This window comes from Rattus rattus, chromosome 1 (genome assembly GCF_011064425.1).
Source record: "Rattus rattus isolate New Zealand chromosome 1, Rrattus_CSIRO_v1, whole genome shotgun sequence".
NCBI lineage: Eukaryota > Metazoa > Chordata > Mammalia > Rodentia > Muridae > Rattus > Rattus rattus.
Genome location: NC_046154.1, coordinates 156684297 through 156751962, shown reverse-complemented (window position 1 = coordinate 156751962; position 67666 = coordinate 156684297). Strand labels below are relative to the sequence as shown.

General features: G+C 39.1%; 5 protein-coding genes across 6 annotated transcripts; 4 read left to right on the top strand and 1 right to left on the bottom strand.

The window, feature by feature from the left end:
- Positions 1–13336: 13336 nt before the first annotated feature.
- On the top strand, positions 13337–14332 carry LOC116906832 (olfactory receptor 1078). Its single transcript, XM_032909720.1, has one exon. It carries the CDS (start codon positions 13337–13339, stop codon positions 14264–14266), a length of 930 nt encoding a protein of 309 aa, XP_032765611.1. The 3' UTR covers positions 14267–14332.
- A 5190-nt stretch (positions 14333–19522) lies between these two features.
- Positions 19523–20452, top strand: LOC116906824 (olfactory receptor 1078-like). Its single transcript, XM_032909708.1, has one exon. It carries the CDS (start codon positions 19523–19525, stop codon positions 20450–20452), a length of 930 nt encoding a protein of 309 aa, XP_032765599.1.
- Positions 20453–36266: 15814 nt separating this feature from the next.
- Positions 36267–37223, top strand: LOC116906782 (olfactory receptor 7A17-like). Its single transcript, XM_032909639.1, has one exon. It carries the CDS (start codon positions 36267–36269, stop codon positions 37221–37223), a length of 957 nt encoding a protein of 318 aa, XP_032765530.1.
- A 12601-nt stretch (positions 37224–49824) lies between these two features.
- Positions 49825–50784, top strand: LOC116906776 (olfactory receptor 7A17-like). Its single transcript, XM_032909626.1, has one exon. It carries the CDS (start codon positions 49825–49827, stop codon positions 50782–50784), a length of 960 nt encoding a protein of 319 aa, XP_032765517.1.
- A 4877-nt stretch (positions 50785–55661) lies between these two features.
- LOC116906788 (olfactory receptor 1073) lies at positions 55662–63105 on the bottom strand. 2 transcript variants are annotated; one of them, XM_032909662.1, is made up of 2 exons: positions 62197–63105; positions 55662–55670 (listed from the first exon to the last, which is right to left on the bottom strand). In XM_032909662.1, exons 1-2 carry the CDS (start codon positions 63103–63105, stop codon positions 55662–55664), a joined length of 918 nt encoding a protein of 305 aa, XP_032765553.1. The 2 variants fall into 2 exon arrangements, with proteins under 2 accessions (XP_032765553.1, XP_032765544.1); XM_032909653.1 differs by lacking the exon at positions 55662–55670 and having other exon boundaries at positions 62167–63105.
- Between the last annotated feature and the right edge of the window lie 4561 nt (positions 63106–67666).

Genomic DNA, 67666 nt, shown 5'->3' with positions numbered 1-67666 from the left:
AACAAAAGGAAATCAAGGGGATACAGATTGGAAAAGAAGAAGTCAAAATATCACTATTTGCAGATGATATGATAGTATATTTAAGTGATCCCAAAGGTTCCACCAGAGAACTACTAAAGCTGATCAACAACTTCAGCAAAGTGGCTGGGTATAAAATTAACTCAAATAAATCAGTAGCCTTCCTCTGCACAAAAGAGAAACAAGCCAAGAAAGAAATTAGGGAAATGACACCCTTCATAATAGACCCAAACAATATAAAGTACCTCTGTGTGACTTTAACCAAGCAAGTAAAAGATCTGTACAGTAAGAACTTCAAGCCTCTGAAGAAAGAAATTGAAGAAGAACTCAGAAGATGGAAAGATCTCCCATGCTCATGGATTGGCAGGATTAATATACTAAAAATGGCCATTTTACCAAAAGTGATCTACAGATTCAATGCAATCCCCATGAAAATACCAATCCAATTCTTCAAAAGTTAGACAGGACAATTTGCAAATTCATCTGGAATAACAAAAAACCCAGGATACCTAAAACTATTCTCAACAATAAAAGGACTTCAGGGGGAATCACTATCCCTGAACTCAAGCAGTATTACAGAGCAATAGTGATAAAAACTGCATGGTATTGGTACAGAGACACACAGATAGACCAATGGAACAGAATTGAAGACCCAGAAATGAACCCACAAACTTATGCGCACTTGATTTTTGACAAAGGAGCCAAAACCATCCAATGGAAAAAAGATAGCATTTTCAGCAAATGGTGCTGGTTCAACTGGAGGTCAACATGTAGAAGAATGCAAATCGATCCATGCTTATCACCCTGTACAAAGCTTAAGTCCAAGTGGATCAAGGACCTTCACATCAAACCAGATACACTCAAACTAATAGAAGAAAAACTAGGGCAGCATCTCGAACACATGGGCACTGGAAAAATTTCATAAACAAAACACCAATGGCTTATGCTCTAAGATCAAGAATCAACACATGGATCTCATAAAACTGCAAAGCTTCTGTAAGGCAAAGGACACTGTGGTTAGGACAAAACGGCAACCAACAGATTGGGAAAAGATCTTTACCAATCCAGAACAGATAGAGGCCTTATATCCAAAATATACAAAGAACTCAAAAAGTTAGACTGCAGGGAGACAAATAACCCTATTAAAAAATGGGGTTCAGAACTAAACAAAGAATTCACAGCTAAGGAATGCCGAATGGCTGAACCTAAAGAAATGTTCAACATCTTTAGTCATAAGGGAAATGCAAATCAAAACAACCCTGAGATTTCACCTCCCACCATTGAGAATGGCTAAGATCAAATACTCAGGTGACAACAAATGCTGGCAAGGATGTGAAGAAAGAGGAACACTCCTCCATTGTTGGTGGGATTGCAGACTGGTACAACCATTCTGGAAATCAGTCTGGAGGTTTCTCAGAAAATTGGACATTGAACTGCCTGAGGATCCAGCTATACCTCTCTTGGGCATATACCCAAAAGATGCCCCAACATATAAAAAAAGACACGTGTTCCACTATGTTCATAGCAGCCTTATTTATAATAGCCAGTAGCTGGAAAGAACCCAGGTACCCTTCAACAGAGGAATGGATACAGAAAATGTGGTACATCTACACAATGGAATATTACTCAGCTATCTAAAACAATGACTTCATGAAATTCATAGACAAATGGTTGGAACTGGAAAATATCATCCTGAGTGAGGTAACCCAATCACAGGAAAACACACATGGTATGCACTCATTGATAAGTGGCTATTAGTCCAAATGCTTGAATTACCCTAGATGCATAGAACACATGAAACTCAAGACAGATGATCAAAATGTGAATGCTTCACTCCTTCTTTAAAAGGGGAACAAGAATACCCTTGGCAGGGAATAGAGAGGCAAAGATTAAAACAGACACAGAAGGAACACCCATTCAGAGCCTGCCCCACATGTGGCCCATACATATACAGCCACCCAATTAGACAAGATGGAGGAAGCAAAGAAGTGCAGGCCGACAGGAGCCAGATGTACATCTCTCCTGAGAGACATAGCCAGAATACAGCAAATAGAGAGGCGAATGCCAGCAGCAAACCACTGATCTGAGAATGGACCCCCGTTGAAGGAATCAGAGAAAGAACTGGAAGAGCTTGAAAGGGCTCGAGACCCCATATGTACAACAATGCTAAGCAACCAGAGCTTCCAGGGACTAAGCTACTACCTAAAGACTATACATGGACTGACCCCGGACTCTGACCTCATAGGTAGCAATGAATATCCTAGTAAATCACCAGTGGAAGGAGTAGCCCTTGGTTCTGCTAAGACTGAACCCTCAGTGAACGTGATTGTTGAGGGGAGGGTGCAATGGGGGGAGGATGGGAAGGTGAACACCCATAAGGAAGGGGAAGGGCAGGGATTAGGGGGGATGTTTGCCCGGAAACCGGGAAAGGGAATAACAATCGAAATGTAAATAAGAAATACTCAAGTTAATAAAAAAAAAAAAGCAATATTAGTGAAGAAAAAAAAAAACACCCTACAATCACAGTTCCCAAGAATTGTTAAATGCGATCAAGAGACAAAGTCTAAGAATTACTGGGAGAGAAAATGAACCAGGGAGAAGCACAAAATCAATGAAGAAGGTATTTCATACAATCTCAGCAAAATGTTTTTCAAATTTATAGAGATAGTAGTCTTGCAATTGAATGCCATTTGGAACCTTAAATACACATGATCAGAGATGGATATCTCCCAAATTTTGGCTTTTGACATGAGTCCTGAACAGTATCAAACTAATAAAATCAACATTCCAGTGTAGAGAGCAAAAAGACTCATGAGACCAAAGCCCTAGCTGAGGAGCTACTGAACACTGGGAAGGAAAATTCAGTTTTCTTCAGTGAGATCGCTTATGGTAGGTGTCCTACACCTCAGATGATAGTGGACTGTGCCCATAAACTTCATTGAAAAATCAGAAAGAGATCCAGGCAGAGAAGATGAACATGGGGAAGACGCAATGTAAAAATGGTGTGTTCATATTTGATAATAGCAAATATTAAATTAAGTTTTTAAACGCTGTAGGGAGGAAGGGTCATTTCTCCCATAAAGGCAAAGTGTCACAAGATCTCTTGACAATGCTAAAATACAGGAATATATAAATGATGCATTTCAAATCTTGATAGTAGATAACTAAGAGTGCCATATCCAACAGAGTTATATTTAAAATCTTTTGAGGTATAAGAACATTTAAGCACAAGGTAAGAGAGTTTATGAATACCAATATTAAATGCAGGAAATACTAAATGAAAAACTATGTGCAGTAGTTAAAGAAAGACATAAAACATAGAATAAAGAAAAAATAAGTTTCTTGAGAAAAACACATAAATGAGAAAGTGGGAGAGTGTCCACTATGTATAACCTAATAAGCCAGAAAAATCTGATACCGATACTGTTTTTTGAGAGCATAGAATAGATAGTAGATCAACCACACAAAACAAGATCTGGCAAAATAACCAAAGTTAGTAGGCATCTCTAAATAACCTTAAATGTAAGTGGCTTAAATTCATTGATGAAGAGACTCAGACTAGATAACTGGGTTAACAAGCAAGATCCAGGCCAGAAAGGTGAATGTACCTGCTGCTAAGCCTGACAAACTTAGGTTTGATCCTAGGGAACCAGGTAATATAAGAAGACAACTGAATCCTCTGGCTTCAAAATGAGGGCCTGACATGACCATCTATCTACCCACCTACCCACACTCACAAATTCACACAAAAAACCCAAAGAAAATATAACATGAAGCTAAACCCTAGATCCTAGTATGCTTTTTAAAAATAGCACAGACATAAAGATACCTACCTACAGGCTGAGAATCAAAGGGTGGAAGTCATTCTATCAAACGATGGATAATAGACTGATTCAATTTAGCCTAGAAATTCTAATGTCTGATAAAATATACTTTTTTCTCATTTTTTATTTTGTACTTATGGTTATTGGCCTGCATGCATGTCTGTGCTGGGTGCCCACGAAGGACAGAAGAGGGCATCAGATCCTCTAGGACTGAAGTGATAAATTGTCAAACACCTTATGAGTATTAGAAATTGAATGTGGATTCTCTGCTAGAGCACCAATTGCTTTTAACCATTGAGCCATCTCTAGATTCTAATAAAGTAGACTTTAAACCAAATGTATATAGATGATATAAAAATGTTAATACCAGGACTGGAAGGAAAGCTCAGTAGTTAAGGACCTTGCTACTCTTTCAGAGGACTAGAATTTCACTCTCAGTATCTATGACACAGGACTCAATAATAACTTGTAATTGTTTCAGATGGGATTGACGCCCTCTTCTGCACTCTGCAGATATTGGCACAGATGTACACATACCCATTGCCAAATACCCACATAAATAAAAACAAATCATAACAAGTGAGGTCTCTACATATTAATGAAAAGTGCAATTCTTAAAGAAGATTTAACGGTCTCTCCTCATCATGGTGTCCCAGAACCCAACTCAGGCAGAGTCCCCTGTTGGACCAGAGACCACATTGGCCACTAGAACGCTTGATAGTCTGCCCACCCAAAGAACTTCTCCACTCTCTTGTTACCACTCAACACTATCTCTAATTCCCCCTCCCCTCCTCCTTATTGAGTTTTATCCCCCAAGTCAGGCAGATACCCCAACTTGATCATAGGACATGCTGGCTCCCAGAAGTCTAGGTAGGTCCCTGGTATGTGAACTTCCCCTACTCTCTTGGTGCCCCCTCCCATATTTCCAATTTCCCTCCACTCCTTATCACAATGACTTAGTCCTTAACTTGGGCAGAAATCTCCTTCTCTGACTAGATGACATACTGGTCACCAGAAGACCACATGGTCTGCTCATCTATAGACCACCCTACTCTCTCAGTAATCCCATCATATCCCCAATCTCTCACCCCACTTATTGACATATCCCAGCTCCCAACCCAGGTGGAGAGTCTGTGCTCAACCAGAGGTGACACAGGCCATCAGAAGTCTAGCCCAAACTCATGTGAAAATCCCCTGCTCAACCACAGGCCACACTGGCCAGAAGGCTAGAGAGGCAACAGAAACTAAGGGACAAATACACCTATCCAACAAAGATGAACACAGAAATTAGCAGCTAGCTCTATAATAAGCATAATCCCAGATGCATAGACAATAATGTAAGGACACAATCAACAACAGTGAGGCAATACATTACCAATGAAGCCCAGCTATCTTACTATAGCAAGCCCTGAGCATTCCAACACAGCTGAAGCAGAATAAAATCAATTAACTAATTTTAAGTAGACCATACAGGTCCTTAAAAAGGAAGTAAATAAAGAAATCAAGGAAAAGACATACATAAATTTGGAGGAAATGAATAAATCTCTCAACAAAAGCCAAGGAAACCAACCAACCAACCAACCAACCAACTGAGCAAAACCAAACAAACATTTGAAAGAAACAAAAATGTTCAAGACCTGAAAATGGAAATAGTAAAAAATAATAGAAAATTGACAGAATTCTGGAAGTGGAAAATCTAAGTAAGCAACGAGAAACTATAGAGACAAGCTGCACCAACAGAATACAAGCAATGGAAGACAAAATCTGAAGCATTGTAGATATGGCAGAAAAGTTAGATATATTGGTCAAAGAAAATCTTAAATCTAAAAAAGTCTTGACGAAAAGCATTTAGGAAATGTAAGACACTATGAAAAGACCAAAACTAAGAATAACAGTAATAGAATAAAGAGAAGAATCTCAGGTCCAAGGACCAGGAAATATATTCAACAAAAATTATTGAAGAAAAATTTCCTAACCTAAAGAAGGATATTCCTATAAAGGTTAAAAAAAAGCACACAGAAGAACAAATAGATTGAACCAAAAGGGAAGCGCCTTCACCACATAATAATGAAAATAAGAAACATACAGAATGAAGAGTGTTAAAAGCTGCAAGGGGGAAAGGTCAAGTAATATATAAAGGCAGATCTATTAGAATTACCCCTTATTTTTCAATGGAAACTTGAAAGCTAGAAGGGCCCAGCAGATAGAGTGCAGATTCTATGAGACCACAGTGGCCAGCCCAGTCTACTATATACAGCAAAAAATTTGTTAACCAGAGATGGAAAAAAACAAGACATTCCATGATAATGTCAAATTGAAATGATTTTGTGTTGGCTTGGTGTTTTTGTGGAATTGCTGACAGTAAATGTGGGCTTATCTCTGACTCTTTTTGTGTGTTCTTGGGCCCTCTTTTCTTCTACTGGGTTCCCTCACCCAGGCTTAATATGAAGGTTTGTGCTTGGTCTTACATCTTGTGCTGTGTTTGGGTGATGGTCTTAGGAGTCATGTTCTTTTCTGGGGGATGCTAGAGGTTGGGTCTGGAGAAGAAGTTAGGATGGGCAGTGAACTAGGTAGAATGTATGGAGGGGAAGTTGCTGTTACAATGTATTGTATGAGGAAAACCATTAAAAGAAACAAGATTTAACACTTGTAAATGCGTATGTTGAATGTCGATTCTCCTAATTTCATTAAACAAAGAAGGGTCATCATACAACAATAGGGAGAGAATATGTTAGAAGATCATAAAAGATGTCTAAGGAGAAGGAAGAATTAAAAATATCATTTTTAGTGGATTGTAAATTGCCCTGTTGGGAACAGAATAACTGGATACAACTCTTCTCTTTCCAGACCAGTGCTCCACTGGGAAATCAAGTGGCAACAGAATGATTTAAGCAGAGGGGACTGTGGCTAATGAGCATATATAGGGAGTTGCAACTACCTCCTCTGATGACACTTTGACGGAACAGTCTTGAGCTGGACAGCACAGAAGGTCTCTTTTGAGGTCTTAAGTCTCTATAGGGGACAAACACTTTACTCCTTCCTCCTGTCCCGTATAAGATAGAGCTTCAGTCTCCATCACTTGGCATCAGGAAAAACTTTGACCTTCTATGAAGAGACTGTCCTCATCAGCCTTGGATCAAGGTGAGTCTGAGAACACAGGAGATATTGCAGGGAAGGACAAGAGAATGGAACCTTAGAACTGAGAACTGAACAGAATCTGAGGTCAACTGAGAGCCAGGCCTTTAGCCTAGAGTGGACTTGCTGGGCTTGCCTGCTTTGTGATTCATTATGTAATCACAATACTTCAGTTATTCCTTATTTTTATTAACTATTTTATTTGTTTACATTTCAAATGATATCCCCCTTCCCAATTCCCCTCCACAAACCCTCCCATTCTATCTTTCCTCTCCTCCCTCTCTTTTGCCTCTAGGAGGGCACTCCTCCACCCATTCACCCACTTCCTCCTCACTGCTCTAGCATCCCCCTACACTTGAGCATCAAGATTCCACAGGACCAAAGGCATCCCCTTTCATTGATGTCTGATAAGGCCATCCTGCTACATATGCAGCTGGAGCCATGTGTCCATCTATACACTTTGGTTGGTGGTTTAGTCCTTCGGAGCTCTGGGAGTGGGTTAGATTGGTTGATATTGTTGCTCTTCCTATGGGGTTGCAAACCCCTTCAGCTCCTCCAGTCCTTTCCCTAGCTCTGCCATTGGGGTCTCCAGGCTCAGTCCAATGGTTGGTTGTGAGTACCTGCATCTGTATTAGTTAGGTGCTGGTAGAACCTCTCAGTGAAGTCATACCAGGTTCTTGTTGGAAAGCCCTTAGCATCAGCAGTAATGTGGGGGGGTTTGGTGTCTGCAGATTGGATGGATCCCTAGGTGGGGCAGTCTCTGGATGGCTCTGTCTCTGTTCCAAAGTTTTCCCTGTCTTTCCTTTGGATAGGAACATTTCTGTGTTAAAAATTTTGAGATGGGTGGGTGGCCCCATTCTTCAACTGGAGACTGTGCCTTTCTACTGGAGGTGGTTTCTAGAGATTCTCTCTCCCTCTTGTTGGGTTTTTAGGCTAAAGTAATCCTGTTAGGTCTGGGAGCCTCTCACTTCTCTGGTGTTTGGGACTTTCTAGTGGCTACCTCCAGTTCCCCATCCCCTACTGCTACACATTTCTATTAAATTTCCCAACTTTCTGTATATCTTTCCTGTCCCTTACAATACCTGATCCTGCCTCCTCTTTTTTCCTCCCCCTCCTCCCTCCCTCCCAGGTCCTTCCCTGCCTCTACCTTCTGTGATTGTTTTGTTTTCTGTTCCATGTAAGACTGAAGCATCTATACTTTGGTCTTCCTTCTTAAGGTTCATATGGTTTATCAGCTGTATTGTGGGTATTCTAGAGATTGTGCTAGCAAAAGAAATGAGCGTTGAACTCGATGACACAGGGTTCATTGTTGACAATGAAATGACAATAACAGAAGTCCAAATACAAAGAGAAAACCAGGTACTAGGGAGATAGCCTAGTGTTTAAAGTGCTTTCACAGAAGCATGCAAATCAGAATTTGGGTTTTCAGAGCTTATGCAAATGACAGAAGACAGAGGTAGCAGTTCACTGAGCTAGCTGGCTGGCCAGACCAGTCATATTAATGAGCTATGGGTTTGATGGAGAGACCCTACTTGAAGGATTAATATGGAAGAGGGATATACATTGGCTCCAGACATCAATCTTAGACCTGTACCGGCATACATGTGCACTTACAGATGCAAACATGAACACACACACACACACACACACACACACACACACACACACACACGCATATGCACATACACACATAGAGAGGGGGGAAGTGGATAAGAGGAACAGACACACATATTGCAGCCCCAGGGTAAGTAGGGTGTTCTTTATGGAGGGAAATGCAATGATATGAAATAATTTTTGTGTTTTATATCAGAAATATTTGACTGTATTTCTGTGTTGGGGAGAAAGATCAGTAAAAGTTTTTTTCAAATCTTACAATATAATTTCTTAAGATTAACTTCTTTCACTCTAGCTAGAATTCCTCACAGAGAAGAGAATTATATAACAGATGGACCAATGCAGGTCATAAAGTCTTATGTTGCAGTTGATCAATATCTGTGAGGTTGAACACATTGGAGAGTATGTTAGTCATTTCCTTTCTTTTCTCCTCAGGACCTGAACAAGCTCTTTCTTTTCATATCCAGTTGTGTATCATATTCTTGCTCTCCAATGCAATATTTCCAATAAAGTGTTCAGTTTACTTTTATACAAACTTTCTTCTTTGCATTTAGTTATTTCATATATGCAGAAATTTAAAGGAATGTGTGGAGGAAAGAACTGACTCCTGAAAGTCGTTCTCTGATTCCCCACACAGGCATGGACATTAATGAGTACAAATACTAAAATAAATTGTCATTTTAAAAATAAGGAAATAAAAATAGTGTGGGATTATGTGGCTATTGTTTTTACTACTAGTTACTAATTGTTTAAGATGATAATGTTCATTTCAAAAATCTCACTCAAGAGTACACAATGTAAAGAGCCATTACATTGAAGGGAGGTGAAAATTTTAATGATAAAAATGATGCTCTACAGTTCTGGTCAAAATGTGACTTGATGATAGGCAATAGGGAGATAACAATAAGTATTGTGAATAACAGAAGCACAGCCATTCTGTAATTCAAGTCAGAACATTCTTTTCTACTGGTTATTTTATTATTTACATTTCAAATATTATCACCTTCCCAGTTTCCCCTCCACAACCCCCTAACCCATCCCCCTGCTTCTATGAGGGAACCCCCCCCAACTTCTGCCTCACCACCCTAGCATTCCCCTACACTGGAGCATTAAGCCTTCACAGAACCAAGGGCCTCCCCTCCCACTGATGCCAGATAAGGCTATCCTTTGCTAAATATGCAGCTGGAGCCATGTATCCCTCTATGTGTACACTTTGGTTGGTGGTTTAGTCCTTGGGAGTTCTGGGGTGGGGGTCTGATTGGTTGATATTGTTGTTGTTCCTATGGGGTTGAAAAACCCCTTCAGCTCCTTCAGGCTTCCCCTAACTCCTCCATTGGGGTCTCCATGCCCAGTCTGATGGTTGGTTGCAAACATCCTCACCTGTATTGGCCAGGCTCTGGCAGAGCCTCTCATGAGACAGCTATATCATTCTCCTGCAAGCAAGCACTTCTTGGCATGAACAACAGTGTCCGGGTTTGGTGTCTTTATATGGGATAAGCCAGAATATTCTTGATGTGAGGCTCTCCTGCACATCAAATGACATTAAGCATCCCATCTTCCTGTGTGGCAGACAAAGATGACTTAAGATAGGCTCATTTCCCTTTGGGAAAACAAGTCACTCCTGGTTGAGAACTACCAGGAGTATTTGAAACTAAGAAAGTACTTTTCTAGTTATAGTATAATAGCAAATAAATAAGAAAGAATATGAAATATCATCTAAAATATGGCACATAATTACAAAATTTCATACATACATTAAAATAAATTGGCTGCTTTATAATATTTTATTTCCAGGCCTCTGGAGACATTTTTGTGTGAGGAGAGAAAGAAAACCACAAAACACAGTGCAATACACAAAGAAGGTATTTGCCATGGGCTTAACTTGAAAAATGAATACATTTTTATTAATGAAGCTATATGAAAGATGTGAGACACAATTATGGATGCAATATAGCATATTTTTGAAGGGAAATAAGAACATACCCTACAGGCACCACCAGCATTCACATTCATGAAACTACTATTAATGTAGTTTTTCAATTTATGGATTTTAAAATTTTAACTTTTCTGGTTTATTAATCACTATCATGTTAATTTTTAAAATTTACATTTGCTATCATGCATATGATGATTTTTATAGTTTATAGTCTCCCATTCTACCATGTCTTCTGCTTTGCAAGTTACACAGATACTTGTGGAGTGAATCTCTTCTGTATTAAATTTGGGAGCACAAAAAAACATGACTATAAACGAGAGAAAACTAGATTTTTAAAAAATTGTCTCTGTACTCATAGTGATCTTTAACATGATGTCTAGCTGCCATGACTCTACAACATGACTCTGTGGGATGCAGTGTGAAAGTTTGGCACGTATGTTTAATGTGTAATAATACAATCTAGTCAATTAGCATTCATGGCTCAAGAAATGTTCATCATTACATTGTGTTAAGGTTCTTTAAATTCCTCTGTTCTAATTTTATTAGCCTAAAAATAAATGTTTTAAAAACATGAGAAAATATATGCTGTGTTAGTTTCCTTACTACTCTCCACACCCTGAGAACATGAAAACAGAATAATGCCTACTTACAGCTTCTGTTTATGAATATCTACACAATCTTGTCAGTGTTCATATGTATTTTGTATGTGGTTTTGTAGAAACCATGATTTTTATTACTTATGTTTCTGGTTATTCTTATCCCATAAGTATTTTCCATAGTTCTATCTTGCTTTCATTTTAATTTTATTTCAATTGGATGGACATAATTTAATTATTCAGTCACTTATGGTTGAAAATATTTAGTGTTTTGACATTTTTACAAAATAGTGCTTCAAAAACACATTGCAAAATAAAGGTTTAAGAATTGGTAGTTCTGAGTTTCCTGGGTATGTTATGGAGTCATCAGTGAGGATAGATGGTGAGGAAGACTTGGTGAAAACAGTCTCAGAGGGCCATGGTGGTAATTTGGTTTGCAAGCAGTCCTTAAAGGAGAGATTCTGGACATCTGTACTGAAAAGTAATTCTTATAATGACTGGAGATCTCAAATATCAATAACAGTTGTAGGTCATCCATTTCAACTCATAACATGCCTCTGCAAAAAACTTATTTGCAAGAAAAACATGATGTGATTGCGTCTCCCTCTGTCTTGCATTTTAACAACAACATTTAGACTATGTTATTGACCATCATTTTCTGACACCACCTTTCATTACATTTGGTCTTTCTCATTGTCTCTTTGGTGGCTTCAAACATCCGAAACAAACAGCTATAGATGAATTTAGCACTAGCAGGTGCTAAAACTCCTGATTACATAAAGTCTATGTTTCAATGTCATCTTCCTTGCTATTCTTATCTGGACATTTAAAATATTAGCATCCCCAGTAGTTGGTAAATAATCACAAGATTAGTATGCACAAACCCTAGATTTGATTCTCAGACACATTTGTGACTATTCACACACAGACACAGACATCTTCAAACATACACATGGAGAGACACAGATATATACACAGACAAACACAGAGAAGCACACACAGACACACAGAGACAAAGATACACACATAGACAAATACAAAGGCATGAACACAAGGATACACATTCACATAGACATAGTACACTGGGCTATCAGTCATTTTTTTCTTTTTTAAAACAATATCTTGTATTTATTCTTGGAAAAGTTCATATATATATACATATATATATATATACACACACACATATATATATATATATATATATATATATATCAGTGGATTCAATCTCCGAGAAAAGTGATTATCTCCCCAACCAGCAGCCATCACCTGCCAATAATTCCTTTGCTGGGAGTTAGTCCCTCCTATAACCACACCTTTTTTTTAAAGACTGGCTTGATCTTATACAGGTCTCATCTAGGTAATTACAGGTGCTATGAAGTTATGTGTGTAACAGTTATGTCATGCCCAGAGGCCAGTCGTTCCTAGCTCTCCTCATCCTCTGGTCCTTATATTTTCTCTTATGTTCTCTCTGTTCTGCTATCACTGATGTTCTGTGAGCCTTGGATGCATGGAGGTTGATTCAGATGTCTGATCTACATCTCACTGTCACTTATTCTCAGCATTTTTCCAGTTTATAAAGCTCTTTATTCCTCATGACCCACACCAAAAAGAAGCTACTCTGACCCAAGTTAAGAGCAGCACAAAAATATGGATATAAATGTATGTGTGTAGAAAGCAGTTTTACAAAACAATCATTAAGAAAAATAACAGTAGTATGTTTTGTACAAGGACCTTTAACTCCTCTAGGCATTTTTCGTACATATGTTTTACAGTATTTACCACGATTTCCTTTCCGCAGTGCAGGCCTTGAATACTAATTTTTATCAGCAAGTCTCACACAGTTGTAGCCTGTGTTAGTAATAAACTCATAGCAATCCTTTTGCTTCAGCCTCAGGAGTGTCTGGATTGTAGGTATAAGCACTCGCCTTTAATTACTGCTTGGTGCTTGTAATATGGTCGCTTCCTATATATTACTAAGTGTTGAGGAGAAAATCCTTATTAAATGTATAATATACATGATCTCTCAGGGAAAAGGGCTCATAGAGCGATAGGAATTCTTCCTAAGTCAAAGCACAGAATGTCCTAAAAGTATTAGATCCATGACAAAGTGCAAAATTATTTGCTAAAAATATATTTTTATCTGTGTGAAAAATATCTATGTATGTGGAGAATAGCTGTTGTGTTTTCTCTTTATTTCTAGAAAAATTCAACACATGGACTCAAGCAACAGGACAAGAGTCTCAGAATTTCTTCTTCTTGGATTTGTAGAAAACAAAGACCTGCAACCCCTTATTTATGGTCTTTTTCTCTCTATGTACCTGGTTACTGTCATTGGAAACATATCCATTATCTTGGCCATCATTTCAGGTCCCTGTCTGCACACCCCCATGTATTTCTTCCTCTCTAACCTGTCCTTTGTGGACATCTGTTTCATTTCAACCACTGTTCCAAAGATGTTAGTGAACATCCAGACCCAAAACAACGTCATCACCTATGCAGGATGCATTACCCAGATATACTTTTTCTTGCTCTTTGTAGAATTGGACAACTTCTTGCTGACTATCATGGCCTATGACCGTTATGTGGCCATCTGTCACCCCATGCACTACACAGTTATCATGAACCACAAGCTCTGTGGATTTCTGGTTCTGGTATCTTGGATTGTAAGTGTTCTGCATGCCTTGTTTCAAAGCTTGATGATGTTGGCGCTGCCCTTCTGCACACACCTGGAAATCCCACACTACTTCTGTGAACCTAATCAGGTGCTTCAACTCACCTGTTCTGATGCATTTCTTAATGATCTGGTGATATACTTTACACTTGTGCTGCTGGCTGCTGTTCCTCTTGCTGGCATCTTCTATTCTTACTTCAAGATAGTGTCCTCCATATGTGCCATATCATCAGTTCATGGGAAGTACAAAGCATTCTCCACCTGTGCATCTCACCTTTCAGTCGTGTCTTTATTTTACTGCACAGGGCTAGGAGTGTACCTCAGTTCTGCTGCAAACCACAGCTCACAGGCAAGTGCTACAGCCTCAGTCATGTACACTGTAGTTACCCCTATGGTGAATCCTTTTATCTATAGTCTTAGGAATAAAGATGTTAAGAGTGCCCTGAAAAAACTCTTTGTGAGGAAGTTATAGGGAGTGCCACCTTCCTTACTTCATTTCCTCCTAGCGTTACATCATCTCCTTTGTTTTCCTTTCTGTTATTAAATAACCTTGTGAGGACAGTTCATGGTGCTTCTATGCATGTGACCATCCGCTGAAGCACAAGTCATCTACTAGCCACCACATCTCCAAGGGAGAGAGACTCTTCCTGGAACTCTATGATAGACAAACTTCGTTCCGTTCACTTTCCAGAGTCCTAATCATTCAATTTCAACTGCACATGACAAGCAACTCATTTGATTCATATTTATGCTCTTGGACTCTCAGAGACTGAGCCGCGAACCAAAGAGTATACACAGGATGGACTGAGGCCCTTGACACGTGCGGCTCAGTCTCCATGTAGATTCCCCAACAATTGGAGCAGGGGATGTCCTTAAAGCTGTTGCCTGTCTGTGGAATCCGACATCCAACTGGGCTGCCATGTCTGGCCTCAGAGTGAGAAGATGCACCTGCAGAGAGTTAATGTGCCAGAGTGGGGCCATATTCTGGAGGCACACCCTCTCAGAGGGGGTGGGGGATGGGGACTGTGTAGGGATGAATAAAGAGGAGGGCAGCAAACAGTTTGTATAATGAATAAGTCAATAAATTAATGGAAACAATTTCTGCTCTTTGTTACTGAAACCATTTTCCTGATGCCCTTTCCCAAAGTTGTTGCAAAATGACACAAGAACCATTAGAAATACACATTTATATAAAGGACAGATATACTTTTAAAACATCATAACTTGTCCTCACAAGGCATATATCTTTATTGATGAATGCTTTTATGTTTCACTATAAATTCAATCATGACATTAATTATACATATAAAATTTGCTAGATATGTAAATCATGTAATTATGAGTACATGAAATTTTGCAGGTTTTTCTTTCGCATATTGTATTCTTTACCTTGTCTTCTCTCTCTCTCTCTCTCTCTCTCTCTCTCTCTGTGTCTCTGTGTGTGTGTGTGTGTGTGTGTGTGTGTGTGTGTGTGTGTATTTCTGCCTGTGTTTGGGCTCATGTATGTCTAGGTACATATAACACATGAGTGGAGTGCATGTGCATGTGCATGTGCATGTAGATGGCTGAGACTGATGTTAGTAATCAGGCTCTTATTCTCTGAGCTTCTTAACTCTGAGTTAAAACCAGATCTCTGTGGCCAGCATGCCATGGAGACTCCACTCTCTTCTGAAAATAAAATTAGAAGAAAGTTATGATATTCACAAGACATTGTTTGGGTTCTAGCAATCCAAAGTCAAGTCCTTATAGGCAATCCAAATTCAAGACCTTATATTTTTAGGAAAGGCATTTAACTATATTCCCAGACACTTAACTCATCTTCACAATAAGGAATTTAATTTTTAAATTAATTTATTTCATAATGTTATATATGCACTGCCTTTACATAATTTCTACCCAATCTTCCTCCAAATCCTACTGTGCATGCCACTCCTCAAATTCATGGTCTCTTATTCTTTAACTATTATTGTCACACAGTATATATGCATACATAAGAGTGTATACCACCTGTGGAGTTCATTTAGTGTTGCTCATATGTGTGTGTGCTTATGGCTGGCCAGTTTGTATTGGGTAACCTATTGGGGGACTTGTCCTTGGAGAAGAAAAGGAAAAGGGAGAAAATTCTTCCTCTTTCTATTCATGGGTATTTGACTAGTTTAGAGTACCAGATGTGAATTCCTTCCTATTGAGTGAGACTTAAACCCAATAACTGTTGGTTACCTCCAGTATATGAGTGCCATTGTTACATCATTTGGGATATATTGCCATTCTGGTCATTGTTGTGATTCATAGACTTTACTAGTGGGTAGTACTATAGACTGATATTCTCCATGTACCTTCTATACAACTACAAAACATTCCTGTATCTAAGGCTCAGAGAACACTGTGGAAAGGTGGCAAAAAGATCGTAAGCCAGATTATCAGGGACTTTGCTGTGAGAGTATGTCTCCTAGTAATACCAGAAGCTACACCATAAAGCATCACTAACATGGCTTCTCAAATGTGAACTGATCATGGATGACATCAATGACTATACCAAACTGGATAGAGGAAAATCCAAGATGCCCCCATTCTACACAAAGAACTACAGGCAACTGAGGAAAACTGGGGAAAAAGAAAGTGGCCTTCCCCATGGAAAAGCATAATAATTAGATATCTGGTATCAAATATTTGGCCCTGAAAACATATATACAGGTAGCATTAAGAGGACTGAACAGGTTAGATGTAAGAATATATATGTATATACATTTGCTTATGTGAACGCAATTAACAGCCCCTCCAAAAAGAGGCTATGAATTGGAGTGTGAGAAGTGAGGAAATCAGGTCTCTGGGCAGTATGTAAGTTTATGGAAAAGGAAGAAGGAAAAAAACCAAATTTACTGGATTGCAAACTGGACCCCAAGGGAAAGTGAATCAGGAGAATCCAGGCCAGTGTTCCGCAGGGAAATCATGAAGTTAGAGAATAATGAAGGCAGAGAAGATTGTGTCTAATGAGTATATATTGAGAGCTGAAACTGCCTTGTCTGATGACCCTCAGACTGAGAAGCACTAGGCTAAAGAACATGTAGGGTATCCGTTGACATCTTAAGTCTCAACAGGGGACAACCCTTCACTCCCTCCTGCTTTCTTGTGTGAAGAAGAGCTTCCGTTATCCTCACCATCAAAGGAAGGCCCTGGCCTTCACAGGGAGAACTTCTTCCATAGCCTTGGGTCCAGGTGAGTCGGACAGCTCGGTAGATACTGCAGGGAGGGGAAGAGAATGGATTTTGAGAACACAGTAAAGATCAGTCGAGAGTTCCAGAGTGGGATTGCTGGGCTTGCCTGCTTTGTGACTCATCATTTATTTAAAATATGTCATTCGTTCATTATTATTAATTTGCTCATTATTTTGTATGAGTTCATAATATTAACCTGAGAAATGAAAATCGAGTTGGTTAACATCAGGTTCATGGCTGACAATGAATTGATAGAAGGGTTAAAATGCTTCCAATAAAAGAATTTAACCCTGACGATTTTTGAAATTATGAGAAGTTGATAAACAGGGTATAACATGTGGAGTGGAAATTTTTCAAATGAGACGTGCTCAACTGTGTTTATATTGAGGAGAATAATGAGAAAAAAGAATTCTTGAAAAATACCTAGAAATGCCTAGCAATAGAAAAGTTCTCAGTGTACTTTTCAATGCATATTACCCTTTCCTCTGAGAGTCCACATGGAAACTGTTATGTGTGAGTAAACGTATGCGTATCAGCCTTAGTTCATAATTATTTCAATACTGTAAGACTATGAGTTTATGTTTATTAGTCATTTTTCCTTCTATTTTGCAGAGCTCTGATAAAGTCTTTGTATTGTATACTGAGCCTGGGCACTTTTAATCTGGTTTCCAATGCTTGCTGCAAAATAATGCAAATTATTTTGCCTGCACAAACTACCCTTTTGCTACATAGCATTTTACCTTATGTCCATGCTATCCCTGTTTATCACTCTTTTTATATGTGTGTGTATATGTTTACTTAAATGAATCAAAATATTGGTAAATTTTAGCCCTGTGCTCCTTTGTCCATGAGCATCTTTAAAAATGAAAATTCTAGAGTACTGTAGTAGGGGGAAATGGCATGTCCTGTAATGAGTTAGTGTGAGCAGATCATGAGAAGCCTGTGTCTAGCAACAAAGGCTCAGGTGCTGTGGAGGAGGCAGTGGGAGTTTGTACGTAGTTCTCCGAGCTGGGACTTCCTGGACCCATATAGTCCAATATGATTCTTATAATACAAAGTGATAACGAAGGCAAGGAATCCACTTTGCTCAGTGAATGCCTTTATACCAAAATATTAATTTAGCAATAAGCATATATTGTGAATGAGGTTCACCCTCACGTTTCTGTCCCATCTGGGAAATGTGCACATTTCTCAGCCTCCTGTTATGTCAGTTGTCATCACTTCCCTTTCTCATCGACCTCACACTGGCACCTGTATGAGCATCTGAACTGGTTAGCATCAGGCTCATTTGTTTCAGGTAATGAACATCTGAAAAAATTATCTACTTTGGGGACTTTTTTTTCGGGTTACTTTTTCTGACAGGTTCAAATTCCTGAGAAAATTTCTTGATTCTTACGTCTCCTCCTCCTCCCTTCTTCTCCTACTTCTTCTCCTCCTCTCCTTTCTCTTCCTCCTCTTCATCTCCCCCCAAAATAATCCTACCCTCCTCCCTCAATCATCATCATCATCATCATCATCATCATCATCATCATCATCATCATCTCCTCCTTATAATTGCTATCTATATATTGTAGAATATGATGAGGTTTATTATGACTTATTTGTATATCATATATGTTTTTGAGTCATTTTAACCAATTTTTATTTTGTATTTGGAAGGATGGAGAGATGACTCAACTAATAAAGACTAGGGTTACAATAAATATTTTGTAATGTTCACAGAGAACAGAACACAACTTGAGGGGGTGCTTTTCTTCTATCATGTTGGTTGAGCCCTTGCTATTGGCCTCAGATCGTCAGGCTTTGTGGTCTCTACTTAAATCGTTTACTCTGACAGCAATGTCTGGCCATCCATAAAAATTAGTATTTCTGGGTGTTGCTGGTATGGATTATTGAAAGTGTGCTCTGTATGTCCATGTCTTTATACCCCAATACCTCACACACACTTCTGTATGCTTAGCCCATTATACACGCTCTTCTTCATAAAATCTTCACCATATTTTGTATCATATTATTACTTATTTTAAAATAATTTTACTGATGTATAATTTCTTTTTACACAGACCATAACTATTTAAAGCGTATAATCTAGTTAATTTGTTTATATAAAATATTTATTTATACATTAAAAAATAGTAAGCAGCTAAGTTTTTTTATCTGGATGTTTTTGTGTGTCATTGATGTGTAGAGACTTTTGTTTCTCACCATCCTCTGATCATTGTGGAAAATCACTTGAATAGGGTTAGCAGTCAATACATATTTCTCAACTGTGATAAATAATTCCTCATTAAATCTATTGCATATATAACCACTTGGGGTAAAAAGAACTCAGTATAAGACAGGGATTCCTAATCAGTAATAGCACTAGAGATGCCCTTTGAGGTAGTAAACTCATGAATAAAATTAGGAAATTTGTTTGCTGTAGAATACCAATTATATTGTTTATTCCTTTCAGCAATGTTAATTTTTATGAATATTTCTCATGTTATTTTCTGTCATAGTGATATAAACACATGGAGCCAAGAAACAATACACGGATTTTAGAATTCATTCTATTGGGATTTTCACAGGATCCAAACCTGCAGCCTGTTATATATGGCCTTTTCCTCTCCATGTACTTGATCACTGTAGTTGGAAACTTGCTCATTATGCTCACTATCATCTCAGATGCCAACTTACACACACCCATGTACTTCTTTCTCTCTAACCTGTCATTTGTGGATATCTGCTTTACTTCCACCACTGTTCCAAAGATGCTCATGAACATCCAGAGAGAGAGAAAATCCATTAGCTATGCAGGCTGCATCACCCAGATGTACTTTTTTCTGATTTTTGTGGAACTGGACAACTTCCTCCTGGCTGTCATGGCCTATGACCGTTATGTGGCCATCTGTCATCCACTGCATTACACCAGCATCATGAACTGCAGACTCTGTGGATTTCTGGTTCTTATATGCTGGACTGTGAGTGTTCTGCACGCCTTGTTACAAAGCATGATGGTGCTGCGGCTGGCCTTCTGTACAGACTTGGAAATCCCGCACTTCTTTTGTGAATTGAATCAGGTGGCACAGCTGACCTGTTCTGACACCTTCCTCAATGATGTGATCATGTATTTTGCACTTGTGCTGTTGGCCGTTGTTCCTCTGCTTGGCATTCTTTACTCTTACTCCAAGATAGTGTCCTCCATACGTGCGATCTCCACAGTGCAGGGGAAGTACAAAGCATTTTCCACCTGTGCATCTCACCTCTCCGTTGTCTCCTTATTTTACTGCACAGGTCTAGGGGTGTACCTCAGTTCTGCAGTCAGCCACAGCTCACAGGCAAGTGCAACGGCCTCTGTGATGTACACAGTGGTCACTCCCATGCTAAACCCCTTCATCTACAGCCTGAGGAATAAAGATGTAAAAGGAGCCCTGAAGAGGCTCTTAGGGGTAAAACTATGAGTGATTTCTTTACCCTGGGGTTGAATAATTTACTTTTATTGAAGTCATCAAAGTTTCAAATACAGAAGCATGGATTCTGGGATTAGATGGTAGAAGCTGAATGTGTTTTATTTATTTTCTTGACTTTGCATTATGTGAGTTCCACGTTAGTACTCTATATGAACCTTTATTAAGAGTTCTACTCTGCCAGCTTTTGTTCTATCCGTTGTCACAACTTCCCAGTTACTCCAAATACCAGACCAGAACTATTCGGAAATGCATTTATCTCATCTGAAACTTGCATTTTAAGATATAAGCCAAATATATCTTAAAAGGACTTTCTTCTAATGTGACATATATTAAGTTCTCAAATATTTATTTTGTTTTACAGAAAGATACTCATGAGTTTTACCACATATTAACAATAAAAGGGGGCTGGAGAGATGGTTCAGTGGTTAAGAACACTGTCTATTCTTCCAGAGGTCCTGAGTTCAATTCCTAGCAACCACATGGTGGCTCACAACCATCTGTAATGAGATCTAATGCCCTCTTCTGGTGTGTCAGAAGACAGCTATAGTGTACTCATATACAGTAAAGAAATTAATTGAAAAACAATGAAAGGTGTATTTAATGCAATTTATAAGCTTTTAGTAGAGGAAATTCTGAGAACATAATTCTCTTCTGCATGTCAAATTTTGTACATAACTATATCAATTGTATGAACTTTATCAGTATGTTTTATTATTGAAGATTGCAGCCTTTAACAGTTCATTCATTTCATTTTTATTAACACATAATATTTGCATCTATTTGTATGAAATATTAATCCATGTATACATTGAGTAGTGTTTGCATCAACTAGCATATCCATCACATGAAAAATTAATCAAATTTTGAGAATTTAGTCAAAAGTCCTCTGTTCTCAGAATTTTGAAACATACTATACATCACTGTTAATCATGTTGACCTTACTGTATACTGAGTGCCAGATTTCCTTCTACCTAACATTAATCTCTTCTTTAGGATCTTTTTCTCAGCTTGTTGACCAAAGTCAGAAGCATAAGAGACTATGCAACTGTTAATTTTATGGCAGACTTTCTTTCTAAAAATTATAAACAATAAGACTGTTTAAAGCCTACATATATTCCATTTGCCTGAGAAGATTTCATGTGGCCAAACATAACTAGTTATACAACGAGAAAAACAAATCAAATATTGAATGAAAATGAATCACCAAGAAATTTATTTTAAAACAATTCTCTGAGAAAGATATAACTTCACAAATTATTGAAGATGAAAACACACTCCACATTAATGAAGTGGATGTGCTTGCTTGTTTGACATATCCAATTGAAAGACATGCCAATTTGATATTTATACTGTGAGGAATGGAGTTAGGAGTGTATAAATTCTTTATTTTTATAAATAAAATATGACTTCCTATAAAATTAGAAATATCTGTAAAGTAAAAATCACTGCAGTCCACAACATACATTGGTCTATCAGCTGGGAAAATGTTTTCAGAAAGAACTTTTGGAGAATATGTGGTATGACACCAGGCATAACACAAAATGGCTATGTGCTATGCCAGTACCAAGGGTGACGTGAAGTTACATATTGTATCATGGCCATTCACTGCTCTAAGCATTTCAGATTAACTCCATGTTGGTTTTTAATTATTTTGTAGTCATTACATATTCAGAAACATTTTCTTGTTGCAACTTTTTTTCAAGCCAAGCAGGGTTTTCTTAATTCATAGAACATATTTTGAACATAAGCTTTCTCCTCCTCCAACTCCTCCCATACACCTTTGTTTCTTCCTCCTTATTCAACTTTGTGTTCTTTCTCTCTCTTAAAAATCCAAAAACTAACACAAAGCTGAAATAAAAATTATAGACACACACTTAGAAAGGACCATTTTGTATTGGCTAGCTATTCCTGAGCATGAGGCCTTCCATGGAATATGGTATATATAATCACTATTGATTTTTTTCCAGCCCCCAACAGCTATTAATTGGAAATCGTTTACTTGGGGGAAAGGACTTTGTGTCTGCTTGAGCTTGTGCATCCTGGAATTTTGTATGACTTGAGTCTATTTAGGTCTTATACATGATGTCATAGTCTCTGTGAATTCATATTTGCACCAGATCTGTTGTGTCTGGAAAATGCTATTTTCTTAAAGTTGTCTACTATGTCTGGCACTTTCAATCATTCTGCTTCCCCTTCAGCATAGAAACATATCCTTGAGAATGAGGGTATAATAAAGACATTTTTGGGAGACTAAATGAATGAAAGTCTCTCATTCTCTGCTCATCGTTCAGTTGAGGGTTTCTGTGTTTACTAAGCCTCTCTCATCAAGCTTGAGAAATGCATTCATATATGGGTATAAACATTTCATAAATTTTTCTTTTTTATTTTATTGAATATTTTATGTATTTACATTTCAAATGTTATCCTCTTTCCCATACTTTCAAATTCCCCCTCTCCCTGCTTCCATGAAGATAATCCCACTACCCACCCACCCACTCCCACCTCAATATCCTGGCATTCCCCTACACTGGGGAAATGAGTCTTCACAGGACCAAGGGCTTCTCCTCCTATTGATGCCAGACAATGTCATCCCCTGCTACATATGCAGCTGGAGCCATGGGTCACTCCTTGTGTACTCATTTGTTGGTGGTTTAGTCCCTGGGAGCTTTGGGAGGTGGGTCTGGTTGGTTGATATTGTTGTTCTTCCTATGGGGCTGCAAATGCCTTCATCTCCTTCAGTCCTTTCTCTAAATCCTTCATTGGAGTCCCCATGCACTGTCTGATAATTAGCTGCGAGCATCTGTATGAGTAGAGCTCTGGCGGAGCCTCTCAGGAGACACCCATATCTGGCTCCTGTCAGTAAGAATTTCTTAGCATCAGCAACAGTGCCTGGGTTTGGCAGCTGTATATGGGATGGAAGCCCAGATGAGGCAGTCTCTGGATGACCTTTTCTTCAGTACCTGCTCCATTTTTGTCCCTGTATTTCCTCCTGTGAGTATTTTGTTCTCCCTTCTAAGAAGGACTGAGGAATCCTCATTTTGGTCGTCCTTCTTCTTGAGCTTCATATGGTCTATGGATTGTATTTTCGGTAATCCGAGCTTTTGAGCTAATATCCACTTGTCAGTGAGTGCATACCATGTGTGTTGTTTTGTGACTGGGTAATTTTTCTAGTTTCATCCATTTGCCTAATGATTTCATGAAGTTGTTATTTTTAGTAGTTGAGCTGTACACCATTGTGTAGATGTACCACATTTTCTGTATCCATTCCCCTGTTGAAGGGCATCTGGGTTCTTTCCAGATTCTGGCTACTAGAAATAAGTCTGCTATGAACATAGTGGAGATTGCATGTGTCCTTGTTATATGTTGGGCATCTTTTGTGTATATGCCCAGGAATAGTATATCTGGGTCCTCAGGTATTCTGTGTCCAATTTTCTGAATAACCTCCAGACTGATTTCCAGAGGTTTTACCAGTTTGCAATACCAGCAACAATGGAGGAGTGTTCCTTTTTCTCCAAATATTCACCAGTATCTGCTGTCACCCGAGTTTTTTATCTTAGCCATTCTGACTGGTGTGAGGTGGAATATCCACTATGTTCATAGCAGTCAAGGAAGACAAAAAAGAAGAACAAAATAATTATGGGACATAGACAGAGGAAAGGAACTTGGAGGCTATGAGGAGGTTAAAATGAGGCAGGATCTGGTGTACGACAAGCCAGCAGAAAATGTAAATGGTCAGGAAATTGAACAGAAGTGTGTATGTAGCAGTGGGGAATGGGTAACTGGGGGTAGCCACTAGAAAGTCCCAGATCCCAAGGAACCAAGGAGTTCCCAGTACCCAACAGGGATGACATTAGCCAAAAACCCAACACAGGGGGGATAGAAACTGTAGAGTCCATATCCAATGTGTAGGCATAGCCCCTGTTTGAGAGATGGGGTCACACACACACATCTCAAAAATTTTAGCCCAGAATTGTTTCTGACTAACAAAAATACAGAGACAGAGTGGAGCAGAGACTGAGTCAGAGGCCATCCATTTCATCTGTAGACACCAAACCAAGACACTATGGCTGATGACAAGAATCACTTGCAGACAGGAGCCTGATATAGTGGTTCCTGAGAGGTTCTGCCAGAGTTTGACCAATACATATGTAGATGCTTTCAGCTAACCATTGGACTGAGCACAAGGACCCCAAGGGAAGAGTTAGGAGAAGGACTGAAGGAGCTGAAGTGGATTGCAACACCATAGGAGGAACAATAATATCAACTAACCAGACCTCCCTTCTCCCATGGCTCCCAGTGACGAACCAAAGAATGCACAGTTAGGGAACCCTTGGCTCCAGCTACAAATGTAGCAGAGGATTGCCTTATCTGGCATCAATGGGAGGAGAAGTCCTTGGTTCAATGGAAGCTCATTGCCCCAGCACTGGGGGATGCTAGTGTGATGAAGTGGGAGTGGGTGGGTGGGTGGGTGTGGGGAGCAGCTTCATAGAGTCAGACAAGGGGGAGGGGATGGGGGTTTGCAAAAGAGAGACTGGGAAGGAGGTCAACATTTGAAATATAAACAAATTTACCCCCTTTCCGCCCCCTCCCAACATTCCCCTACACTGGGAATCTAACCTTAGCAGGACCAAGGGCTTCTCCTTCCTTTGGTGCTCAAGAAGGCCATCCTCTGCTACATAATGCAGCTGGAGCTATAGGTCTGTCCATGTGTAGTCTTTGTCCCTGGGAGCTCTTGTTGGTTGGCATTGCTGTTCTTGTGGGGTTACAAGCCCCTTCAGCTCCTTTAATCCTTTCTCTAATTCCTCTAATGGGGACCCCATTCTCAATGGCTTGCTGCTAGCATTTGCCTCTGTGTTTTTCATGCTCTAGCAGAGCCTCTCAGGAGACAGGTATATCAGGCTCCTGTTAGCATTCACTTCTTAGCTTCATCAATACTATCTATTTTGGTGGCTGGATAGGGGGCTTATGACCAGGAAACCAAGAAAGGGAATAACATTCAAAATGTAAATAAAAATATATCCAAAAAATAAAAAATATAAAATAACCAAAAAAAGACAAAACAAAACAAAAACAAAAAAAAACAAAAAAAACAAAAACAAAAACAAAACAAAACAAAACAAGGACAGCATGAAATTTGTAGGCAAGGATAGAATAGAACTGATATCATCCTGAGTGAGGTAACCGAGACCCAAAAGGACATGTGTGGTATGTACTCACTTGTAAATGGATATTAGCCATAAAGTGCATGATATACATGCTACAATCCACAGACCAAAAGAAGCTATATAACAAGGAGGATCCAAGAGTAGCTGTTTGCATCTTATGCTGAAGAGGAAATAAAATATTCATCAGATGCAGGTGGAAGGAGGGGATTGGTTAGGAGAGGGGATAGGGAGGGGAACGGGTTGTGGGAGATGAAGTATAGAGAGTGGTGGAAAGAGGGTCCAGAGAGAAAACTGAAATAGTTGGCAGGTGATAGAGGTACCTCATGCCAGAGACCTGGGATAGCATAGGATCCCAGGATTCTATGGGGGTGACTTTAGTTGAGACTCTTAACTGTAGGCAATATGGAGCCTTAAGTGGCCACCTCCTGTTGTCAGGCAGGACTCCCAGTGTAAGGATAAGGACACCAACCCATCCACAAAACCTTCCACCCAAAATTTGTCCAGCACGAAGTAGTGAAGGGAGAAAGCAGAACAGTGAGAAAGGAATTGGCCAACCAAGGGCAATCTCCTTGTCTACATTCAACTTCTTTGGAGTTTTCATTCTAGTTTCTACATACTTATCCTTTTGCAATTCAGTCTATCAATGCCTCAGATTATAGACATTATCACCATTGGGAACACACTGTTCTGTATATCACAGTATGTGGAATAATTTCCATAGAACAGGTATAATGCAAATTTCATGGTACAGACATCTTTCTAATTGGCAACAAAATCTTTATGAATATATTATGTCTGTAGTTGGAACATTTTCTGTGTATGAGAAAACTCATTGAACCCATGTAAGATTCTATGTATTCATAATTCACGAGAAGCTTCTTGTTTTATAAAGTCCTATTCTCGATTTTGTCTCACCTATAACTTACCCTCATAGAACTAGTCACAAATGCAGAATCTTCAGGCTCAGCCTAGACTCAGTAAGTCAAAATATTCATTTCAGCAAATCTCCACATGAATCATCATCATAAAAATTGGAATAGTCCTTATCAGGACAGAATTCCTCACTAAGTGTTCACTAGTTCATTGCCTCTTCCCTTTTATGTGTAGGTGGTTGCAAATTTTTCTGATCCCATTCATCACCTTTATTCCATCCCATTAGAATATAGGAACAAAATTCATGTCTAATCAAAGATAAGTCTAAAAACAGGAAATATGAACTATTCAAAGAGTTGATAAGTTGCTTGCTAGTAAGCCTGACAACTTGCTTCCAGATCTCAGGGCCCACATTGTAAAGAGTGAGAAATGAGCCTTGAAAGTGACCTGTGAACTCCGCATGCAAATATACAGAAATGCAGAACTAAGTAAATAACATGTCATTATAAAAATTGATTCAAAATTGGGGAATAGGAAATTCTTAATGGAGTTCCAATGAAAGTCTATCCAAATTTTACATGTAACTTAGGACAAAACACACACCTTATAGGTGCCATTTCTACACTTTTAGAATTACATTATTAACACAAATGCCAGCCCAGGTTACTATATCCAGCAAAACTCTCAATTAACATAAATGGAGAAACCAAGGAATTTCATGACAAAACCAAATTTACACAATATCTTCCTACAAATCCATCCATAAAACGGATAATAGATGGAAAAATCCAACACAAGGAGGGAAACTACACCTTTGAAAAAGAAAGAAAGTAATCTCCTTGCAATGAAACCAAAAGAAGAGAGACAGACAAACATAATCCCACCTCTAACAACAAAAATAACAGGAAGCAACAATCACTATTCCTTAGTATCTCTTAACATCGATGAAATCAATTCCCCAATAAAAAGACATAGACTAACACACTGTATATATAAAGAGGACCCAGAATTTTGCTGTATACAGGAAACACACCTCAGAGACAAAGACAGACACTACCTCAGAGTAAAAGGCTGGAAAACAACTTTCCAAGCAAATAATATGAAGAAATAAGCTGGAGTAGCCATTCTAATATCAAATAAAATTGACTATCAACCAAAAGTTATCAAAAAAGTTAAAGAAGCACACTTCCTATTCATCAAAAGGAAAATCCACCAAGATGAACTCTTAACCTAAATATGGAAGATCCAAACACTCCACTCTCATCAATGGACAGATCATGAAAACAAATTAAATAGAGACATAGAGAAACTAACATAAGTTATAAACCAAATGGACTTAACAAATATTTATAGAAAATTTCATCCTAAAACAAAAAATATACCTTCTTCTCAGCACCTCATGGTACCTTCTCCAAAATTGAACATAACAGGCCTCAAAACAGTCACAAAACAGGCCTCAACAGATACAAGAAGATTGAAATAATCCCATGCATCCTATCAGATCACTATGGACTAAAACTGGTCTTCAATAACAACAAAAATGACAGAAAGCCCACATATATATGGAAGTTGAACAATGATCTACACAATGAAAACTTGGACAAGAAAGAAATCAAAGACTTTTTAGAATTTAATTAAAATGAAGGTACAACTTATCCAAACTTATGGGACACAATGAAAGCAGTGCTAAGAGGAGAACGCATAGCTCTGAGTGTCTCAAAAAAGAAACTGGAGAGAGTATACACTAGCAGCTTGACAGCACACCTAAAAGCTCTAGAATGAAAAGAAGCAAATACACTAAAGAGGAGTAGAAGGTAAGATAAAATCAAACTCAGGGCTGAAATCAACCAACTAGAAACAAAAAGGATCAGCAAAACCAGAAGCTGTTTTTTTGTTTTGTTTTGTTTTGTTTTGTTTTGAGAAAATCAACAACATAGACAAACCCTTAGCCAGACTAACTAGAGGGCACAGAGAGTGTATCTAAATTAACAAAATCAGAAAAGGGAGACACAACAACAGAACCTGAGGAAATTAAAAAATCATCAGATTCTACTACAAAAGCCTATATTCAACAAAACTGGGAAATCTGGATGAAATGGACAATCTTTTAGAGAAATACGAGGTACCAAAGTTAAATCAGGATCAAATAAACCATCTAAACAACTCTATTACTCCTAAAGAAATTGAAGCAGTTGTTAAGTCTCCTAACCAAAAAGAGCCCAGGACCAGATGGGGTCTATCAGACCTTCATAGAAGACCTCATACCAATACTGTCCAAACCATTCCACAAAATTGAAACACACAGTGCACTACCCAATTCCTTCTATGAAGCCACAATTACACTTATACCTAAAACACACAAAGACCCAACAAAGAAAGAGAATTTCAGAACAATTTCCCTTATGAATATTGACGCAAAAATACTCAATGAAATTCTTGCAAACTGGATCCAAGAACACATCAAAATGATCATCCATCTTGATCAAGTAGGCTTAATTCCAGGAATACAAGGATGGTTCAATTTATGGATATCCATCAACTTAATCCACTATATAACAAACTCAAAGAAACAAACCACATGATCTTTTCATTAGGTGCTGAGAAAGCACTTGACATAATTTAACACCCCTTCATGATAAAAGACCTAGAAAGATCAGTAATTCAAGGCCCATACCTAAATATAGTAAAAGCAATATACAGCAAACAAGTAGCTAACATTAACCTAAATAGAGAGAAACTTGAAGCAATCCCACTAAAATCAGGGACTAGTCAAGGCTGCCCACTCTCTCCCTACTTATTCAATACAGTACTCAAAGTCCTAGGCAGAGCAATCAGACAAGAAAAGGAGCTCAAAGAGATACAAATTGGAAAACAAGTCAAAATATCACTACCTGCAGATGAAATGATAGCATACTTATGTGACCCCAAAAGTTCCACTGGAGAACTACCAAGCATGATAAACAACTTCAGTAAAGTAGCTGGGTATAAAATTCACTCAAACAAATCAGTAGCCTTTCTCTACTCAAAGAATAAACAAGCTGAGAAAGAAATTAGGGAAATGACACAAAACACAATAGTCCTAAATAACATAAAATACCTCACCAATATTCTACAAGTGAAAGGTCTCCACGTCAAGAACTTCAAGTCTCTGAAGAAAGAAATTGAAGAAGATCTCAGAAGATGGAAAGACCTCCCATGCTCATGGACTGGCAGGATTATTATAGTAAAAATGGCCATTTTGCCAAAAGCAATCTACAGATCCAATGCAATCTTCATCAAAAATTTAACTCAATTCTTTATAGAGACAGAAAGAGCAATTTGCAAATTCATTTGGAATAACAAAAAGCCAGTATAGAGAAACTATCCTCAACAATAAAAGAACTTCCTGGGGAATCACCTTCCCTGACCTCAAGCAGGATCACAATACTCAAGCAATAGTGACAAAAACTGTATGGTATTGGTATAGAGACAGGTAGGTAGATCAGTGGAATAGAATTGAAGAACTAGTAATGAACCCACACACCTATGGTCACTTGATCTTTGACAAAGGAGCTAGAACCATCCAATGGAAAAAAGATGGAAATTTTGAACAAATGGTGCAATTTGAACTGAAAGTCCACATGCAGAAGAATGCAGATTGATCCACTCTTATTGCCCTGTACAAAGCTAAAGTCCAAATAGAACTAGGACCTCCTCATCAAACCAGATACACTCTAACTAATAGAAGAAAAAATGGGGAACAGTCTTGAACACGTGGGCACTGAGGAAAATGTCCTGAACAAAACATCAATGGCTTATGCTCTAAGATCAAGATTCGACAAATGGGACCTCCTAAAACTGCAAAGCTTCTGTAAGGTAAAGGACACTGTCATTAGGAGAAAATGGAAACCAAGAGATTGGGAAAAGATCATTACCAACCCTACATCTGATAGAGGGCTAATATCCAAAATATACAAAAAACTCAAGAATTTAGACTCCAGAGAGCCAAATAACCCCATTAAAAATGGGGTACAGAGCTAAACAAAAAATTCTCATCTGAGGAATATCGATTGAGTGAGAAGAAAGTAAAGAAATGCTCAACATCCTTAGTCATGAGGGAAATGAAAATCATGACAACCCTGAGATTCCACCTCACCCCTGTATATATATATATATATATATATATATATATATATATATCCATCAAAACTAGATTAGATTGATGAAGCTAAGAAGTGCATGCTGACAGAAGCTGGATATTATTGTCCCCTGAGAGACACAGCCCGACCATATCAATTACAGAGGCAAATGCTAACAATAAACCATTGAACTGAGAACAGGATCCCCGTTAGAGGAATTAGAGAAAGGATTGAAAGAGTTGAAGGAGCTTGCAACCCCATAAGAACAACAATGCCAACCATCCAGAGCTCCCAAGGACTAAACCACTACCCAAAGAGTACACATGGACTGACCCATGGCCCCAGCTGCATATGTAGCAGAGGATGGCCTTGTTGGGCACCAATGGAAGGATAAACCCTTGTTCCTGCCAAGGCTGGAACCCCCAGTGTAGGGTTATGTCAGAGGTATAGGAAAGGGGGGTTGTTGCAGCGGGGAACACCCTAATAGAAGGAGTGCAATGGGAGGGGATAGGCGACTTATGTCTGGGAAACCAGGAAAGGGGATAACAATTGAAGTGTAAATAAAAAAATCCAATAAAGAAAAAAAAAGAATGTCAGATTTAAAATAAATAATTACATTATTAATAGTCCTACTTACTCAAGTCGACATACAAAATTTATTAAGATTCTTGGTAAGTGGCTCCTCTCAACATCATAACTATCACATGACTCATGAATGATAGCATACATTTCTTTGTTTGTACTTTTCTAATTAGAAATATATACCTTGTTGTTTTGGGAAAACAAAATAAAGCTAATTAGCATAGGCTCCATGTTCTCACATCAAGGGGAACAACATCTTCTTGTGGTTGCACACGAGTGATGTGTTTTTGAAGCTACCAGGATGAGGCAATGGTTTGGTGACTTGAAGACATATTTATGACATTTTTAATAGCTTTAGACTTTGGTTGTAACATTAAATCAGGATGGAAGAGAAACTTGGGAAAGGTTAAAGGAAGAAAGTTCATGGGAAAGGAAAAATAACCCCTCACCTGGGTTTTTAACATATTCTTTTGAGAACAGGGACTCTTTAAGTACAATTATCTTTCTGGGTGGAACAATGTCCCATAGGGAAAACATGTGTTTAGGACTTGAAATAACAGGAGGGGGATATTCTCAAGGTAGCAGCTGCTGTCATCTTTGAGTGACTCCCCAGTGTAGTCTGTCTGGTTTGCAAACTTGAGCTACACGTTAATTTTTCTCATTTTGAAGTCCTGATCCTGGCTGGGGAGTAATGCCTCTCTTTGTTCCTCTTTATGAGTCAATCACAGTTTCATTCTCTAACAATAGCCACTCAGAGGGGAGTTTGTGCTTAGAGACATAGCCATACCTTTCGGAGATTCACCCAGGTGAGTCCAGGAATTCTCCTGGTATTGCGGCAACAGTTCAGAAAACACAACAGACTATGTGCAGTTAGCCTAGACAAGACTGGGAGATGTAAGGAAGCTTTCTGGGATGGTTGTAGAATTCATTGATTCATGAAGCTGAAAAGAAAAGAATGCACTGAACTTAGTAATTGGGGTGAGAACTAATCTTTAGGTGATAATTTGGAAGGATAATCATAAAATTATGGTTTTATGAACTCGTAAATGGTTCCATCTAAAAGAAAGCTTATGTTCATAGACCCTGGAAACTGTAGAATGTTCAGACAGAAAGCACTGTTACATATACTACAATGTCTACATGTCTTCTATTCTTAAGATGTACATAATGTCATACTACTAAGAAAGTTCCAGATAAATAATGTCTGTACTGTTGCAAGAGTTCATAAGTTTCATTCTCTGCACCTGGCTCTCTTCATGTAATATAACCACATTAAAAAAGAGGAAAGGGATATATTTGAATGATTTGCCTGGCCGGTTCTGGTGGCGCAGGACGGTAGGATTTGCTGAATGATTTGCCTGCAATTATTTCCTTACTGATGAGCTCAAAAGTATCTGATATTTTCTTACTTGCTTACTTCCTTTATTGCTAATGTTGTTTATTCATTGCATTTATTGAATAGAAATAGTGTGTGTTTATTTTATGTTTAAAAAGTAGAACTTGTTTCAGGTATAGATTGAATTTTCCCATTACCTTTTCTAGTTGGTATTTCAGTGTATGTGTGTGTGTGTGTGTGTGTGTGTGTGTGTGTGTGTGTGATTGTGTGTGTGTGCGTGTTGTGTGTATGTATGTGTATGTGTGTGTGCGTGTGTGCGTGCACATGATGTGTGCATGCATGTACATGTGTGTTTATTTGTATTTGTGGGAGATTTGTATATTCTGGAGGCATGATCTAATAGACATATTTTTCCTTCTAATTGTTGTAATATTTTTGGCAAATAGCAATTATATAATATACTGGGTGCCCCTGTGATGTGTGTATAAGTGTGTATAATGCACTGTTCATCATCCTTTTGTTATTATATCATCACTTTTGACTGTCCCCTTCTTTCTTCCAGGTGTTGTTTTTTCTATTTTTCTGTCATTTAAAATTTTATATTATATACATAAACAAGTGAAAATGTGCTATTCATATTTGTCACTGGTTTATTTCCCTGTTCTAAATGTTCACGTGTTCAAAATATGTCTGCCTCAGCAGAGTACTGAACAGCCTGTTCCACATCTTTACTTCATATTTATGAGAGTTTTTCCTTGCTGTACCTTTGGCCTTATAGTTTTCTAACTGGTGTTAAGTTCAAGGTCTCAAATGTTTCAGACAAGTGTCCCACCAGTGAATTATAAAACTCTTTGAGACACAGTTTCTCTAAATCATTAAATCTGAACTTGACTTCATGTTATAGACAGGAATGACTTAACAAATGTTTGGCCCAAGGTTACAAAGTGGGAAGAACAGAACTGAAGATGTTCATACTTCCCAATAGCATATTCCTTAAATATGTGACTCTTCTGCCTCAACCTCCCTGGTAGCTCTGCTTATATGTCTGTTACCAGGCCTGGCCTTTGGCCTCTTTGGATAGGTCTGTTTCTACAAGTCTTATGACTTTTGGTTCTCATTAAGCCATGATTTATGTTCAAGTAAAGTTTGTATTTCATAAACATATATGATTTATGTATCTTCATGTGACAGAATGATAAATGTATGTCTCTAAGTCATTTATACTCTTTTAAAGATAATGTGATACCTTGATCCAGAACTGTCATGGAAGCAGTATGGGATAAGGTTACTTGGTGTTCCCAGGGAGTGACCAGAAGATAGATTTGTCCTAGTGTCCTGATGGAAGATTCTAAACAGCAACACTGGGTATACCCTTTTTATTGATAAAATGTGTTAATTGACAATTTCATATGTATGTAGTGTTTATTCTCCCTCACCCTCTTCTGTCTCCCTTCTTCTGCCAGTGTCAGCCTTTCTTACTAGGAGTCATTTGCCCAAAGCTGTGTATTTTGTTTTGTTTATGGATGAATACCTTTAAGTATGGCAATTTTTATCATAGGTTTGCAATTATCCATTGTTTTCTGTTGGGTTCAGCAGGAGGTACATGACTGAACACTGTTTTATACTTCACCATTCAACCATAGTCCATAGTTCAGCAGGAAGGGGTAGGAGTCTGTGATTTCCTTCGTCAGAAATACTTTGCACGTTAATTACTAGAATAATGACTTGAGTCTACAAATAAAATTTTACTAAAGAGTCCAACACTTAATAATAAGAAAAATGTGTTACACGAGAAACGTGAGGCATCAAATAGCCTGCCCCTCTATCAGACCACATCAAATAGTGGCTCAAAAAACATAAAAGAGAGGAAGGGAAAATAAGCCTTTCAGTATTTTATAGGAAAAAACAGTTCAGCAGCTTTACCCCTATTTTATATAAATATTATTTATCCATATATCCACATATGTGCCACAGCTGTATGTGGAGGTCGGAAGAAAACCTTTGGGAATTAATTCTCTCCTTTCATATTGTGTGACCTGGTGATACAGCTCAAGTTGTCAGGCTTGGTGACGGGGGCCTTTATTCATGGACCATTTTGCTGAGCATGCTTCTTTTGAAATGTGTGTTGGTTCACATGACTAGTCTTTTCTTTTTAGAGTATGCACTATAAAATGTCCTGGCAATGGCAACTGTTACTTTTGGTTCTTACTATATTTACTATATTTTTTCTGACTTACTATATTTCCAGGTGGGGAGGTTATGAGAAAGAATTCCCATCACCAAAAAAAGCTATTTTTCCTCCTGATGTCATTGGAATCAGCTCATTTCATTGTTTTGTCTGTCAAATGTATTTACTTCTGCTCCTCTTTACTTGTTTAATGGCCATGTTTTTCTCTCTCGTGTGTAGAAATTCCCTTTTTAAATGTCATGAAACTGGGCCATCAGGTTGGCTTGGCAGGTAAAGGTACCTGCTGCTGTGACTGATGATATGAAAAGTAGATGTGAATAGCAATGGCCACCCTCTGATAAAGTGCATACTGAAACTTTGCTCTTCCTGCTTCCCATTCCTTACACTGGAAGCCCTTTGTCTTTGTTCATTGGGTGATATTAACCCAATAGTGTTTCAACAGGGGCTGTTTTCAGTTTTCATTTCATAAGCGTCTCTAAGAGCTTTTTGATTTTTGGTTTTTTTTTTATTATTAACTTGAGTATTTCTTATATACATTTCAAGTGTTATTCCCTTTCCCGGTTTCTGGGCAAACATCCCCCTAAGATTTTTGTTTTTAATATGAGGTATATGAGCATAGATTGAACATGGCACAAAAATTGTATTCAGAGATGACAGGATTATCTTCATGGGATACATATAAAACATAGAAATAAACCTCATGACGATAAAAGATCAGGCTTACAGGATGCCTTAGTAGTAGCTGCTTGCCTAATATATCCGTTATCTGGCCAAGAACCCATTAGTGAGCTTATAGGACCTAGAGGAGAACCCACAGCTATTATTTCTCTAAACATTCACAATATCAACGTCAAAATATTTATATCTATGATGAAATAGAAGTGAAACTTTCAGTCCTTACAGAGATGCTTCTTTTTAGTAGATGGAGGATAGATACTATAAGAACAGATAACTTGTCAAAGTGTGGAGAATCAATGCTTATGAAGTGTTCAGTCCAAAATGAGACATCTAAATCAAAACATTCAGGGACTAGCATGAGAAGGGGGATGGAAAGAGTAAGAGCTAAAAGGGTTTCCTGTGATGTTTGTGTCTTTTGAAGACAGCAAGTCCTTATACACAATTCACAGGAGCTGTGGTTGACTGTACAAGATGTTCACAAGATCAAATCAGTCAACACCAAGCTATGGAGGAGAAAAACATCTCATAAGGCCTCAACTTTGACTGAGGAGTCATTGATATTCAATGGCTGCAGGAGAGTCCATTTTTTAAGGGTGTGAACTCTACAAGGTTAAAAATGATCCTGCCATAGTGAGTAAACCTATGTGACTAAAGCTAATGATCTAAGAAAAGTTGGGGAAGGTAAACAGGGAGGGAGGGATGAGAGAGAGAGAGAGAGAGAGAGAGAGAGAGAGAGAGAGAGAGAGAGAGAGAGAGGAAAGGAAGGATAGGAATAAGAAGGAAGGAAAGAAGAAGCAGTGATATCAGGTCATTGATAGGTGACTGAATCCCTCAAATTTCTTCTTTTCATAGGCACATCAAACACATGGAACCAGGAAATGACACCCAGCTTTCAGAATTCTTTCTTCTGGGATTTTCAGAGAAGCAACCTGAAATCCAGCCTCTCATATTTGGACTGTTCCTGTCCATGTATCTAGTGACTGTCACTGGGAACCTACTCATCATCATGGCCATCATTGTTGATGACCACCTGCACATGCCCATGTATATCTTCCTCTCTAATCTGTCCTTTGTGGACATCTGCTTCACTTCTACCACTGTCCCACAGATGCTGGTGAACATTCACACACAGAGCAAGGTCATCACCTACGCCAACTGCATCACCCAGGTGTACTTCTTACTGCTTTTCTCAGTACTGGACATCTTTCTGCTGACTGTGATGGCTTATGACCGCTATGTGGCCATCTGTCACCCCCTGCATTACACGATCATCATGAACACAAGACGCTGTGGACTGCTGATTCTGGCATGCTGGATTATAAGTGTTATAAATTCCTTGTTGCACACCTTCTTGGTGCTGTGTTTGTCATTCTGCACAGACTTGGAAATCCCTCACTTTTACTGTGAACTTAATCAGATCGTACACCATGCCTGTTCTGACATCTCTCTTAATGATATGGTGATTTACATCGCAGCCCTGCTACTGGTTGTGGGCCCCCTCTCTGGTATCCTTTACTCTTACTCTAAAATAGTGTCCTCCATTTGTGCAATCTCCTCAGTGCAGGGGAAGTACAAAGCATTTTCCACCTGTGCATCTCACCTCTCAGTTGTCTCCTTATTTTATTGCACCCTCCTGGGAGTGTACCTCAGTTCTGCTGTGACCCAAAATGCTCATGCCACTGCAATGGCTTCATTGATGTACACTGTAGTAACACCTATGTTGAACCCTTTCATTTATAGTTTAAGGAACAATGACATGAAGAAGGCTCTGAAAATAGTTTTAGGGAGGGTAACTAGAAACAGATCAATGGATTTAGCTTAGTTATGTACTCTTGTTCATAGAACTTATGGTTATGGAATTTGAAACTGTGATTGGTCATATATTGTGATAAAACTTAGTTTCTCTATTTCATCTATTTCCTTGCCCCCATCCATTATATCAGCTTCCTCATAAAATTCTTTTCTCTATAAGGCTTATTGCTCTTTCCGGTATCTTCATTTTAGTGTGTTACTTTTTATTCTCATAAGTAAACACCAATTCTTGGATCAAATCCTCTAGAAACTTCCACTCTAACCAGGAAACAACTGACACTTCTTAACTATCCCCCTTCCCAGTTTCCCCTTCACAAGACCCCTATTCCCTCCTCCCTCCCCCTACCTCTATAAAGATGTTACCCTACCCGTCAACCCACTCCTGTCTCAGTAACCAAGCATTTCCCTACCCTGGGATATCAAGCCTCCACAGGACCAAGGGCTCCCCTCACATTGATGCCAGATAAGGAAATCCTCTGCTACATATCCAGCTGGAGCCATGGGTACCCCCGTGTACTCTTTGGCTGGTGGTTTAGTCCCTGGGAGCATTGCAGGATCTGGCAGGTTGATATGGTTGTTTGTCCTGTGAGGTTACAAACCCCTTCACCCCTACACTCCTTGCCCTAACTTCTCCATTGGGGTTCCCATGATCAGTCCAGTGTTTGGCTGTGTGCATCCACATCTATATTGGTCTGCCTCTGGCAGCACCTCTCAGGGAACAGCTATACCAGGGTCTTGTCAGTAAGCATTTCTTGGTATCAGCAATAATGTCAGGGTTTGGTGTCAGCAGATGGGATGGATTTGTAGGTGGGACAATCTCTAGATGGCCTTTCCTTCAATTTCTGCTCCACTCTTTGTCCCTGCCTTTTCTTTTGACAGGAGGGATTTTGGATTAATATTTTTGAGGTGGGTGAGTGGCCCCATCCCTTATTTGGGGGTTGTGCCCATCTACCGGATATGGCTTCTACAGGTTCTATCTCCCCTTTGTTGGGTATTTTGGTTAAAGTCTTCCCAGTTGGGCCCTGGAACTTCTTGGGTCCCTGGTCTCTAGGACTTTCCAGTGATATCCCCAGTTCTCCATCCCCAATTGCTACATACATACTTTCAAATTCCTGACCCTCTGTATTTCTCCCCCATTTCCTCCCACATCTGAACTGGATCCCTTTGTCCACTTCCTTCCTCTCTCCTTCCCAGATCCTTCTTTCCCTCTACTTCCCAGAGACTATTCTATTCCCCCTACCAAGTAGTACCTTAGCATCCATACATTGGTGAGATCTTTTTTCTTCTTGAGTTTCATATGGTCTGGGAGCTGTGCAGTAGGTATTCTGAACTTATTTTTAGCTAATATCCACTTATCAGTGAGTACATACTATGTGTGCTGTTTTGTGACTGGGTTACCTTACTCAGCATGATAAACAAAAAGCTCACAGAACAGCAAATAGATTGAACCAGGAAAGAAATTTCTCCCATCACATAATAATCAAGACACCAAATGCACAAAAACAAGAAAGAATATTAAAAGCAGTAAGGGAAAAAGGTCAAGTAACATATAAAGGCAGACCTATCAGAATTACACGTGACTTCTCACCAGAGACTCAAAAAGCTAGAAGACCCTGGGCAGATGTCATACAGATCCTAAGAGAACACAAATGACAGCCCAGGCTACTATAATCAGCAAAACCATCGATTAACATAAATTGAGAAACCATGATATTCATGACAAAACCAAATTTACACAATGTCTTTCCACAAATCCAGCCCTACAAAAATAGTAGATGGAAAACTCCAACAAAAGGAGAGAAACTATACCCTAGAAAAAGCAAAAAGTAATCTTTGTTCAAGAAACTTAAAGGAAGATAGCCACACAAACATAACTTTACCTCTAAGAACAAAAATTACAGGAAGTAACAATCACTGGACTTTAATATCCCTTAACACCAATGGATTCAATTCCCCAATAAAAAGACATAGATTGACAGACTAGATATGTAAACAGGACCCAGAATTTTGATGCATACATGAAACACACATCAGTGAAAAAGACAGACACTACCTAAGAGCAAAAGCCTGGAAAAATATTTCCAAGCAAATGGTCCTTAGAAACAAGCTTAAGTAGCCATTCTAATATTAAATAAAATCAACTTTCAGCAAGAAGATATTAAAAAGATACGGAAGGGCACTTCATGTTCATCAAAAGGAAATCTACTAAGATAAACTCTCAATTCTAAACATCTATGCTACAAGTGCAAGAGTACCAACACTCATAAAAGAAACTTTAATAAAGCTCAAAGCACACACTGCACCTCACATAAAAATAGTATCAACACCCCAATCTCACCAATGGACAGATCATGGACACAGAAATTAAACAGAGACACAGTGAAACTAACAAAACGTATAAACCAAGTGGATTTAAGATATTTATAGAATATTTCATACAAAAAAAAGAATGTACCTTCTTCTCAGCACTTCATAGTATGTTCTCCAAAATTGACAGACCTCAAAAGATAAAAGATGATTGAAATAATCACATGTGTCCTATCAGATCACCATGGACTAAGCCTGGTCTTCAAAAACAACAAAAACAAGAGAAAGCCCACATAGACATGGAAGCTGGACAACCATCTACTCAGTGATAATCTGCTCAGTGAATAAATATAGAATGAACTTAAAGACTTTTTAGAATTTAATGAAAATGAAGGCACCATACCCAAACTTATGGGACACCATGAAACCAGTGATAAGAGGAAACCTCATAGCTCTGAGTGCCTCCAAAAAGAAACTTGAAAGAACATACACTAGCAGCTTAACAGCATATATGAAAGCTCTAGAACAAAAGGAAGCAAATCCACCCAAGAGGAATAAATGGCAGGAAATAATCAAACTCAAGGCTGAGAGCAACCAAGAAGAAACCAAAAGGACTATACAAAGAATCAACAAAACCAGGAACTGGTTCTTTGAGAAAATCAACAAGATAGATAAACCCTTAGCCAGACTAACCATAGAACACAGAAATAGTATCCAAATTAACTAAATCAGAAATGAAAAGGGAAGCATAACAACAGAACCTTGAAGAAATTCAAAAAATTCATCAGATCCTACTACAAAAGCCTATATTCAACAAAACTGGAAAGTCTGGATGAAATGGGCAATTTTCTAGACAGATACAAAGTACCAAAGTTAAGTCAGAATCAGATAAACCATCTAAACAGTCCCATAACACTTAAAGAAATAGAAGAAGTCATTAAAATCTCCCAACCAAAAAGCCCAAACCAGATGGTTTTAGTGTGGAATTCTATCAGACCTGTATAAAAGGCCTAATAGCAATACTCTTCAAACTATTCTACAAAATAGAAACAGAAGGAACACTACCTAATTCATTCTATAAAAGCTACAGTTATTCTGATACCTAAGCCACTCAAAGACCAAACAAAGAACAAAAACTTCAGAACAATTTCTCTTATAAATATCGATGCAAAAATCATAAATAAAATTCTCACAAACTAAATCCAAGAACACATCAAAATGATCATTCACCAAGATAATGTAGGCCTTATCCCCAGGATCCCAAAGAAATCCGTCGATGTAACCCACTATATAAACAAACAAAGAAAAAACCCACACAATCATTTCATTAGATGCTGAAAAAGAATTTGACAAAATTCAACACCCCTTCATGTTAAAAGTATGGAAAGATCAGGGACTCAAGGCCCATACCTAAACATAGTAAAAGCAATATTCAGCAAACCAGTAGCCAGTTTTAAACTCAATGGAGAGAAACTTGAAGCAATCCCATTAAAATCAGGGACTAGACAAGGCTGCCCACTCTTTCCCTATTTATTAAATATAGTACTCGACATTCTAGCCAGAGCAATTAGAAAACAAAAGGATGCCAAATGTATACAAAGTGGAAAGGAAGAACTCAAAATATCAATATTTGCAGATGATATGGTAGCATACTTAATTGATCCCAAAAGTTCCACAAGAGAACTCCTACAGTTGATGAACATCTTCCACAAAGTAGCTGAATATAAAATTAACTCAAACTATTCAATAACCTACTCAAAGGATAACCAGGATGAGAAAGAAATTAGGGAAATGACACCCAGTCACAAAAGTCACAAATAATATAAAATTTCCTGATGTGACTCTAACAAAGCAAAAGATATTAGAAGGGGGTCAAAAATACTCACAGGGGGAAATACTGAGACAAAATGTGGAGCATAGACTGAAGGAAAGGTCATTCGGAGACTGCAACACATGTGGCTCCATCGTGCATGCATTCACCAAACCCAGTCACTAGGGCATGCCAAAAGTGTGTGCTGACAGTAGCCTGATATAGCTGCCTCCTGAGAGGTTCTCCCAGAGCCTGACAAGATTCTAGCACCATTGGAGTGAGAATGGGGTCCCCAATGGAGGAGTTAGAGAAAGAACTGAGGTAACTGAAGGGGTTTGCAACCCCATAGAATGAACAACAGTATCAAAAAACCAGATCCCCAAGAGCTCCCAGGAACTAAACCACCAAATAAGGGGTACCCATGGAGCAATCCATGGCTCCAGATGCATATGCAGCAGAGGATGGGACTTGTCCAGCATCAATTGGAGGAGAGGCCCTTGGTCTTGTGAAGGGTTGATGTCCCAGCATAAGGGAATTCCAGGGTGGGGAGGCCAGAGGTAGTGGGTGGGTGGGTGGGTGGGGGAGCACCCTAATGGAAACAGGGCTTGGGATAGGGGATGGGAGTTTTCTAGAGAGGAAACCTGGAAAGAGGATAATGGTTGAAACATAAATAAAGAAAATATCCAATAAAATAAAAAGTAAGATCTGTATGACAAGAACTTCAAGTCTCTGAAGTAATCGAAGATCTCAGAAGATGGGAAGATCTCCCATGCTCATGGATTTGCAGGATTAACATAGTAAAATGGACATCTTGCCAAAAGCAATCTATAGATTCAATGCAATTCTCATCAAAATTACAACTTAATTTTTATAGAGTTAGAAAGAGAAATTTCCAAATTCATTTGGAACAACAAAAACCCAGGCTAGTGAAAACTATTCTCAACAATAAAAGAACTTATAGGGGACTCACCATCCCTGACCTCAAGCTATACTACAGAGAAATAGTGCTAAAACTGCCTGGTATTAATACAGAGACAGACAGGTGGATCAATGGAATAGAATTTAAGACCGCAAAACGAACTCACACACCTATGGCCACTTGATCTTTGACAAAGAAGTTAAAACCATGCTATGGTAATTTTCAACAAATGGTGCTGGTTCAACTGGAGGTCATCATATAGAAGAACGTAAATTAATCTGTTCTTATCTCCTTGTACAAAGCTCAAAATCAGGTGGATCAAGGATCTCCACATAAAACCAGATACACTGAATCTATAGAATAGAAAGTAGGGAAGAGCCTTGAACACATTTGTATAGGGGAAAATTTATGGAACAGAACATCAGTGGCTTATGCTCTAATATTAACAATTGACAAATGGGACCTCATAAAATTGAAAAACTTCTGTAAGGCAAAGGACACTCTCAATAGGACAAAAGGCCATTTACAAATTGGAAAAAGATCTTTACCAATCCTATATCTGATAGAGGGCTAATATCCAAAATATACAAAGTACTCAAGAAGTTCGATTTCAGAGAATCAAATAACCCTATGAAAAATGAGGCACAGAGCTAAAGAAAGAATTTCAACTGAGGAATATCAAATGGCCAAGAAGCACCTAAAGAAATGTTGATGATGTGGATAAAGAGGAATACTCCTCCATCATTGTTGGGATTGCAAGCTAGTACAACCACTCTGGAAATCAGTCTGGAGGTTCCTCAGAAAATTGAAAATTGAACTACCTGAGGAGTCAGCTATACCACTCCTGGGCATATACCCAAAAGATGCTCCAACTTATAACAAAGACACATGCTCCACTGTGTTCATAGCAGCTTTATTTATAATAGCCAGAATCTGGAAACAACCAAGATGTTCATCAACAGAGGAATGGATACAGAAAATCTGGTACATCTACACAATGTCATACTATTCAGCTATCAGAAAACAATGACTTCATGAAATTCATAGGCAAATGAATGGAATTAGAAAATATCATCCTAAGTGAGGTAACCCAGTCACAAAAAAATCACACATGGTATGCACTAAATGATAAGTTGATACTAACCCAAAAGCTTGGATTATCCAAGATACAATCCACAGACCACATGAAGCTCAAGAATAAGGATGACCAAAGTGCAGATGCTTCAGTCCTTCTTAGAAGGGGTAGCAAAAATATCCATAGGAGAAAATATGGAGACAAATTTTGGAGCAGAGACTGCCCCACCTTTTGATCCAGCCCATATACATACAGCCATCAAACCCAGACAATATTGCTGATGCCAAGAGGTGAATCTGACACGAGCCTGATATACCTGTCTCCTGAGAGGCTCACACAGAGCATGACAAATATAGGCGGATGCCCACAACTAACCAGTGAACTGAGAACAGGGTCCCCAATGGAGGAGTTAGAGAAAATACTGAAGGAGTTGAAGGGATTTGCAAACCCAGAAGAACAATACCAACCAACCAGAGCTCCCAGGGATGAAACCACTACCCAAAGATTACACATGGATAGACCCATGGCTCTAGCTGTATAGTTAGCATAGAGCATAGGATGGCCTTGTTGGGCACCAATGGGAGGAGAAGCCCTTTGTCCAGCCAATGTTCAATTCCCAGTGTAGGGGAATGTCAGGATGGGAAGGCAGGAAGGGGTGGGTTAATGGGTGGGGGAATACTCTCATAGAAGAAGGGGGAGGGAGGTTGCAATAGGGTGTTTACAGCCAGGAAGCTGGGAAAAGGGATAACATTTGAATTGTAAAAAAAAAAAATATAAAAAATTCAATAAAAATAGAAAAATTATAATAGGGGCAATGGATACTTGGCACAAAGGAAATTTTTTTCTACTTTATAGGTTCTGTTTTTTTAGGACTAGTTTCTGGTTAGTATAACATTTTCTTTATTTTTCATATACTACTATTTGACAGTTTTGTGCATTTAGATACTGATTTTTAGCCATTTCAACCTCCCAACTGTCTTCTTCCACCACTGGAAATCTTTTCAATAAGCTCCTTTCTGCCTTTCATATATGCCTTTACTTAATGTATGGCCTACCAAGTTTAATTGCTAGATTGTAAGATAGAGGTATAAAGGGTAATTTGTCAGTGTCTACACCACTAGAAAAAATTAATCCCCTTCTTTGAACCAACCTTAGTTGCCAGCTCTCCAAGAGAATTGGGGCACCTTCTCCTCTTCCTCATTCATGATTCCAATCTTGTACCTGTAGTCGGAGGACTTTTGTTAGAAAGAAAATCCTCAGATTCCTTGAGAGTCTATTGCACCAAGGTATTCATTCTGTTTCATTAAAATTTTATTGATTGAGCAAGTCCTTTCTAGTATTCTCTGTTGCTGTATTTTACTATCTCAGAGCCAGTCACAAATGCAGGATTTCTAGATCACCTTCAATCTCACAAATCAGAATCTTAATTTCTATATATCCCCAAAAATAATCTTTCCCATTGAAGTTGAAAAAGTTTTGAGCTAGACAGGATTTCTCATTCTCCCAGTACTGACCTTTGAGCTGTATCCTCTCTGAGGAGGGAGATTGAGTGTGCACAATAGAGAAAGAGTGGAAGTATGGCTTGGTAGTAGGTGGAATATTGGGGTGAGAGTTTCTCTTGCTCTTTTCAGATGCTGAATATCACTTTTTGCCTCATCCTATCAGATGCTCAGAGGCACATTCATTGTCACAGCTGATCTGATAATAAAGCTAGGAAGGGAGAAATAAGGGCTTGTGAAATAGTTCAGTTTGTAAAGACACTTGCTTGACAAACTGAGTTCAATAACAAAAGCTCATATTGGGGGAAAAAAGAGAAATGGCTCCTGAAAGTTCTTCCCTGGTTTTCGGAAATGTGCTCTAGTGTGTGTGCATGCATCGTATGCACGCGCGCACACACACACACACACACACACCTCGAAAAATGTTTTCGGAGTTCTCTAAATCTAGGGGTTTGTTTCTAACTTGGGATATAGCACAGAAGTATCTGAGCCTCACTTTTGCAAATTTGCAATCAGTTTCTTTTTTATTATTTCTTTTTTTCCCATCTTTATTAACTTGAGTATTTCTTACTTACATTTCGATTGTTATTCCCCTTCCCGGATTCACGGTCAACATCCCCCCTAACCCCTCCCCCTCCCCTTCTGTATGGGTGTTCCCCTCCCCATCCTCCCCCCATTACCACCCTCCCCCCAACCATCCCGTTCACTGGGGGTTCAGTCTTGGCAGGACCAAGGGCTTCCCCTTCCACTGGTGCTCTTACTAGGCTATTCATTGCTACCTATGAGGTTGGAGCCCAGAGTCAGTCCATGTATAGTCTTTGGGTAGTGGCTTAGTCCTGGAAGCTCTGGTTGGTTGGCATTGTTGTTCATATGGGGTCTCAAGCCCCTTCAAGCTCTTCCAGTCCTTTTTAAGATTCCTTCAACAGGGGTCCCGTTCTCAGTTCTGGTTTGCTGCTGGCATTTGCCTATGTATTTGCAATCAGTTTCTTAATAACAATTCTCAATAGCTATACTCAAAATCTAAATAGACAAGCAGCTGATTTTTGGGAAAAAAACAGCTATAAAGGGATTTGATTAGAGGATTAGAAAAATATCTCATGAATAATGGAATGAATGGAATTCATTTACTTCCCAAGATGAAATACACATTTGTTGTTTTGGAAAAAGCCCAATGAGGCCAATTAACTTAGGACCCATGGTCTAACATCAAGAGAAAAGCATTCTCCTGGCAACATCCTGAGGCAGTGGTTTGCTGACTTGTGGACACATTTATAACTTTCATAGCTTTAGATTTTGGCTGAAGCATTAAATAGAGATGAAGAGAAGCTGGTAAGAGGTTAAAGCAAGAGAGTTCCTGGGAAAGGAAAAATGTCTTGTCACCTAACTATTTAACCTACGCCTTTGAGAATAGGCAATCTTTAGGAACAATTTTCTTTCTGTGTAGAACAATGCCCCATAGGGAAATCACATACTTAGAAATTGCAATAATAGGGGAGAAATATTCTCAAGGGAGAGGCTACTATCATCTTTGAGTGTCTCCCCAGTGTGGTCTGTCTGATCTGCAAACTTGAGCTACACATTAATTTTTCTCATTGGGAAGTTTTGATTCTGGCTTGGGATTAACGTCCCCTCTCATGAGTCAATCACTGCTTCATTTTCCAACAATAGACATTCAGGGTGGAGTTTGGGCTTAGAGACACAGACACACCTTTGAGAGATTCATCCAGGTGAGTCCAGGAGCAAGAGTATTGCAGCAAGCGTTCGGAAAATGGAAGAACAGAAAATGTGCATGAGAGCAAAGTTACCCTAAACAAGACTGGGAGATGCAAGGGGGGCTTTTGGGGTTGGTCATGGAGTTTGTCAACTCATAAGCTAAAGAGAATAGAATGCACTGAACTCAGTAATTGGGGTGGGAGTTAATCCTTAAATAATCATTTTGATTATATTGGAAGATAATCATAAAGTTATGGTTTTATGAACTCATAAAATGGTTCCACCTAGAGGAAAACTTATGTTCAAGGACCCTTATTATTATGGAATGTATAAACAGAACCTAGTATGTTAAGTTACATACACCACAATGACTGCATGCCTTTTAATTTAAGGTGATAACAATGTCATATTGACAAGAAAGATCTAAGTGAACAACATTTACACACATTCCATAATATATTCACACAGTTCTGTGCAAAAAAAGGTCATTGTAGCAGACTAAGCCTCTGCTAATTTGTATCCAGAAACTTAACTGGGGCAAAATGGTTTGGAAAACATGAACAGTGTGAAATCATGCCAATGCTTGCTGATGTGGCGTCTTCAACGTTCAATTAGAAAAAGAACGTTTGTCAGTGGAACAGGACTCATTTGTTCTATTGTCATGGAGGAGTCTGCAACAATACTGGTGATGCCTTTTATGATTATCATTGGCAATTTCATACATGTGTAGAATACATTCGTTCCTTTCCCTCATCCTCCCCTGTCTCCTTCATCTGATAACCCCTGTCCATCTCACTATGGGTTCCTTTCACATATCTAAGTTCTTTTGGTTTGTCCTGTTACTAAATGAGTTTAATCATAGATGTCTGCATGATTATAACTTTGATAATATCTGTTGTGTCCTGGTGACTTCACAAGAACTTATACACTTACATGTCTATTTCTGTATGACAATATTCAGATAAAAAGAAGCTCCAAGGAGAAGCAGATTGATTAAGTTTTAAAATTCCACATTATAGTTCAATATTGCATAAAATTCACTTTGACAGGAGCTTGAGAAGCTAGCCACATCAAATTCACTATTAAAAACAATGGGAAACAAATGGGTATAGGATGGATTGCTCACTGGCCTTCTCTTTCTTACAGTGTAAAACACATCTAGAAGATGGTGTCATCCACAATAGACAGATCTTCTTATGTCAATTAATAATAAAGACAATTCTCCCTGTACACATGTCCACAGGCCAACCTGATTTAGTTAATTCCGTAGGGAAGAATTTCATCTCAGATCGTACTAGATTGTGTCAAATTGACAGTTAACAACTAAACACCACGATATTTAAACTTGATAAACCTGTTTCTTACCTGTTTCTTTTCTCTGAGTATTTTATCACAGAAATACACATGTAACTTTAATAAAGACCACAGGACACTCATGGTACTTTGGGTACAGTGTGTGTGCATGTGTGTGTGTTTGTGTGTGTATGTGTGTCTGTGTCTGTGTGTGTGTGCGCACCAGTGATGGAACCCAGAACCCTTTGCATGCTAGATAACGATCTGTCACCCAGATATATCAAACTTATCAAGTAAAATTTATGATTTTCCATGCTAGTATCAAATTTCCATGCTTGCACCATACTCTTCCTCAGCCTGCTGGGGGTACAGTTGTAATTACAGATATGTACCACCACACATGGCTTATGCATCCATGATTTCATGATACCTCTTTTAACTGGTCAACCTCCTACTGATTCTTTTTACTGCTTATACTTTCTTGCCCAAATTAAATAATTTCAAGAAATATATTCATTGAAGCCCTGCATGGATGTTCTTCCTTGTTTCAGCAGTCCCAGAGGAATTGTTGGAGTTTATCCTGTCCTCCTTGATGACTATGTCTGAATGAGACTTTGTCCAGTGATCTCAGAGCACCTAGGAAAGACAACACTACCATCAACAATTACCCGTTATTGTATCTTTTTTGCATTCTACTTGCTGTATTGTGCATCTTGAGTGTCCCCTAGTGTATTCGCAAGCATAAACTTGGGAGGTGGTAGAACTGTCAAAAGAGAGGCATTATGGAAGGCTTTCGGTCACTGAACTATGCACTGCATGGATACTCTTATACTCCAGAGTCTTTCACTTTCCAATCTGCTATAAGGCTATGGGGTGTGTGGTCTCTCTTTCTATCTCTATCTCCCTCATCCCATTTTCTTTCCCTCTCTTCCTTCCTCCATCCCCATATCTCTCCGTTCCTTCTTCTCCCTCTATCTTATTTTGTGTGCATGATGTAATACAGATGTGTGTGTATGTGTGTGTGTGAGAGAGAGAGAGAGAGAGAGAGAGAGAGAGAGAGAGAGAGAGAATGTATGTGTAGTGGAGGACTTAGGGTATCCCCCTCTCTATTATGTGTTCTGTCATTAAACCTCAGCTCAGTTGCCCACCCAGAAGTCCTAGCAATCTTCCTGCCCTTCCTCCTATAGCACTGGGCTTACAGGCATGAGCCTGACTACTTTTAAAAATTATGGGCTATGGTACCTGAACCCAGGTCTCCAAGTGAGTACGGCAAGAGTTCTCATCATATAAGCCATATCCCAAGCCCTAGAATGAGTGCCATTGTTTGACTATGTGCTCCAACCACATTGGGCTTTTTCCACGAAGGCTCAAACCATAGGACGAAGGAACCAGAGACTATAAGCCCAAGTAAACATTACTTCGTTATAAGTTGACTACCTCAGACATTTGTTTTATTTAAAGAAATGTTATGAGCACACCATCAGTGCCATCTGATGTAATGCATACTTTAAAATTTGTACTTGTACTTCACCTACCTAGATAGTGTTCAGACATTTTCTATATTCATTTATTTTTTATTCCTTGAGTGCATCAAAGTGTTTCTAATTCAGGTTTCCTTATTTAGGATTGTTTTACTTGATTAAAATATAATTATATTATTCCTGTCATCTCCAATCTTTTTTCCAACTCCTTCATGTCTCCAGTAAACTCCCTCTCAAATTAATGGCTTTTTCTTTGTGTGCGTGTGTGCGTGCGTGCGTGTGTGTGTGTGTGTGTGTGTGTGTGTGTGTGTGTGAAGCCCCAGCTTCAGAGGATAGCCTCAAACCCAAAAATATATGAGGAGCACTTAAAGGGTACAGGAATTCATGATACAAGCAAAAAAAATAAGGAAGGAGGGAGGAAAATTGATGTGAGGTTATTGGCAGGTGACTGAGGCTTCAAATCTCTTTCTCTTGCTCTTTCTCTCGTTTGTTTTTCAGTATGCATATAAAACACATGGAATCGGGAAATGACACTCAGCTTTCAGAATTCTTTCTTCTGGGATTTTCAGAGAAGCAACCTGAAATCCAGCCTCTCATATTTGGACTGTTCCTGTCCATGTATCTAGTGACTGTCACTGGGAACCTACTCATCATCATGGCCATCATTGTTGACGCCCACCTGCACACGCCCATGTATATCTTCCTCTCTAATCTGTCCTTTGTGGACATCTGCTTCACTTCTACCACTGTCCCACAGATGCTGGTGAACATTCGCACACAGAGCAAGGTCATCACCTATGCGGGCTGCATCACCCAGATGTATTTCTTACTGCTTTTTTCAGGGTTAGACATCTTTCTGCTCACTGTGATGGCTTATGACCGCTATGTGGCCATCTGTCACCCCCTGCATTACATGATCATCATGAACACAAGATGTTGTGGACTGCTGATTCTGGCATGCTGGATTATAGGTGTTTTGAATTCCTTATTACACAGCTTTTTGGTGTTACGGCTGTCATTCTGCACAAACTTGGAAATCCCTCATTTTTTCTGTGAACTTAATCAGGTTGTACATCAGGCCTGTTCTGACATCTTTATTAATGACATGGTAATTTACATTACAGCTATGCTACTGGCCGTTGGCCCCCTCTCTGGTATCCTTTACTCTTACTCTAAGATAGTGTCCTCCATTCGTGCAATCTCTTCAGCCCAGGGGAAGTACAAAGCATTTTCCACCTGTGCATCTCACCTCTCAGTTGTCTCCTTATTTTATTGCACCCTCCTGGGAGTGTACCTCAGTTCTGCTGTGACCCAAAACTCACATGCTACTGCAACAGCTTCATTGATGTACACTGTGGTCACCCCCATGCTGAACCCCTTCATCTATAGTCTGAGGAACAAAGACATAAAGACAGCTCTGAAAATCCTGTTAGGGAGTGCAACTAGAAGCAGACTAATGGATTCGCCTTCATAAAGTGTCTGTTTTAATAATGTTAAATGTTTTGGATTACCCACTGCAGTCCATTGGTTAGATTGAACAACAAGAATTTATTCATTTATCTCCTACAATTGCCCTGATTTTATATCACCTTTTTCATATAATTCAAGTTCTTCCTTTGCATTCCTTTTGCTATCTGTAATCTGTTGTCATTTCCTACTTTCTCCACATAGTCCCATTCTTGTTTCAGAAGCTCTGTTAATTGCTGCTTCGTTTAGAGAATGACTGAGATGTCAGAAAAATGATTTGTTTTGGAAAATATATGTGGAGATTGTTTTCTTCACTAAAGAAATATTCTTTTTATTGGTTATTTTATTTACAGTTTAAATGTTGTCCCCCTTACCAGTTTCCCCTCTGCAAATTCTGCATCCCATCCCACCTCCCCTTTGCCTCTAGGAGGGTGCTTTTCCACCAACATACACCATCCCTCCTGCCTTAAAGCATTAGCATCTCCTTACATTGGGGTATCAACCATCCACAGGATGAAGGGCCCTCCCTTCCCACTGAAGTCAAATAAGGCAATCCTCTGCTACATATGTAGCTGAAGTTATGTTCTTCTATGCATACTCTTTGGTTGGTGGCTTAGTCCTTGGGAGTTCTGCATAGTCCAGTTAGTTGATATTGTTCTTCCTATGGGGTTGCAATCCCCTTCAGCTCCTTCAGTCCTTCCCCTAACTGTTCTATTGGGGTCCCTGAGCTCTCAGTCTGATGGTTGGCTATAAGTATCTGCATCTGTATTGGTTGGGTGCTGGCAGAGTCTATCAGGGGACAGTTATACCAGGTTCTGTCATGAAGTGCTTCTTGGCATCAACAATAGTCTGTTGTCTGAAGATGGGATGGATCCCTAGGTGGGGTTGTCTCTGGATAATCTTTTAAAGGAATATTCTTAAGTTTTGATCCTTCTGTGGAAACAATTCCTTTGGCAAATGAGGTACATACACAATATATTTAATTTTATAGACTCAGAAAATGTGAAGCACCTTCCCAGGCTCATAAAACAGAATGAAAGAATAGGAAGAAAGTAATAAAAAAGAATTTAAGTTGTACGGACCACTAGGAAACTTTGTCTCCTGGGCATAACATGAATATTAGAATCATGAACACAGAGATAAAGCCAGTCAATAGTTCAGTGTATAGATAGAAAATGCATATAAAGTCCTTCTCCTAGCTAAGGAGTTGTCAGTAGTCAATGGCTGAAAGTGGAGGGAAGGATGGCTATTCCTGTTTGAGAGCTTGACCCCTGGTCCCATGCACAGTGCCCTCATTCACATACATACGAACAGCACATATTAGGTTCAGTCAGTTATTTTAAAGAAATAAAGAAGGCACATATTTGGGAGGGGGCACAATAAGCTGATATGCGGGGAGTAGAAGGGAGGAGTAGTAGTACATGGATGTAATAAAAACATATAATATACTTATGTAAAAATCTCAAAGAATAAGTAAAATGTATTTTAAAAATTGAATTAATTTTTTCTTTTATTGGATTTTTATTTACATTTCAAATGATATTCCCTTTCCCGATTTCCCAGACATAAACCCCCTATCCCCTACCCCTTCCCTTCTTCTATAAGGGTGTTCCCCTCCCCATCCACCCTCCTTGCCACCCCTCCAACATTCCTCTACACTGGGGGATCCAGACTTTGCAGTACCAAGTGCTTTTCCTTCCATTGGTGCAAAACAAGGCCATCCTCTGCTACATATGCAGCTGGAGCCATGGGTCAGTCCATGTATAGTCTTTGGGTAGTGGTTTAGGCCCTGGGAGCTCTGGTTAATTAGCATTGTTGTGCTTATTGGGTTGCAAGTCCCTTCAGTTCCTTCAATCCTTTCTCTAACTTCTTCAATGGGGACCCCATTCTCAGTTCAATGATTTGATGCTAGCATTCACCTCTGTATTTGTCACGCTCTGGCTGAACCTCTCAGGAGACAGCTATATCAGGCTCTTGTCAGCATGCACTTCTTAGCTTCATCAATATTATCTAGTTTTGGTGACTGTATATATATGAGCTATGTACCCATGTGGGGCAGGTTCTGAATGGCTCTTCCTTCACTCTGTACACACACACACCCCTCAATTAATATAAAATGAATGACTACTTGAAAAGAGAACAAAGCAAATCTCAAACAAAGAAGTAAAGTCTACACTAAACAGTGCAAGTTGGGTCCAGATGCATATTTCAGTAGTCCTATAAAGACAAATCAGGAGGATGGGGCAGGAGGATTGCTTGATATTATGAGTTTGAAACTAACATGGGTAATATTACATTTACTAGACTACAATAAGAGAAGCCTTTGCCATGACCGCCTTTTGGTCTCTGATAGATGTCCCTTCATCTGCTGTTCTTTCTTGGACATCTAGAGAAATAGGATTCACTATCTATGCTCTCTTTAAAGTAATTTTTATTTATCATATAAAGCCATGGGTTCAGTTGTGATATTTTCAGATACATATATGATTGTAGGTGGCTGACATACACAAATGATCTGGTGAACACCTGTGCAGTGCCCACAGATGCCAGAATACACAATCTGATCCCCTAGACCTAGAGTTAAAGGATGTTCAAACCCATGGTGATGGGTTTCACTCAGTCCTCTCTGGAGAATCCTCTTAACCTTTTTGTCATCTCCCCACTTCCCCCAATTACTGCTTTAAAAGTCTGATTCTCCTGCTATTTAAGGTAGTATCTTAGAAATAATGAATGATCACAAAATATCGCTTTCAATTCACAGCTTTTCATAGGAACACGACAGGATCACGCCAATAAGAGGAATGCACTTAGGAAGCAGAGAGAAGGATTTGTAAATATCTCTCTTGACATTGTTGGTTGGTCTATGCAACTTAGTTTGTATGGGAGATAGTTATTTCCTTTCTGCTATCCTCTCAGTGCATTGTCAGCCATCCCAGGAGAAAATTAGGCTTCTGCGTAGGGACCTCCATTTCAGAAAAATAAATTCATCCAGGAGAATCTAGGAATTTAGCAGGTGCTTCAGAAAAGCTTGAGATGGAAGGGAAGAAAACTTTTGTAAGGTCAGCAAATAGCCACTCCAGCTCAGATAAACGTTAGAAGCTGAGTGTTTATGTTCTTTGTTGAAGGAGGTGTGCTGAACTGATGTCAAACCAGGATGATGCACTTGCCAGAAGTCCCAGGAACATAACCAAGGAAGAGGGAAAGAGATGAAAGGGCAAAATCTGCTGATGCCATGTTTGCCATGCTTGGGCCTGTGTTTAGCATGCTTAGGTCTGTTAGTGCTTCAGGAAAGACTGATTTAAATGATAAGTCATGATTGCAAGTAAGGAAATCTCTAAAGACGGCTCATCAAAGAGGGAAAATTATTCCTGTTGCAGTTCGAGTCCTTTGCACTTTTATTTCTAATGTTTAAAACTTCTTCTTGGAATGTGCCTAATTATGAGTTAGAAAAGAAAAAAGGCTAGTGAAATAAAAGATGAAACAAATTTGGTTATGTAAGAGCGGATGACTAAACAGCACCAAGACCTTACTATCTGAACTTAATCAGTATATTAAAACTCAAGGTAATTTAGAGTTTGATATCTTATATGAAGTGCAGCAGGTGGAAGCCCTTGAGAACAAAAGCAGAGCAGCGAGTTGAGCATAGCCCCCTGACCTCCATTGTCTGGCTCTGGCTCTGGCTCTGGCTCTGGGTTCATTTGCCATCTCCAAGGAGCCTTAAGAGGCCCTGAGAGCATCCGGCTTCCCCATACATGCCTATAGGAGGATCCAGGAATAACCCAGCTTGAACCCTATCCCACCAACCCCTTGCCAGTCAGAATCTACCTGATGCAAAGCCAGCAGAGTGCTTTCCCTGACTTCCTACAAGGAGCCTTCCTTGTAGGACTACAAAAGCATTCTCCTTCTCTGTGGAGGTCTGTCAGGGCTGGGAAACAATGTACTTGGAACTCATCTCCACAGTCCCATGCAGGGTCCATCTGAGGCAAAACTAGCAGAAGTGAGTGGACAAGTCACCAATAAAGAAATCAGACAGAGAAATAATGAATCTCACAGAGGAAATGAATCAAATATACCTAAACAATATCTACAGAACCTTTCGCCCAAACATAAAAGGATATACTTTCATCTCAACAACCTAATGAATCTTCTCCAAAATTGACCATATACTCTGTCACAAAGCAAGCCTCAACAGATTAAGGAAGATGGAAATAGCCCCTTGCAGCTTGTCAAATCATTATGGATTAAAGCTGGACTTCAACAACCATAGAGATAAGAGAAAGTCTACAGCCTCTAGGAAAATGAACAACTTTCTACCCAAAGATCACTGAGATATGAAAAAAAATTCTAGAATCCATTGAAAATGAAGACAGAACATATGCAAATGTATGGGACAATGAAAGCAATGCCAATGCCTTCCTAGCATTCTCATACTAGCAACTTAACAACAAGAACAAAGAGAAACAAACACAATTAAGAGAAGTAAACAGCAGAAAATAACCAAGCTCCGGGCAGAAATTAATGAATTAGAAACAAAGAGAACAATTTAAAAAATCAACAAGATAAACACACAAACTAACTAAAAGGCAGAGAGACAGTATCCAAATTAACAAAATCAGAAGAAAAAGGAAAAAATAACAACAGACACTGAAGAAATCCAAAGAAACATTAGATCTTACATCAAAAGCCTATACTCCACACAATTGAAAAATCTAAATGAAAGGGATGATTTTCTTGATAGATTTCACTGACCAAAGTTAAATCAGGATCATGAGAACTAGAAAAACAGTTCTATAATCCCTATGGAAATAGAAGCAGACCTTTAAAGTCTCCTAACCAATAAAAGCACAGGGATAGATGTGTTTAGTGGAAAATTTTACAAGAATTTCAAAGAAGAATAAATACCAATATTACTCCAACTATTCCACAAAATAGAAACATAAGTAGGATTGCCAAACTTATTCTATGAGGTGACAGATAGTCATGCTGATACCTGAAACACACAAAGACTCAACAAAGGAAGAGAATTTCAGACCAATTTACTTTATGAACACTGATGCAAAAATACTCAATAAAAGATTCATAAACTAAATCCAAGAACACATCAAAAACAACATCTACCATGATCAAGTAGGCTTCATCCCAGGAACACAGGGGTGGTTCAATATATAAAAATCCATTAACATAATCGACCATATAAGCATATTGACAGAAAAAAAACCACATAATCATCTCATTAAAAACAGAAAATGCCTTTAACAAAATAAGGAAAGATGAATACAAGGAGCATACCTAAACACAATAAAGGTAATGTACAGAAAGCCAATAGCTAAAATCTTATTAAATGGAGAGAAACTTAAAGCAATTACAGTAAAATTAGGGACAAGGTAAAGCTGCTCATGCTCTCCATATGTATTCAACACAGGATTTGAAGTTCTAGCTAGAGGAATAAGACAACTAAAGGAGATCAAGGGAAAACAAACTGGAAAGGAAGAAGTCAAGGTGTCACTATTCACAGATGATATGATAGAAGGCATAAGTGACCACAAAAATTCTACAGAGAACTCTGACAGCTGATAAACACCTTCATCAAAGTGGCTGGGTACAAAATTAACTCAAAGAAATAAGTAGCCTTCCTTTATACAAATGATAAATGGGATGAGCAAAAAAAAATCACAGAAACAAACAAATAAGATATCTTGGCGCAATTCTAACTAAGGAAGGACATGTATGACAAGAACTTCAAGTATCTCAAAAAATAAAGAAGATATCTGAAGATGGAAAGATTTCCCGTATTTGTGGATTGGCAGGATTAACAATAAAAAATGGCCATCTCACAAAAAGCACTCTACAGTTTCAATACAAAATTCCAACACAATTCTTTATGGAACTTGAAAGAACAATTCTCAATTTCATATGGAAAAACAAAAATCCCAGGATAGTTAAAACAATTCTGTACAATAAAAACCTTGTGAAGTTCTCAAGATGTACTATAGAACAACAGTAATAAAGACTGCATGGTATTGGTATAGGAACAGACAGGGTGATCAATGGACTTGAACTGGAGACTCAGAAGTAAACCCACACGCCCAAGGACACTTGATTTTTGACAAAAAAACAAAACCAAACAATGGAAAAATGAAAGCATTTTCAACAAATGGTGTTGGCCTAACTGGATGTTTGCATGTAGAAGCATGCAGATTGATCAATATTTATCATCCTTCACAAAACTCAAGTCCAAATGAACCAAGGACCCCCAAACATAAAATCAGACACACAAAATCTAATAGAAGAGAAAGTGGGGAATAGCCTTGCACACATTGGTACAGAAGAAAATGTTGTGAAGAGAATTCAAATAACTCAGACACTTAGATCAACAATTAATAAATTAATATTTCATGAATTTCAAAATCTTCTCTAAGGCAAAGGACACAATAAGTAGGACAAAACAACAGCCTACAGATTGGGAAAGGATCTTCACTAACCATACATGCAACAGAGGGCTAATATTCAACATATATAAAGAACTCAAGAAGTTAGACATTAACAACCCAAATCATTCAATTAAAATGGGGTACAGAGCTCAACAGAGAATTCTCATCAGAGGAATTAAAATTCTGTAATGGCAGAGAACCACTTAAGAAATGTTAAATGTCCTTAGTCATCAGAGAAATGCAAATCATAACAACTGAGAGTTTCCACTTTACACTCATCAAATTGGCTAAGATCAAAATCTCAAGGGGCAGCTTCCATACTGGAAAGTTGTGGAGCAAGAGGGAACACTCCTTCATTGCTAGTGGGAATGCAAAGGTGAACAACCCACTGGAAATCCATCTGGTGACTTCTCAGAAATCAGTCAATCAATCAATCAATCAATCAATCAATCAAGACCCAGCAATACCACTCCTGGGCACATGCCTAAAAGATGCTCTACCCAACAAGGACACTTGTGCAAAGCAGTTTTATTTGTAATAGCCAGAAACTGGAAACTACCCAAACGTCCCTCAGCAGAAGAATGGATAAAGAAAATGTGGTTTATTTGCACAATGAAACACTACTCAGCTATTAAAACAAGGGCATCTTGAATTTTGCAGGCAAATGGATGGAACTAGAAAATACCTTCCTGAGTGAGGTAAACCAGACCCAAAAGGAGATGCCTGGTATGTGTGCATTTATAAATGGATGTTAACCACAAATTTCAGGATATCAACTGCCCTCCATACATTCTATAGATCCACAGAAGCTAAATAATGGAGTGCTCAAGGGAGGATGCCTGACTCTCACTAAGGGCTTATAGTTACTGAAGGTTCATGGAGGGAAAGAACTGGATGGGATAGGCGATGGGGAGGGTAACAGTATAGGGTTCAGGTGTAGGAAGAGATAAGGACAGAGTGCCAGGAAGTGAAAATAATGGCAGCATGGTTGCAGGGGGAGGAGTGAGATGAAGCAACCCTAGGATGTGTCAGACACCTGGGATGGGGGAGTATCCAGGTAGTCTATGAGGGTGGCTCTAGCTTAGACCCCAAGCAGTGAGGATTATGGAGTCTGAAGTGGCTACCTCCTATAACAGGCAAGATTACTGGTAGAGGGATAAGGATACCAATCCACCCACAAAAACTTCAACCCCAAATTTGTCCTGCGTACAAGAAGTCCAGATACAAAGGTAGACCAAAGACTAAGGGAATGGCCAAACTTGAGTTTTATCCTGTGGGCAAGAACCAATCTCAGACACTATTAATGATATTCTATTAGGCTTACAAATAGGATCCTGTGATAATTGTTCTCTGAGAGGCTCTACCCAGCAGCTGACTGAAACAGATTCAGAGATCCACAGCCATACATTAGAAGGAGCTCAGAAAGTGTTGTGAAAGAGTTAGGGGAAGGATTGAGGAACCCAGAGGAGATAGGAGCTCCACAAGAGGACCAACAGAGTCCACTAACCTGAACCTTTGGAGTTCTCAGAGTTTGAGCCACTAACCTAGGAACGTACATGAATTGGAGCTAGGCCTCCTGCTCATTTGAAGCAGATGCGTAGCTTGACCTTCATGTGGGTATGGAACAACTGGAACGGGGACTATCCCAAAGGTGTTGCCTGTGTGTGGAATGTCCTTCTATCTGTGCTGCCTTGTCTGGCCTCAGTGGGAGAGGAAGTACCTAGCCTCTCAGAGTCTTGAAGTGTCAGGGTTGGGGCGATATGCAGTGGGGGCCCCCAACCTGCTCAGAGGGGAAGGGGAGATGGGGAAAAACCTGTGGGAAAGGGTGACTGTGAGTTGGGCCAGTGAGTGGGATGCAACCTGAATAAGTTAAAAAAACGGAAGAAGAGGAAAAAGAAAAGAAAAAGAAAATTAAATTTAGAAAACAAAACAAAACGGGACTGGGCAGGGGTGGGGTGAGGGCTTCCCCTGACTCTGTTGCCTCTGTGGATTCTGTTCCTGTAACACAGCTGTCTTTCCTGGTCTCAGTAGGAAAGGATATACCTAGCTCCTCAGTGACTTGAGGTGTCAAGGTAGATTGCGACCTGGGGTGGGAGGTAAGGTTGGGGGTGGGGCTTCCTCTTGTTAGAGGTAATGGGGAAGGGGAATGCAGGAAGAGCCATGGAACAGGAAGAGCCATGGAACGGCAGGACTGGGAGGTGGACTGCAATTGGCCTGTAAAATGAATAAATAAATTAGTGGAAAAAATCCTCACTGTTCCCCTTCAGAAGAAGAAGAGATTGATATTTCAAAAAAAATCAATATAAAGAATTGTTGAAAAGAAGTAAAAACAATCTATTCAAATGAGTGATGATCCAATTGACACGGTTCAGCATTTGATGACTGACCTCATGCATATAATCCCAAATTTTCTAAGCCCTTTAATTGGGGGAAAAAAACAAATAACTATGAGGCTCAAAGAAGAAAGGATTTTCAAAATGTATGCAGACAGTGTTTTTCATAATTACTTTTGCAGACTGCACAACCTTAGTGAAAGTGGCAAAGGAATGACTGGGACTGGTTATTTTATCCCAAGCCCTTGAACAACATAATCAAACCTGAAAAATAGATACATCATCATTTGTGATGGGGTGTGTGTGTTTACACACATCCTAAATCATCTAACTCTCAGCTAAATCTCCATTAAGTAGAAGTCTAGGCAAGATGTCAGGAAATTCCTAAGTCAAACACTACTGGCTACAAATGCAGGAATCAGCTTAGGCTGGAACATCTCATCATCATATTGGCTAGTAGAAAACACTGACACTTTATTAAAACATTTGTTCTTAGCAATTCTTGTTCTATAGCAAAAGCTAACTCTTATAATAACCAATGGACATGAGGACAACTGTGTAATGTGCCACTTTGGAGTTGTCTCTGAAATCAAAAGAAAGCATTCAGCATTTATTTTGTATTTGAACATTGCTATATGATGACTATTCCCATAATAAAAAATGTCCATATTTGTATAGGAAAACCAGTGAAGCAAAATTGCATGAGTGAACAGAAATCAGGCTCTCTTACAGATTATATTTTTGTCACGAACACAGAAGTGACTTACTAGCATAAAGAAGACATATAATAAATAACATTGATATTTTTCATTCTGCTGACAACTACAAAATTCAGAACGGAGAGGAAATTTTACTTCGAACTTATGAGCGATCAGGTTTCTGGAAAAAAGGAAGTTTGGGAACAAAATAAATTATTAATATAGTAATAATATATGTCATGAGCTGAGAGATAGTTGAGATGTTAAGGTTACATGTTACATACTCCAGCTGACCTGAGTTTTGTTTCCAGTACTGAATTCAGGGAACCCACAACTGGCCATAACTCCAGGTGCAGATCTGAAACAATCTTCTGGATTTTGTGGCCCATGCATTAAATAAGCCCATAATTGTTACATACACAGATAAATACCTTTCAAAGTATCAATGAATATTCAAAGAATAGTTACTTTACATATTGCAAAATTCTTATATATTTCAATCATTATGTTTATTATACAAGAAAAATGTTTCCTAGTAGTAAAATGTATAATGTTTGTGTTTAAATTAGTGTGTATATGATTTACTACCATTTTGAGACCAAAGCAATCAATTTATTAAAAATTTGTCGCTTTTGCTCTATTGTATGCTTGTGCTCTTCCCTTCTTCCCCCTTTCTCCCTTCTCCCCATTCCCCTCCCCCATCTTTCTTCCTGTACATGGCCAGCATCTACTCTTCTCTCCTCTCTCCCTCTCTCCTCCCTCTCTCTCTCCCTCCTCTCTCCTCTCCCTCCCCCCTCCCTCCTCTCCCTCCCTCCCTCCCTGCCCCTACTACCCTCTTAATTCCATGCCCCATGCTCTGAATACACTCTATCTCATACTAAAAAAATTTGTCTTTCTCAGCGACATGCATTTGATGATATGTTTCTCCCAATGCCTTTTGAGGGTACAGTGGATGCAGAACTGAAAAAAGAGATCCCCATGAAGACAAGAAACTTTCTTGCTGAGATAAAATTCACAGAAGTCTGTTAGACGATGCAGAGTCAGGAGAAGATGGAGGAAGGAGGTAAAGGTCCGCACAACATCTGTCATCTACTACTATGCAAATAGCCTTCACTGTCAGATGTGAGTCCACCCTCCCCTTATTGAAAGAGCATAGAGGAGAAGTACATTGTAAGACTGTGTTTTAGTAATGTAACAAGAAGAGCACCTTGATATCCCATCATTTTAATGTGAATTGTTCATAAGTGAAGGGAGACCCAGATATGGCAAAGGCAGATTATGACAAAAGATGGGGAAACAGCAAATGCATACAAGTAAAACCTTGCTCTGTTCTCTCATCCCAAAATAATGGATTTTTTTCTATTAATTCTTTGACGGTTTCATGTGTGTTTTGGTCATATGAACCCCCTTCTTCAACTCTTCGCAAATCTACCTCTTCATTCCCTATCCATCCAAGTTTCTGTCCTTTTTATTTTTGAGACTAATTTGTGCTTCTCAAATGCTCTTGCATGTATGGACTTCAGCTGGAGACTGATTGACTTACCAAGGTCTCCACTCTTACAAAAAAAACCTGCCTTTCCTTTTCCCAGTAGCTAAAAATTATTACACCACTTAGGGGTAGTGTTGTGTGCACTTCCCCTCTTTATGCTCTGGTTTTGTCTAGCTTGGATTTACACAGATGTTGGGCATGCTGTTGCCACTTCTGTGAGTTCAGATATGCAGATATCTTGCTGAGTTCAGGAGGTAATATTCCTTTGTAGTCATCCACAGCCCTAGGCCTTTATATTCTTTCATCCATTCTTCCAAAACCATCTCTCGACTTTGGGAATGGTGTTGGTATACACACTCAAGAGACAGAGGATTCAAAATTTCAGAATGTTTAGCCCTAAACACTTTTTGCTTCAAAACTTAAAACCCAAGACAGTAATCACTTTTCTAGTTTCTTTTTCACAAAGTTCTTCTTCAGAGCCCTCTTGATATTGTCGTTCCTCAGACTGTAGATGAAAGGGTTCAGCATCGGGGTGACCACAGTGTACATCAATGAAGCTGCTGCCGTGGAGTGTGAGTTTTGGGTCACAGCAGAACTGAGGTACACTCCCAAGAGGGTACAATAAAATAAGGAGACAACAGAAAGGTGAGACACACAGGTGGAAAAGGCTTTGTATTTCCCCTCTGCTGAGGATATTGCCTGTATAGAGGACACTATCTTGGAATAAGAATAAAGGATGCCAACAAGACAGCCACCACCCAGGAGTGCAGCTAAAACATTCATTGCCATATCACTTAAAAAGGTGTCAGAGCAGGCAAGGTGAACCAACATGCTAAGTTCACAGAAAAAATGTGGAATTTCTACCTCAGTACAGAAGGAAAGTTGCAGAACCAGAAAGCTTTGTAATGAGGAATTCAGGACACTTGCGATCCAAGACACCAGAACCAGTGACATACAGAGATGAGGTGTCATAATGCTTGTGTAGCGCAGGGGGTGGCAGATGGCCACAAAGCGATCATAAGCCATTACAGCTAGGAGGAAGTTATCCAGCCCTACGAATAATGTAAAGAAATAAATTTGCATGATGCAGCCTTCATAAGTTATGGCCTTGTGGTTTAAACGAACATTTGCCAGCATCTTTGGAATTGTAGTAGAGATTAGGCAGATGTCCACAAAGGACAGGTTGCACAGGAAGAAGTACATGGCTGTATGCAGGCGGAAATCCAAGACTGTGGCCAGGATGATGATAAGATTCCCCCAAACAGTCACGAGGTACATGGAAAAGAAGAGCCAATATATGAGGGGCTGCAGTTCTGTGTTCTCTGAAAGTCCCAGGAGGAGAAACTGTAAAATTTGAGTATCATTTTGTTGTTTCATGTGCTAAAAGTGAGTCCTGGAAAAGACAGAAATATAATGACTGCTTCTTGGCATGCACAATAATACCAAATGTAACAAACATAGTGCAACAAACTCACATAAACAATAAAGTTTCTAAGGTTTAAATGTAAGAAAGGAAAGGATCACAATGGCTGAAGTATTTATAGATGATTACAGAATGAACCTCTTCATTGCCAAAAAATAAAGCAAATATATTCAAAGTAATGTTTGTAATGTTCTATTGTACTTATTTGTCTATAGTCATGACAATATGTTATTTGTGAAGTGTATGTATATGTATGTATGAATGTCATGGTGCTGTGACACAATGATCAGACTGTAAGAATCTGCAATATATCTCACCTTATCTCACTGCATATATTACAAACACGGATTTTTACAATCCACTAGAGCTGCTTATAACAGAAGCAAAAGAGGTAGCACAAACTTGAAGAATCCTCTGTACCTGGAAAACCTTAACATTTTGGCATCACATAATTTTCTCACGTGTACCTTATAAGTTTTGCACCCATTGTACAAAAATAGAACATCTATAAATACAATGAAAACTCATAAGCCTACAAAAATATGGGCACAGGAACCAGACTGACTGCATGTGCTCAGTACTAAGGAAGTTAAGGGAAGAACATTGTGAGTCTGACAGAAGTTTATGCTACATAGTGGCACTGTAATATAGAAAAACACTTCTGAAGAAATATGAACTTTAGATGAATGCAAAAGAATGTGTTGCGAACATGTCTTAGCAGTTCTTTCTTGTGTTTTATTGATACATCTATGCTTGGTCTGCCCAAAAGAAAAGACTGTGGTGTAGAAAATGCCAAGAAAAAAATTGCTATAAAAGGAGATTCAATCAACCTCAAAAGGCAAAACTAGTTTTGAATAAAAAGACAGAAGAAAAAACTACTGAAAGCACAAAAAGCTTTTATTACTAATAACATAGTAGAACTCCCCAGGATAAGAAGCTGCTGGGTGGTCAGTGTTGGTGTAAATTGTCAAGAGCATGCATAACCCCAGATTTAGAACATTCCATGCCATGCATATGTATAAACCCATACATACATATGCATACCAAAAAAAAAACCCTAGCCATCTAGTCAGAACTCATCAAACAGCAAGAGAAACAAAACAAAACAGAACAAACAAAAGGCAGACCTCCACCTCTCAATTCTTTGAAAGAATGAAAAGAATATTTGCTTTCTATACAAAGAGCAGATTTGTAAAAACACTTGGAACTTTACAAATGTGGGTAAGGATGCCAACGAATCCTCAAATCTACCTAGTGGCAGTGGTAAGGGAAGAATTAAAATGTGGAGTCCCTGCATTGTCCCTCTTATCTATCATAAGGAATGTTATATGTGAATTCCTAGAGCAATGTATATCTCACAGATGTCTTTTTTAAAGATATTATTTGTGAACAATAAATCAATAGTCTGGTATTTGTACTCAATATGGCAATAGGTTAAACCATGAAGCAAGCTTCAAGAAAACTTTTAAAGCATTCTTCATTTCACTGCATACACATCTACACCCAGTGGCCACAGTTCCTCCTTCACAACTGCAAAAGGCTTCTTCCCATGTAGTCTATCATACTTGTATGGGAAATACTTTCTACTATATCTCCATTCATTCTGATATTATCATTTTCCACATTCAAATAATCAAAAGTTACCCATGCATTACAGAATCTAAAGATACTTGTTTCTTAATTCCTTAAATAAGTTTTCATTTGGTTATTGAAGTAAACAAGACAAAGCAAGATAAAACAAATTGCCAACCTCTCAGCCCCACATTAGGCTTGCTGGCATCTTTGGGGCATCATATACACTTTGTCATCTTTTATTCTTCATACATCATTCCTGATGTACCTACTAGGTCTCAGATTCAGGTGGATGGGTTCTCTGTGAAGGTCCCTATACAGAAAGAGGTCTTGATTCTTTCTTGGATGGCTTTCTGAAACTATATCCAGAAAAAAAAACCTTTGAGAATGAATAAAGTATTAGTCTCTAAGGCACAGGTAGAGTGCAAATGGAAATAGTGTGACCTGTCCATCTGAGAATTGTCTCCTATGAAGACAATGAGTAATGCTGTTATTGTCTCCTGTATGCTCATTACGTGCAATTCCAGCCTCTAAGCAACTGAGTTCCCCATGGAACACTGGTCTTAGCAGAAAATAACATTTCCTCTTCATGTTATATTCCTGTGAGACCTGTTGAGAAACCAGGTGACTCTAGCCCTTATTACCACTTCTCAAATCTGCCTTTCTGAAAGCTGACTCCCTTAGCACACATTTCACCAACTTTCATTTTGTCTTCAAATTACCTTTAAGGTTGAACTTCCTGAATTTGGTAAGTTTTCTGGAATTCTCAAGACTTGAAGTATGGATGACACATATCCTAATAGGCTGGGAGGCTGCTATTTTGTCTTCATCAAGGGAAAGAAGCATCATTATTAAACTTTGAGAACCTGCTATAATGTTCAGGTCCCTTACTCTCTGTACAATGTCTGACATTGGTTCTCTGCACTTTTTTTTTCTATCTGCTGCAGGAGGAAGGTTTTCGGGCTATGGCTGAGCAAGACGCTGATCTACAAGTACAGCAAAACATCTATAGAAGTCATTTTATTGCTAAACAACTTTGGAAGAAAAGTTTTATAGACATGGCATTACCCTGGGTTATATGGGTGTTCACTTGGGATCCCATTGGCTGACTACTTGATTAGATGTAACTGATTATTAATTTGGAAGTCTCATTTGGTTATAAGAGATGTCCAGTTTGGGCTCTGTCTCTCCTGTCCCCCTGTTTTGGAGATTTCATTTAGATTGACTTCCTGATTAAGTATATTTTAATGTTTCTACTGTATCAGGTTTCCATATATGGGCCTCAAATGGCCCTTAGATTTAGATGTTCCTCCCTATATATTACCTCCCTTGCTGCCTCTTTTCTACCTCTCCCATATGAGAGTTTCAGTTCTAGCCTTCATCTGCCCATAGCTAATTACTCTATTCCTTCTCCATATCAAAATCCCTTCCTTCCCAATAATTCCTTATTCTACAACTAACCTCTGTGGTTTTACAGACTGAAATTGACTACCATAGACTTAGTAGCTAATATTCATATATAAGCAAATATAAAACATAGATATATTTCTGGGTATGGGTTACCTCGCTCCTGCTGATAATTTTAGTTACATCCAATTGCCTGAAGATTTTAATTTTTAAAAGTGTTGAGTAATCCTTCCATTCTGAACCAGTGCCCTGAGCAGGTCTTGGATGCTGGCTCCACACCCAGTCCCGCAACACCCAGAGGAAGCCCAAATCCCAGGTGTACTAACACGCCCAGGATCACAGGTGAGGAGACCACAACAATGGCCCCCAACACCCAGAGTAACTGGGTCCGTGAGAATCCAGGGACACAAGAACTCCCACCCAGACAGAGGCACGAGTTCCTTCTGGTCTGAACCTGAACCCAGAGAAGACCCAAGGTGCTAGCTGTGCATCCATTCTTACAACACCCAAAGGGAGCCTGACTCCCAATTGTTTGATTGTGTTTTCCTGGAATTCATTCAGGGATTTTTGTGATTCCTCTCTATAGGCTTCTACTTGTTTATGTCCAGTGAAACACCCAGGATCACAGGATCACAGAGGAATCTTGACTCCCAGGAGAATGGACAGAACAGGCTCTCATGAGGTTGGTCACACCAGGATTTCAGGGTTCCAGAGGCAGCTTGACTCCCAGGGGCTCAGGATCACAAGATCCCAGAATAACAGGATCACAGAGACAGCTGGACTCTGAGGAGTTCTCACACAACCAGGATCATAAGAGAAGCTACAGTCAGAGACAGCGAGGGCATGTAGCACTAGAGATAACCAGATGGTTAGAGGCAAGTACAAGAACAAAAGCAACAGAAACAAAGGCACAGAACCCAGTTCTCCTACAACAGCAAATCCTGCATACCCAATCACACCAGAAAAGCAAGATTCGACTTTGAAATCACATCTAATAATGAAGATAGAGGACTTTAGGAAGTACATTTAAAAAACTTCATTAAAGGAAAACAGTAGAGGCTCCCAAACCCCATAGGAGAGAGAGCTCACCGCTGGGACAGGTGGGCACTCTTGAGACTGCAGAGCGGAAGAGACCACCAACACTGCCCACCCTTGCCCACATCCCTGGCCCAAGAGGAAACTGTATACGGCCTCTGGGTTCCCTTGGATAAGGGCACAGGAGCAGCAAGTCCGCTGCGTCTGAGACACCGCTGAACCTGAAGGGACCAACCGGATAAACAGTTCTCTGCACCCAAATCCCGTGGGAGGGAGAGCTAAACCTTCAGAGAGGCAGACACGCCTGGGAAACCAGAAGAGACTACACTCTGCACACATCTCTGACTCCAGAGGAAAACACCAAACGCCATCTGGAACCCTGGTGCACGGAAGCTCCCAGAAAGGGTGGCGCAGATCTTCCTGGTTGCTGCCCCCACGGAGAGCTCATAAGCAACACCCAGGAGCAAACTTGAGCCTCAGACCACAGAAAGACAAACCTAC

What these genes read in the sequence shown, in the direction of transcription:
- LOC116906832 (XM_032909720.1), top strand. Translation starts at nt 13,337, where the DNA reads ATGGACTCAAGCAACAGGACAAGAGTCTCAGAATTTCTTCTTCTTGGA.
- LOC116906824 (XM_032909708.1), top strand. Translation starts at nt 19,523, where the DNA reads ATGGAGCCAAGAAACAATACACGGATTTTAGAATTCATTCTATTGGGA.
- LOC116906776 (XM_032909626.1), top strand. Translation starts at nt 49,825, where the DNA reads ATGGAATCGGGAAATGACACTCAGCTTTCAGAATTCTTTCTTCTGGGA.
- LOC116906782 (XM_032909639.1), top strand. Translation starts at nt 36,267, where the DNA reads ATGGAACCAGGAAATGACACCCAGCTTTCAGAATTCTTTCTTCTGGGA.
- LOC116906788 (XM_032909653.1), bottom strand. Translation starts at nt 63,105, where the DNA reads ATGAAACAACAAAATGATACTCAAATTTTACAGTTTCTCCTCCTGGGA.